Source organism: Typopeltis vanoorti, chromosome 6 (genome assembly GCF_054136105.1).
Source record: "Typopeltis vanoorti isolate ZY-2024b chromosome 6, IOZ_Tvanoo_1.0, whole genome shotgun sequence".
Lineage (NCBI taxonomy): Eukaryota > Metazoa > Arthropoda > Arachnida > Uropygi > Thelyphonidae > Typopeltis > Typopeltis vanoorti.
In genome coordinates this window covers 34745228-34797739 of record NC_143554.1, presented here as the reverse complement: position 1 = coordinate 34797739, position 52512 = coordinate 34745228, and the positions used below count along the sequence as shown (strand labels likewise).

At 35.8% G+C, this 52512-nt stretch overlaps 1 protein-coding gene across 1 annotated transcript; it reads left to right on the top strand.

The window, feature by feature from the left end:
* Positions 1 to 17090: 17090 nt before the first annotated feature.
* Positions 17091 to 49653, top strand: LOC150105377 (uncharacterized). Its single transcript, XM_090394747.1, has 3 exons — positions 17091 to 17255; positions 23146 to 23261; positions 48900 to 49653. The coding sequence occupies exons 2-3, from the start codon at positions 23159 to 23161 to the stop codon at positions 49508 to 49510; spliced, it is 714 nt and encodes a 237-aa protein (XP_090250873.1). The 5' UTR covers positions 17091 to 17255; positions 23146 to 23158; the 3' UTR covers positions 49511 to 49653.
* Positions 49654 to 52512: the final 2859 nt, after the last annotated feature.

Here is a 52512-nt window from a genome sequence, read left to right as displayed (position 1 = left end):
CTAACAATGAATCTCTACTTTGCAACGAGCAACACGGGTTTACTAAGGGAAGATCATGCTTTAACAACTTACTCACATTCTATAACAATGTTACCATTGAACGAGACAGGGAAACACCATGATACGTTTGGATTTTGCTAAGGCTTTTGACAGATACAGCATGTTAGACTGGTGCATAATTTGGAATATATGGGTTTGAGTTATGCAATATTAGCATAGATAAGCGCTACCTAGTGCTCATCTCCTCCCCATACAACAACGTTTACACAGACACTCCCATGCAAGAGTAGTTTGGCACTATAACAGTGCCAAGTGGAAGAGCCTCCATAACTTCTATGCCACATTCCCATAGTTGGACTATTGCTTCCGGCCTTCCAACCCAAACATATGCACCGAGCTTATTACCAAAGTAATCCTCACCGGCATGAATACATACATTCCACACAGCACTCTGAACTGCCAATCCCTAACGAAACCCTGGTTCTCCAAAAGATCTGCCAAGGCTGTAGAGATGAAACACCAGACATACAACAACTGGCTGAAATCAAGAACTTCGTCTTCCTTCAAGGCTTACACCGAAGCCCCTAATAGATGCAAAAAAAAAACAATCAACTCATCCAAAACAGAGTTCAAAAGAGCAAAAAGCAGGAAACTAGTAGCCTGTCCAAATGGCAGCCGAGCCTTTCGGTCTCTCGCCAAAGCAATTGGCCGTAACTTCTGTCCAACACTATTCCCACCCCTATCATACCTCGATGGCTCTACTACATCATCATCCACAGAAAAAGTCATTCTTCTGGCCTCCTACTTTGTTTCAAATGCATGCATAACTGACGATGGGGAATGTTTTCCAACCATTCCAGACACCCAACATACAATGCCCCTATATCCTTTTGCCCGGATGAGATCGGAAAAATACTGTCCAAATTAAACACGAAAACGTCTCCTGGCACTGATAGCATTCGCCCAATTGTTCTGAACGTTTGTGCTCCAGAACTGACTCCTGTCCTATGTCACTTATATATACTCTCCTACACCACTGGAATCTACTCCACAAACTGGAAATTGGCCTATATTCAGTCCACTCCTAAGAAGGGTAACAAGTCACTGGCATCCAATTACTGCCCTATCTCGCTTACCTCAGTCCTGTCAAAGGTAATAGGAAAAACTATCAATTCCTAACTCCTTCACTATCTTGAAGACACTCATCAAATAAATGACCGCCAGTATGAATTCCGCCATGGCCGATCAACAGGAGATCTACTCACATACATCACTCATCTCTGAACAAATGCTATGGAGAGGTTTGGAGAATCTCAATTGGTTCCATTAGATATCTCCAAAGCCTTTGACCGGGTCCGGCATAAAGGCCTACTAGGCAAACTACCATCATTCGGTCTGACCCAGGACTTCTGTAGGTCGATTGCCAGTTTTCTGTCTGGACGCACACTGTGTGTGATGGTGGACGGCTCCCTATCCTCTCACCACTCAATTAATGCTGAGGTTCCACAAGGTTATGTCACCACCACCCTCAACTCTGATCTCCAACCCATCCTCTAATGGGGTTCGGATAATCTCATAAATTTCAAGCCAATAAAACCCATTTCTGCACTATTTCCCATAAAAAAATAACAATTTTTCCCCAGTATCCTTTTTGACGATACCCAAATTTCCAGAGAGTTTGAGATCTCACTCGTTGGAATTCCTTCTGGCATAACCATACCTCAAACATTGCATCTTCAGCCTCAAAAAACTAGGATTTTTCTTCCGTTCAAGACGTTACTTCACCCCCCAACAGCTGTTAACATTATACAAGTCACAAATCTGCCCAACTATTGAATACTGCTCCCACATATTGGGTGGGAGCCCCTAAATGCTCTCTCAAAATGCTCGACTCAATACAGAGGAGAGTAATTAAACTTATCAATGATCCATCCCTTACCAACTCTCCACCCCCCCCCCACACACACACACACACGTTCACACAGACGTATGGTTTTTGTAGCATGTTTATTCTACAAATATTTCAATGGGAAATGCTCATCTGAAATGACATCAATAATTATCCCGCTCAGTACTAAGTTCATTGGAGCACGTGCAGCTGCTGCACAACATCCCTTCACAGTACATCTTGAAACAACCAGAACAAATTTCTTTTCCTCTTCCTTCATCCCTGCAACTGCTACATTGTGGAACAGTCTCCCACCTGCTGTGAATACAACTTAAAGTCATTCAAATCAAATGTAAACAAATTCCTCCTTTCCCAACCCACTACCCATACAAGGTACAAATGTGCCATAGGTTGACCAACCAACCTCCTGTGTATGGGTCCAACATAAAAAAAAATGTGGATGGCTGACTGACAGATATCAAAAAGTGTTATATGGGGATCTGATTCTACAAGGTTTAAGATAAAAAAGTGGTGTACGCAAGGATCAAGCTTGGTCCACTGTTATTCAATCTCTACATTAATGATATTGGGAAGTATTTGACAAGCGATATACATCTATTTGATGATGATGCAAAGATAGGTAGGGTAATCAGGAACGCTGCTGATATACAGAACTTGCAGTATGATTTGAATATGCTGGAATTGTGTGCATGGGAATATGAATGTTATTTCAATATCATTAAATGTAAAGTCATTCTCTTCGGCGCGAATCCCACCAAAATCGTATCATATTGGTGGGATTATGCTAGAAGAAATTGATTAGGCTAGGGATCTTGGAGTGTAAGTAGATCAATTTGAAGTTGAGGCCTATGTAGCAGAGGTAGCAAATACAACTCCAAAGATAATTACAATGTGAATGAATGTTCACATGTAAAGATAAGATGTCATTTTTCTTCTTTACCACTAGGTCCTGTTGATAAAACTTCACTTGGACTATTGTGCACAGGTGTGGTTTCCGTTGTGATTCTGTTATATATTATTGGAGAGAGTGCTAAAAATGATATCAGGATTGTGGAGTACTGATTATGAAGACAAATTGAGAATTTATATACTGCAGACACTAGCAAACTGAAGAAATAGGGGTGATATATTTGAGACTTACAAACTTAAGTTCATACAGGATTTCCATTGATGGAATTTTTCCGTTTATGGAGAGTGGGGAAAGTACAAGATGGCATCCTTTAAAGCTGCGAATGTATGCCACTAAGACGAGAGTGAGACATATTTTTCTTCAGTATGCTGGTGCTTGATGGAAATGGATTGCCATTGGATGTTGTGAGTGTAAGCAGTGTGGTCATAATAATTCAAGAATTATTATGATCGCTGGTTCGTGTAGTATTTGGTCTCCTCGATGAGTCCTTGACTCCCTGGACGCCTCTCTTAATAATAATGAATCCTTATAAATAAAGGCCTGCTGAAATGAAGTTTCCATCTGCAGCGTGAGGCAGCACGGTGAAAGACAGTTCATTTCTAGGCGCCGACTACAGTCACGTTTCCTAAGCTTTCTGCCGCGTCCATAGTTAGTCAATCTCTATCACGAGAATGTAGGGTTTCTTCTAAGAAGCTGGGACTTTAATTCCGAAAGTCGAGCAGAAAAATCATAATGTTCCTTCAACGTAGTCTTACCATTAGGGTGCACGATGTGATTGCAGTTGTTGGTCATACTCTCTTCCATCGATGTTAATTAATGTCTTTGAAAGTCTTGGCCACTAGTACTATCTGTTATTTTGATGTCAGATTGAGATTGCCTTTACCCCAGCTTCCAAATTAGTCGGGGATAAACGGCCTTTGGTAATTCATTTAGGAATAAAAATCTTTAGTGGATTTACGTTTTTTATAAACAAATCCAGTGTTTATTCCCCAAACGGGGTGGGATAAATTGTTTATCCCTAACTTTTTAAAGTCTAGTAGGCTGCTAAATTCCACCTTTAACTCTCAGTGATAGATGACTCAAAGCAACCAATGATTTTAAATGGCAGCAGGGAGGGGTGTACATTAGACAAATGCACCACTTCATAATATCTTTAACACTATATATATATATATATATATATATATATATATATATATATATATATATATATATATAGTAACGTGTACATATATCCGACGAAAGTATGCATACAATATGCTGTCAGATACCTGATTGTTAAGAAGGTCAGGTGATTTTCTGGAATTCTTAGTTATCGCCAAGAATCCCTTCTCCCACACATGTTTAGCTGTCGCACAGGCTCTAGCAGTCACTTCACCAATTTTGTTATGACATTTATCTTGCAAGTCCATTTAAGCTTAATGTTCTCGATGTACTCGTATCCTTTAAACCACAGGAGCAGAAATACTCCGATTGTGATGTGGGTCAGTTTGTTTCACAAAGTTGTTAGCGTTAATGTGTTAAACGCTTTGATAAGTCTTTTTTAAATAACGAAACCTGTGGTGCGTTCATAATTAGAAGAAACACACGTATAAACCACAGTGAAAATTATTTAATTGTAAATATTTCATCCTAAGTATCTTAGGACATCATCAGTACAGTATTTAAACAAAATTAGGAATAACATACAGTTAGGGCGCATGATTACAATAGAATCTCATGAAAACGTGCATAACGTGTTAAGGTAATACAAACAAAAAAAAAAAAAAAAAACATTAATTATTTAACACAATTTTGTATGATAATTTCCCATACCTTAGGAATAGTAAAAACGTCGTTGCGGTTTAGGTTTGGTCTGTGTAGTAGGGCTTCAGAACTTTCTTTGTATAAACGTTCAAACGTTTATACAAAGTCATTTGCCACAATGTTTACTCACATTGTGGCAAATGACTCGGTAGTTACTCTGTTTCATTTCCGGTTTGCATTTTTGGGAGTGTTTAATGCATACTTTAGTATATCAGGTATACTGTATATCCCGTTTGGAAGATTTTATTTATCAGTTTAGGTATAACAGGATATATTAGTTGAGTGTATTTGATGTGTTTTGGTCTATATTTTGTATTTCCTTCTATATCTTATGCTTTGTTGGAGTTAATTAATTGTAAATGACAGTTCTTCCTTTCTTACTGTTGGTAATTGCATTGAATAAATTGCTTGTGGTGTTTTCTTTGTGTGGAAGTAGAATGCTTCCTGCAGTTTATGAATGAGGTTCCAAAAGTGCTGGTGAACAGTTTTTGCCTAATGACTTAGGAATTTGTACTCGCAATTCAAGCTGTGTTTTATCATTTTAAAGGCGATAGTTTTATGTGTATTATCTATTATATCCTTGATCAGATGAGAGGTTTTCTTCTTTCGCACTGATCTGCTGTTTGTTTTGGTTTGTTTCTATAATCGTTTCTTTTATTGTTCTAATCAGTGTTGTAAGAGTATTGCTTTTTGTTTTATATTCATCTTACAATACTGTACAATTAGATGACCTTTTACGTTGTTTCTATATTACATCTTTTCTTTGTTAATGTATTAATATGTTTTCTGTTTTTTCCTCCCGTAAACACAGGTTTTTCGTCCCGTAAACTCAAGAAAATCGACCGAAGTACCCACATTATTTCACACAGTAACATATTCTGTTAGGATTAGGTACCAAGAAGTGGAAGCACTTGTTTGCCAGCCTCTTCATCGGTGGCTGCCTATAATTAGTGATAGACATGGGCCAGCTATCTCTGATTGGCTACCGGTGGATATTGAACTGCCCACTCAGTCTCCAAACGCAAGATAGGGTATAAAGGCCTCGCCTACTCCCCATAAGGAATAAAAGGAGTTAGCTGATTATTTTTTTTTTGATATTTTCTGTTATCCATGGATTCTGTTTGGTTGCAGTTCGCATTTTATTCATTTATTTAGTTTTTTACTATTCGTTTTTATATATTTTATTAAATGCAAGTATCTAGTGTATCAACGGTGTTTGAAGATGACATACAAGACAATGCAAGAACTTGTAAAATAACTATGAATAAGCAAATTCCTTGGTTTATAGTCTTATGTTTCTGTGGTTGTGAAGTATTTGTTGTAGTTTCCGTATAATGACTGTAAAACAAACTACGGACCATCAACAAACTCCTTGCTTAGAATGTTTATATCTTAGTTCGAGTTGTCTGTAGTTGTGTAGATATTCGTAGTAGTTTCGGTGTGACCACATAATGAAAAAAACATATATAAACTACATACAAACGCAAGACGCAAGACGTTGCTGACTATAAGGGCGAAGCAAAATGCTTTTTTATTCCCTGCTATCTGATAAGGATTACTGTGTGAGGAAACGTTTATGAGCTAAGAGCTCTGCCTGAGTGGGTGCGATTCAGAGATCTTCATTTGGAAGTAGGATGGCCTTCGGTCTCCTACATTTTGAGAAGTCTGTTTCATCATAATTTGCTGCTTGTTGCACTAATTCATTTGGATGTGAAGAGGACACTGAAAAGAACTTCACTGCTGAAGACTGCAGGAAAGAATAGATGTAGGGGATATTTGTATCCCGGTGAAGTTGGACATTTCTGACGTACCATGGTGCGTTTAATATCATGCGGAGACATTTGTTTTGCTCTTTCTGTAGTTTGAGGATATTTGTACTTGAGGTGTGACTCCAGGCTGGGGATGCGTAAGTGATAATGGGTCGAATCAACAGTTGATAAAGGAGCAGTTTTATTTTGGTATCCAGCTTGCTATTCCTATTGATAAGAGGGTAAAGCTGTGCAATGACTCTTGATGCTTTTGAACATGAGGCTTTTATATGTGAACTGAAAGTTAGTTTTCTGTCCAGCAGTACACCCAGATATTTGGCTTCTGCTTTCCAGGGAATCTTGGTATTAAATAGGAAGATATCATCTTTGGGGAATATTGAGTTTTTAGTGAAGAGCATGGCAATACTCTTCTGAGGGTTTACTTGCAGTCTCCATTCCGAGAACCAGTGCTCTAATCTCTGCAGATTTTCTTGCAGTTTCTTGGTGACAAGGTGAGGTTTAATAGATCTGGCTAGTATAGCTGTGTCGTCTGCGTATAGGGCAATGATGGATGACATTGGATTGTGCGGAATGTCCGCCATGTAAATCGTGAAAAGTATCGGTGCCAGAAGGGACCCTTGAGGAACTCCTGCCAAGATGCGTCGTTGGGTAGATAATATATCATTTAGTTTGACTTGCATTCGTCTGTCACTAAGAAATGACTTTATAATTTGAACTAGATCTGATGGAATGCCAGCTAAAATCAACTTGTATAGTAGTCCAAAGTGCCATAACTTGTCAAACGCCTTCTCTAAATCAAGAAAAACTGCCCCGGTGTATTGATGCCAATTATAACTTGTGATAATGAATTCTATTAGTCTGTGAATTTGTTGGGTGGTACTGTGAAATTGGCGAAAACCAAACTGTTCTGAAGGAAGGATGTTTAATTTTTTTACTGAAAGTTGAATTCTGGAAAGGATAGCTTTTTCTGCTATTTTGCCCAGATTAGATATCAGACTTATGGGGCGATAACTTTGAGGCTGCTGAGGATCCTTGCCTGGTTTGTATATAGGAATTACGTCTGCCAACTTCTACATACAAACGTAACTTACTCAGCGTATATATACAAAAAGTTTGGTCACGTGCGTCAACACATAATCTAGACAACTATTTAGGAAACCTGCTGAAATCGTCAATCATAATGGGAAAAACGAAGGATTTTCGGAGTTTTTAAGGGGGGCTTATTGTGGTTGGAGCAAAGATTTTCAAACACAGCATAGTTATTGGTTTCTCAAAAGGTGAGAATTCTCCGCATTTAATCAGGGAAAAAATAACCGACATTGTTTGTCTAAGAGGCGTAATAACTGTGGTCCCAAGACACCTCTGTCAGGAACGAGCTCGCCGTCGTGTGATAAGGCTTGTACGGACAAACAGAACTTCCTGTGTGTGTGCAGCAATTGTCTGAAGCATTTAATGAAAGCTGTTCTCAACCTATATCTCACCTAACTATGCACCGAGAATTGAAAAAGATCAGAATTAGTAGTCGCATGCCTATACGGAAACATTGTATTAAATAAAAGTATCCAATTCAGTTGCTGTATTTAAATAGAAACTCTGATTTCACGAGCCGACTGGCCGATTTAGTCAGAATCCTACTAGGGTTAAATATGTTAAAACGGTTATTAAAATCCTTTGCAGAATACAACGGAGTAAAATTTTTAAAAAACTAATCACGTGGAACTTAGTCCTGCCATCTTCTGTAACATAATACATCCACCTAGGTTAAGCGGATGTCAAATTCTTGATGAATGAAGACCAAACTTAATACAGCAATTAGCATTAGTTTTCATTGGAGGGAGAAGCGGTTCGTATAATTTTTAAAGCCTCCTTGAATGTCCTTACAAAACAGGTATGGTGAATTTAAGGAAGATTTTATTTTATTTTTTTTTTTTTTCAGAACAGTACTGAATGACTGACAGTGGTTGGTTTTATAACAAATTAATCAGGACCTGTGTTGTCTTCTGTCTACCATTTCTTTGAAATATTCCAACATATGGATCTCACTGGAATGTCCTGTTTGCCATTATAGCAAATGCCACGAAAGGATTGAATCTTGTGGACCCCTAGTTTCTCTTGGGAAGGGGAAATTGAAGGCTGTACGAATCTGGATTTATTGTAAATTGGTGTGAAATCCACTTTTATGTCATACCTCTGCAGTAAATAAGAGATTCCGTCTCAGTTACATTGCATAGGTTAGGAATATTTCCATCACTTTTCAGTGTTTGTTTGCTACTCGATATCTTTGGTGAAGTTTTTAAAATCTTGTCGTGAGCCCATATCCATTAAGATATAGGTATTCATTAGGTAAATAATACTTTTTTTCTATAGTGCTGGACATGTTCTTGGCTCTGTTCCTTCAGTGATTTGATCATATATATATATATATATATATATATATATATATCTTCTATAAGGAATGCTGGTGAGAGGAAACATCTATGAAACGCTACCAGTGTTGTTTCACTTCTTGTAAGCTGGGAATTTAAGTCGTTTATTCTCAGAGAAATCTAGAGAATGTCAAGGAAAACTAACTGTCTGAAATTTTCAAGTTCTGGAGAAAACATTGTATATTGGTATGTCGGCCATTAGAATGGTTTTGAAATGTTCAACTTCCTACTTTGAGCCTGCCGTATGATGAAAATATCGTAAATATAACGAAGACAAATTTCTGGCTTTATGTGACATCCTCCTATGGCTTTCTTCAAAAGATATCATAAAGTATCCAGCACCAGAGATGTGTGTGGGAAGGAAATATTGCAAGACTTTGTTTTTGTACCCAGTATGAATCCTAAAGCAATCAATAAATTAATTAAATTATATAAAAATATATAAATAAAGGTTTATTCAGCGGTGTCTGGACATGATATTTTCCAGAGGACAACGTTATCAAAGATCTAAAGTTTCTTCTCTGAGAAGATTTGTGAATTGGCTGGAAAAATCTAATCTTGCCAGAATGCCAAATGTTTCCATAATTTAAAGTATTATTTGTCTATATTGTTTACATTTTATGGTTATTATATAAAGTATTATTTTTCTATATTCTTCATATTATGTGGTCATTATATAAAGTATTATTTGTCTATATTCTTCATATTGTGTGGTCAGAAAACGGAAACTACGACGAATCTTAACTTAAAGGATTTAATTCAGTGTACCGTTTGCGAAATGTGTGCATTGAGGAGAGCGGTTGGAGTCTGTTAAACAGTGATAGTGGAGTGAATGTGTGCAAAAAGTGTAAAGAATGTGAGGATTTAAAGAGTGCTTCAGGTCGTGTGAGTGATATCGTTGATGAAAGTGAGAATCTCGATAACAGTGATATTCGAGGTATGAATGGCGATATTTGCGAGGTAGTACCTGACAGCTGTGAGAGTGACGTTGAAAGTGAAAATGAAAGTAACCATACAGAACGATTGAATGAATCATCGGAGAATAAAAATGACGACACTGACACAATGAGTGAGATCGCTTTATTACGCGGAGCGATACATGGGGCAAATCGGCAGGTGGAGCGTTAGCAAAAATGTTTACCAAGCGTACCGACTAATAATCGGCAAAAGTATGACAAAAAAATAAGGGTATTATAGTGAGTGTAAACAAAATGAAAGAGCGTGTGTTGTATGGAGATTCCTTAGTAAGAGGTGTGTTAGTTGAGAGTTTAACAAAATCGTACCAACCAGGTGCGAACGTTAAGAATGTAAGTGAGTCATTTACAATGCAAAAGCAGCGGGTCAAAGAAATGATAGTGGTGGCAGATATATATGATTTGAAAGAAAACAAAAAGGCTATGAGTGAAGATGTGAAGGAATTGCTTGAGGTAGCAAAAGAGAAGAATGAGAGAGTTAGGTTGGTAAGTCTGTTGTCGCGGTATGACAGTGAAGAGTATAGAAGGAGGGCCATAATTGCTAATGACTTTATGCGTGAATTATGTTTGATGAGTGGTGCGGAATTTGTGGACGCGTGGAATGAGTTCGATGGGCCAAAGTATTTATATAAAATGGATGGTTTACATTTGAATGGATTTAGTGTACAGAGACTTGAAAAAATGTTGTCGAATGTAGTGGAAGTGAATGTGTGCAGAATCAGGGAAATTAGAGTTATTAAGGGGGGTAGATATGCAGATTTTAGGGAGACAGTTGAGTATATGAATGTGTGTAATATGCCCAAGCGAGTAGGAAAGATCACGAATCAGAATGGGATAGTTAGTATAAGTCATCAAAATAGGAATGGGACAAATCGGCTTCTGCAATTCATGTACACAAATGCCAGAAGTATTAGGAACAAGAAGGAAGTATTTTTGGCCTTGGTTGGCACTTCCAGACCACAGGTTATTGGCATTAGTGAAACATGGCTGACAGAAGATGACACAGCTAGTGGGATTGAATGTGAGGGGGGGTATGGTGTGTTCAGGAGTGACAGGGAGCATAAAATGGGGGAAGGAGTGTTATTGATGATAGCTGATGAGCTACAGTCAAGAAGAATAGAAGTGGAACTGCAGGATAGAGAAAAGAGCACATTTTAAGCTATTTGTTGTGAGATTGAAACTAGCAGAACTAAATATACAGTTGGGTGCTGCTATAGACCAGGTGATAGAAAAGATGGTGGAGACAGTATGCACAAGCAAATAGAAGAAATGAGTGGAAGGAGGATAATTATTTTGGGAGATTTCAAATATGGTCGCATTGATTGGAGTGAAGAGAGGACACATTGGAGGAAGGAATTGGATTTTATGCGGGTATTAAGGGATAAATATCTGCGACAGCATGTAATTGAAAATGCTAGGGGTCAGAGAGTGTTTGACCCGGTAATTGCATCTGAGAATTTGGCTGTAACGAATATGACCACATTGCCACCAATTGGTGAGAGTGATCATAGGATCTTGACTTGGGAGGTGTCTAAAGGTGGAATTTACAATTAAGACAGGGTACGTGTGGAATTATCGTGCTGGTATGACAAGCTTAGGAGATTGATTGGTTCAGTGCCATGGCATGTACAACTGTAAAGGCCAGAAGTTGATAGTTCATGGGAGGCGGTTAAAAAGTATTTGCATGAAGCAATGGCTGACTGTATACCTAGAGTCCGAATAATAAATCAAGTATGGGTTAAATGGATGAATTACACCATTAAGCTTCAGCTGCAAAAAAGAAACAACTATGGAGGGAATTTAAGGAGAAAGGTGACCAACAGGCACACGAACGGTATAAAGCGTAGGTCAGAAGGGTAAAGAGTGTGGTAAGAAATGCAAAAAAGGATTACGAAAGCCTGCATTTTATAATGATTATTTCATAATTCCATAATGATTTAGCCTGCATTGGCCATGCAGGCTAAACAGAATCCTAAACAGTTTTTTCGATATGTTGCAAGTAAAAGAAAAAATGTATACGGCAGAATGATTTGAAAGAATGCTGATGCTAGGGAGGTAACCGAATCAGTTGATATAGTTGAATTACTGAGCGAGCACTTTGCAAGAATATATATTCCAGGTGGTGACATTGCAGAAATGAATGAAACAATAGATTATACGGGAATTGTGGTGAATGAAGTGGAGGTGAATAGTGTATTGCAAAACCTCAATGTCAATATATCTGTGGGATTGGATGGTATACCAGCTCGTATTGTATGTGAAGCGGCTAAAGAATTGTTAGCACCCTTGACCATTTTGTATAATTTGAGGCTCGGGCCTGGGTTAGTCCCGAGGGGGTGGAAAGAGGGGAAAATAGTTCCACTGCATAAAGGAGGTTCCAAGACAGCTGTTGAAAATTACCGACCGATTAGCATTTCAGGAATCGTTGTCAAGGTCTTGGAGAAATTAGTCAAGAGAAGAATACAGGATTGGATAGATGAAAATGGGATACTGTATGGGGGACAGCATGGTTTTGTGAAGGGTAGATCATACCTCAGTAACTTGCTCAAGTTTTATAACACAGTGACGGGTGAACTGGATAAGAGTAATGGAGTTAGTGATTCTACTGGACCTTGCCAAGGCCTTTGACAGGATACCACATCGAACTCTAATCAGTAAACTGGAGCAGATGGGGATGGATATAGGGTTGGTGAGATTGATAGGAGGGTGGTTGATGGAGAGATACCAGAGAGTGGTTTATTCAGGAGTGGAGTCGAAAAGACGGCCTGTGACTTGTGGTGTGCTGCAGCGTTCTGTTCTTGGACCACTACTTTTCAATTTGTTCATTAACGATATAGGAAAGGATCTGAGAGGAAGTGTTCACTTGTTTGCTGATGATACAAAGATGTCAAAATTTTGCAGGATGATTTGGAGGACTGGGCTAGGGAAAATGGATGTCAATTTAATGTGACAACTTGTAAGATGCATTTTGGAGTGAAAATATTAGCAGCAGTATATCACTTTGGTGGAACTGTACTCCAGGAGATTGATGAGGCGAGGGGTTTGGGAATGTTGGTGGATAGGGTGTTGAAGTTTAGGGGGTACATTGCAAAAGTGGCTAAATCAGCTCATCAAATCACTTGGTTGCTGAAAAATACTTTAACAAGCAGAGACAGTTATTGTTCCTCTATATCGAGCCTTGATAAGACCCCATCTAGACTACTGTACCCAGATATGGGGGCCAGGGTTTCTTCTTGATGGGGTGGAGGTAAAGAGGATCCAGAGACGAGTAACCGAGATGATAGCAGGTCTGTGGAATGAACTTTATGAGAACAGGTTGGAGATTTGTGGGTTGCAGAAATTGGCTGATAGGCGGAAAAGGGGTGATATGATTGAGGCATTCAAATTACTGAAGGGTTTCCTATAGGATTAATCCAGAAGATATTTTTGAGAATAGGACTGGTGGTGGGAGGACTAGGGGGGCCATACATGGAAGCTGGGCAAGAATGTGGTTAGCAGGGGTGTTAGAGGTAGGTTTTTTATTTGGAGAGTGGTGAATGAGTGGAATAAGCTGCCAGTGTCTGTTGTGGGTGCTATGACCGTGAATGAGTTCAAGGCTAGGTATGATAGATACTGTGTGAATGTCGAATAGTTGTTCTTGACATGATGCTAGGGCCTCCCTCGATGAGTGTGTCGACTCCTTGGAGTTGGCCGAAATAATAATAATAATAATAACTAAGCAATATGTTTATTAATAATTATTTACAGGTTCTTGCATTACCTTGTTTTTATTTCCTTGATGCTAGATATCAGGAAAAAGACTTATAGGTCTTAGTGGAGGTTTTTCTCCAAGCATTTTCTCCGTTAATTTGTATCTGTTCATTGCTGAGATATATCGGATAATTCAAATTAGTTTGGAGCATATGTTCTTCGTTTGGCGTATTCTTATTTGCACACTTCATTGACCGTAGCTGGGAAACATTCAGTGGTATTAATACTTGGATTTAAATTCAATTGTTCATGGTCTAATAATTATATCTCCCATATTCTCCCAGATTTTTCTCACGGTTTGTCATAATAGTGTGCAAGATTTCAAAATCATTCCACAGGACTTGATATCTTTCTCCTTTGAGGCAACATGCTGATTAGCTGAATATAACATATCTGGCCCCTCTCTCAATGTTTGGGCTCTTAAATTGGCACTAATATTTCGCAACCCCTCAGATGTTCGCATGTGCATAAGTATGGCCCTCATGATGTTAGAGTTGTGGACTCGTGTCTTGTATTTTACAGGGTGGCCCATAAGTAGGCTGCCCATACGTACCAGTTTTTTTTTTTTTTTTTCATATTCTCCGGCAGTTCCGTCGTTTTAATAGAAATGTAAATTTTGTCCGGTGATTAATAGAAACCATAAATGTACTTTAATATTAGTCAATCATAAATTATTATTCATAATCTATAATCGTTTGTGGATCAGTTAACCCTCATAAAAATCTATAATTGTGTTGCAGTTGGATACATGGAATATGAAAACATTCCTGTATCTGATAGACGAGTACAGATTTTTTTCTGAAATGAGCGAAAAACGCCTAGACTTTCAATATTTTGTAATATTGAGAGTTTATTCTTTGTCTTCTAGGAAGTACAGCACCTGTTGAGAGAATATTTTCTGTTATGAACAGTATGTATCAAAGGAGATATCTTGAGACAATGAGGTCTATGTTAGTTTTAAGACAAAATTGTGTGATGGAGTGTGAGAAGTTTTATGGTAAGCTGTTAAAAAAAAAAATCATCTAACGCCTTTTTATTACCGTATACGGAGAGTAGGCGAGGCCATTTAGCCCTATCTAACTTTTGGAGACTGAGTGGGCAGTTCAATCTCCACTGGTACCAATCAGATAGATGGCCCAAGGCTATCACTAATTAAGCGGTACGCAGTGAAGAGAGACGGCTCAAATGTGCCGCCATCTCGTGGTCCCTAACCCTAACACAATATATTTAATGTCTGAAATAATGTGGGTTCTATGGTCGATTTTCTTGAGTTTACGGGACGAAAAACCCGAGTTTCCGGGAGGAAAAACCCGCTTGCCCGTGCCAGAGATCGACTAACTCGGGAACCGGTCGAAAAAAGGCTTAGAAAAATTTCCTCTAGTCGCCGACTAGACTCGAAACCAAGTCTTCCTTCGTGCGGCCAAGCGCCGTGGTATGTAAACGCCACATCCACTGAGCTACACAGGCTCTTTGGTAAGCTGTTGAAAGACTAAAATTTGCTGTGTAAGATCACTGATCGGTAGGCTGACCATACGTATACCGTTTTGAACGGGACAGTACAGTACTGTTTTTTTTTTTTTTCATATTTCCTGGCCGTCCCATTGTTTTAATAAAAATGTCAATTTTTGTCTCTTTTTTAATAAAACCTATAAATATATACTTTAATATTGGTCGACCCTAAATTATTATTCATAACCTATAATCATATATCAATATCATGGATACCGGTAATTTGTATAACCATTATTATTATTATTATTTGGGCCTGAATGGAGTTAAAAGACTCATCGTGGGAGGTCCTTTCTAAGAAACACAAGTCTATCAAGACTGATCGAGGGAGGTCCCTCCTAGGAAACACAAAGTATCATACCACTCCTTAAATGCATTGACCGTTCTCGCCCTCATCATTTCATCAGCCAATGCATTCCATGGTTCAACCACCATGCATGCAAAGAAACCACTCCTCACCCTCTTTCTTACAGTTTCCTTTCGTAACTTCCAGGGATGGGCCCTTGTCATCACTCTTTTTCCCAAAAGAATCTCTGCAGTCCACACTCCCTCAGCCGATCTTCATAACTAACATTGCACAGTCCCGACACCATCTTTGTTATTCGCCTTTGTACCCTTTCCAGAGTCAATTTATCCCCTTCAAATCCTGGGGACCAGATCTGAGAACAATAATCTAAGTGTGGTCCCAGAGTTTATACAACGGAATGATAACCATTTTATCACTGCAGGTCAGTGATAAAATGGTTATCATTTATGAAAATGGTCAGTGATATAATGGTTATCAGCAATCCTCTGCGTTACCTTCACTACCTTTGCAATATGTCCCCTAAATTTCAGGGTTTCAATCAATCATCAAACCCAGATCTCTTGTCTCTTTTATTTCCTCCAGTTTAACTCTTCCCATAGAGTATGAAGCGTCTCATCGATGTGTCCCAAACCTCAAGACCTAAACTAAACCATGGAGTCACATTGTTCGATACTAAATATCGATATCTGCAGTGATTTATTCAGAGAAAATAATAAATACATTTTGACAACACTTGTGTCTCAGACGAGGTGTATGTTCTGCTGTAGCGTTAGTTTTTGTTTTGTCTGTATGCTAACTGGTGACTTTGTTATTCAATGCAGGTTGTTTAAATTTCATAATTTTTTAAGTTTTATTTTTTAACGCTTTAAGTCTATCCTTGCAATGTCAAAGAGGCGAAACTGCAGTTTTAATGAAGATCTCCAGAAAGAATTCAAATTTATTAAACTGGACAAGCTTATGTAGTGATGGAACAAAAGTGTTATGCCAACATTGTAATGCCCATTTTTCCGTTGCTTATGGAGGTAGAAGAAACATTAGGATGCTTAAAAGACTCTGGCTTCAGTTAAAAACATTAGCTCGTTTATGGTGAGACATGATGGTGATAGCGAAAGTGATAAATTGCAGCATGTGAAGCTCTTGTTGCTTATCATACTGTGGATCACGGCCAAAGTTATCGCGCAAATGACTGCTTGTCGACATTGTTCAATAAAAGTTATGAACCAAAATTTTCTTTAGCATGTACCAAATCAGAAGCAATAATTACCCACGTTTTATCACTATACATATTGGGCAAAGTAAAACGTTTTTTAATCGTCTTACTTTTTCATGAATACAGAATATTATATCACCCCCCCCCCCTCCCGTTTTTGCCATCCCAATGTTCTACCTCTACGTCTACCTAAATTTTTGTATGAATTCTGTCACTGAGGAATAATGGAAAGCTCAATATGTTTATGTAATAAAACTTTATCGACTTACTTTTCATGAATACAGAATATTACATAACCCCAGTTCCGTTCTTGCTATTCCAATGTCCCGTTTTTGTCTAGGAAATATGGTCAGCCTACCCATAAGTCACGAAGGGGTTTTGACCTTTTTTTTTTTTTTTTTTACTTATGACTTTTATTCTTTTTTGTTATGAAGAAATACAGAACCTGGGGATTTTTTTATAATCAGGAAAGCATTCCTATTTTAAACAGCTTTGTTCTAGTATGGCTCTAAATAATTTAGAGTCTTACGTTCTAGCATACGCGTCGAGCTGCTCGATAGTTCTCTGTTCTCCCGTAACGTGGGATTTTTGCAGTTACACTACAGGCGGTAACTCCTGGATATTTTAGAGCACTTTTTTTTTAGTTTAAACGCATCGAAGCAGCAAGTGTATTCTAATGAAAGGGGTAACCAGTGTTTTGATTTTATACTACTTAAGAATTTTTGCTGAAATGGATATAATATACAGAAGACACACATAAGCACTCATCACCATTAAAATAGATAATCTAACGCCTTTTATTTCTCATGGCGTGTGTGTGTGTGGGGGGGGGGGGTTGAAGAAGTTGTTTAACTCTAAATTAAGCGAAATTTAAGTTTACTTTCGATAAAAAAAAAAAAAAAAAAAAAAAAAAAAAAAACGACGATACTAGTCAGTACCATAAAGGAACTTCAAGTGATTCACGTGCTGTTTGAAGTGTATTGCGAAAAGTTTGAATTTATGTTGACGTTTATTTATTTTTATATATATATATATATATATGCACACACACACACCTTAGTTTTGTTTATAAATTATTAAGGTATCTTGGGTCCTTCGTAAAGTTAAGGTAGGTTCATCCCTTATCATTTTTGGTGAAACGTCAAATATGTGCGAGAGCACCTCCGTCCGTGATGTAATGAATATAACGAAAATGCTGTTCTCAAGCATTAGTGCGATAAGCATAATCGAATGAAATGATAATTAATTTTTAATTCCTATTTGGAATTGGAGGGACCACCAGATATTTAGCTCCAGACCCACCAAACAAACTTCTCACCGTTTTCCTTCATTCTATATTCCTGTCTATTCGGAACATTTTCTCCTTGCCGTTTTCTCAACACATACAACCTCCAGATCTTAAAAAAGCACGTTAGTATATTCCTGCCTTCTTGGATTAAGTGCCTGCACTAATTTCTGAGGGCATATTGCAAAGGCTGCACATTGTATTACCGCAGTGCTTAATAGGGATGAGGTGGTGTGTAGCTGCCACTGTATAAGGCATTGATCAGACCACACATGGCATACTGTGCCCAGATTTTGTCTTCTAGTCTTTGTTGTGATGTTTCAAATAATAGATCCAGACAAATAATACTATGACTCTGGAATGTTTATTATGGAGAGCAGTTGAGAAATTGTAAATTGCAGAGTATGGTGGATAGGAGGAAAAAGATATGATAGAGACCTTAAAGCAGTTAAGGGATTTTACCAGATTATTACAGGAGTGATTATAAAAAGAGTTGAGAGTGATATGAGAAGAACAAGTGGCCATTCTTGGAATTTCTGTAAAAAATGTGGTGAAGAAGTATGTCAGCAGTAGAGTTTTTGAATAGAAATTGGTGGGTGAGTGGATGCATTATGAATTTGCAGAGTGTAAATGATTTCGGGACTGACTGTATAAGTATATTAAACAGGCCAGAATTCATGCCACTAGAGTCCTGTTAAACACTAAAAATAATTATTTAAATCCACAGTTACTGTGCAACAAAAACTAAAGTAGTGTCAGATGTTTATATTATCTTCTGAAACTAAGAGAGGAGGCTTTCATTTCTGTTCAGATATATGGAAAAGAGCTTTACAACTTTCTTTACAAAAATTTCTTTGCAATACTTGTAATGTATCCTCTGTAAACTTCAGGCATCTGTCAACCATCACCACCAGATTCTGGATCATATTTCGCCTCCTGGAACACATTTTTACTAGTATAGCAAACTGTCCTACATCGAAAACTGCAACTTAGCAGTTACTATAGGGACAGTAACATTTCTAGTCATGTATGCTTATGCTATCCATATATAACTTGAAATTGTTGTCCACAATACAGCATTGTTGTGCTATAAGTTTTGTATAGTACTGTAAGTATGATATGTGATCTTTGCACATTTTCAAAATACACAAATTCATATCATTCTCCATTAATTTGTGTATTGTATGTTTTGCCATCAGGTATCTGATGGGTGAAACTGACAAGATTCAGCTTTCCTTGTCAGATATGCCAGCAAAATCATGAAATGTGCCATATAATTTCATTCCACATGCCTACTAGCATATTCTGTTCTTTGGATTGATCTTCCCCCCATACTGTTTTTCCCTCCAAGTACAACCTCCACTCTTTAAGAAGCATATCAATATGCTACTTCTTTCTCCTTAATCGCTTGCCCACACGTGGCACTGTAGAGTTATAGGTCCTGTGACCTTTAACTTGCATGTGTGGGATCATTGTAAAAAAATAATTACTCAAGAAAGTAAATAAAGTTACCTGTATTTATCAATGTTTACCAAGCTTATTGTTTTAAAGTAATTCAGAATATTGTATTGTCTTTGCCATCAACCATAAATTAAGCATGCATTGAAATTCATTTCCTTCTCCATTATGCAATAAAAGTTATATAAAAATTGTTTGTTTATAGATATATTTTTGCTTGCCTGTTGTGTATCACCTGCAACATTTTTATGAGAGATCAATGTGGGTAACTCAGAAACACTTTTAAGGACTAGACTTCTTGATCATTTATACTCCTTAAAAAGAATGGAAAAAATAATAGTAATATAACCATGGAAACTGAACAAGAGTGTAGTTAGCAAGTGTGTTAGAACTAGGTTTTTTACTTGGAGAGTGGTGAATGAGTGGAATAAGCTGCCAGAGTCTGTTGTGGGTACCATGATTGTGAATGAGTTCAAAGCAAAGTATGAAAGATACTGTGCAAATGCTGAATAGTTCTTGACATGATGTTTAGGGCTTCCCCCTCAATGAGTCAAATGACTCCTTGGAGTTGCCCATAATAATAATATAGTACGCCCACAGATTCGAGACCCTTCGACACTTCTGCGCATGTGAAAAGAAGAATCCATTCCCATTATAGAGTAATCAATCAGTCTTGTGGGATGGGTTGTTTATTACTACACGTCGGAAAATTAATTTCTCTTTTATTATCATTGTACTTTTTAAAGTGATAACTATTTTGCTTGTATAACAGTTAGAAAATGTTATGTATAAAGCACGTAAATCTGCATGTTGGTGACAAATTCGTACATCGCCTTATTTCTTTCTCCCCTTCGACATGAATGGACTCTTCTTGGCAGCCTTCTAACGACAGCTCTCTATACTGTGGATGGACTATACCAAACATGGAACTTTTTCAAGCCACTTCAGGCCTACAATAAGCAGAGCCCAGTGAAACTACCTGAAAACAATTACAAACATCTACGTCCATGGTGGGAATCGAACCTGCAACCTGTTGGTTGGAGAGTGGATATGTTAACTACTCAGCTAGCCAAACCAGTAAACTTCCCTTGATCACACTACAGATAACTAAAACTTAAATAATCAATATTTAGCCTATGTAAATAAGCTTCTTTATTGAAAAATAGTGGTAACTTTTACTGATAGGTTGTCTAATCATTCTACATCTTGATTTATAAATTGCATATGTTATGTCTCTGTATACTTCTCTGATGATATCACTCCTGTATCCTAAAAATTACAAGCAGTGTCCCTCTTTATCATTTAATGCTTCCACATCAAGCCAAGAATTTTATTATTTTTTTTACCTTTTTTGTTTTATTATTTTTTACCTTATTTAATTTTGCATCTTAGTTTGTGTTTCACTGCAAAAATTCATTTCCATTTTGTTCCTCCTTTCATCATTTTTTATTTTAAAGTTTCAGTTTATAATAAACTATTTAAAACATTGTCTATACTACTCCCATTACAACATTAATTGCTGCTTTAGCTATTAATGCTGTAATTATTTTTGCCACTATTTTTGCTACTTTAGTTCAATCTAGATCTTTTTAAAATTAACGGTTAACCAGAGACACATTATCTATAGCAGTGGTGTTCAACCTTTTTTACTACGCGAGCTACTTTTCTATAAAAAGTTATTTGGCGATCTACTCTCTTATATAGATCACGTTCCCCCAACCTGATGTCTGATTACGCACAAATAAACTAAAAAAAAAAAAAAAATACACAACTAAAAACTTTGTGTTATTTAAATTAAGGGGATATTAAATCCCACATTGTTTTAAAACCAAATAAGAAACTCAAAGATTGGAATCAGAGAGTTTCATGCCGAATATAGTAAACTATAAAAATATCTCTGATTCCAATCTTTGAGTTTTTTATTCGGTTTTAAAACAATGTGGGATTTAATATCCCCTTAATTTAAATAATGTTTTTATCACCGAAATGAAGCCTATTGGCTCTGTATGTTTAAATAACTTTATTTGTGTATTTAAAAATTTATTTATTATCACTTAATTATTTTAATACAAAAAACAAACAAATATATTGGAATAAAATATTTATTTCTCTATTTTGGAAAACCAAAGTTAGAAAAAAACAACAGATTGATTACAAACTCACAAGTTATAGGAAATGCTGGTTGATTAAAAGAAAAAATTAATGTGAAATTTGGCATTGTTTGGACCTCTCAATATTTTCATAGTCAAGTTGATATGAAGAAGTGGCCAATCATAGACAATCATCCAAATGATCATTTGTAATTTAGTTTCTTAATTGATTTTTTATGACTGTCATACTTGAAAAACAGATTCTGACAAGTATGTCAATCCGAAACACGACAGAATTTTTTACGCAATATCAGTTAATATTGGGAATTTTTCATGTGCATACTTCCAAATGACTTCATTGTTTATTGATTTTAAATGTAAACTATTCTGAATGTTTATTATCTCAAGTTCTACTTCAGCTTGGTTTATATCAAACAGCCCACTAATTTTATTTGAAATTTCTATGATGTTCAAGTTTTCTTGAAATGGATTATTGATAAAAGATACAATCATTTCAGTTTTATTAAAATATTTAAATCTTGAATTTATTTCTTCCTCAACTAATTCTATTTCACGAATAAATTCTTGTAAATCATAGTGAAGCATTTCTTGATTTTGTTCAAAAAATTTTAATAAATATGGGAGATGTCTAAATTCACGGTCATTTATATTTTTCTTTAATAAAAGTAAGTATTGTTGGAAAGTTTTTATTGAACTTAACATGTCAATTAAAATTTTATCTCTACCTTGTAACTCTAAATTTAAACTGCTTAATTTCATACAGAAATCTACTAAAAATGATCCAACTTAGCCCTACCTATGAAGAAGGCAGGCTTCACTAAGAGAACTGGAGAAAATCACAAGTAACTCCTCACTGCCTCTCCACCCGATCCGTATAAATCCCCTAGAACCTGGCTGAAGTCAAAGCACCCATTTTGGGACATAACCAGATCCTTTTCTGGTCCAGCACCTTGAATTCATGACATGTAGAACCAACAATGGACTATGAACTTGCCAATAAATGGCTCTCTTGTGAAAGACCCCCCTGCAGCCACCATCCTGGCTTCATCCTCCTTAGAAGACTATGAACAACTATCAACAGAATTAGGATGAATCAGGGAAGATGCGGCTATCTTCTACATAAATAGAATATGGCAAATAGCCATTACTGTTACCACACCCATATCCTAAAAACCATCAAACATATCATCAGTGGCTGCCCCTTCACCGTTTCCATAGTGACTTGCAGGGGAATACATGAATTGTCAAAGGAGGCTCTAGAGTGGCTTTCAACATTGGATATTGAACTATAGCTGAACTCTGCCATAAGAATACATGCATACATGAATGTCAAATAGAGAGAAAAAATCACAACCAGTGCTACTGAATAGTTATTAAACACTGGTATCTGTTATCTTGAAAGTTCAAATCTTTGTACTATCCAGATCCTGAACATCCCAGATATTCAAATTACTTCACAAAATATCTCTTTATTACTTCTTTCTGCTGCAGTTAAAAGATATCTTTATTCTGTATTAAGACATCTTTGAATAGTAATTCAGCAGAATTCATAGAATAATGAATTTTTAATTCCAGGAAAATACTAAAACACCTAGTTATAACATTTAAAAGTGTGTATGTGACATGTGGATGTAATGTTTTTAGCAAACAGTCAGTATTTTCTTGATGACTCTAAGAATCTTTTATTTATTTATTTATTTATATATATATATATATCACAGGCCCACCTTCATCATGTTTCTTAATAAAGTATTATCAAGAGGATGGAGATGTTTCACATTACTCAGTGATTCTTTACCTCTTAGAAGACTTAGCCATAAAAGTAATGTAGCTACAGGTAAGTCAAAAATGGGATATAACTGTTACTTAACGCTGGTTATAAGGTAATGATAGGCAATGTTAGTATAATTAAAGTAAACTAGGTTTCATCGCATACAATATTTCATTTATTTTTCTACATCAGCATCATCAGATATCAGTTGACAGAGTACTCATATACATGCACATAAGACTATTGCTGTTATAGAGCATTGAGGGAGGGGGTCTAGTTGGCTGTTGCTGAAGCATAACAGTCTCACCTCTTATATTTAGGTAGTCTTCATCAGCCATACTTGTTGGGATTGCTGACATTATTGCAGTGGATTCTGTAAATGGACACTGGAACTTGAATCTGTTTCTGTGCAGTAGTTTTCTTCTATTTTGCACAGTGTCTGGTTTTACCATAACTATTATATAGGATGTCTCTATTACCCTTTGTGACACCAACCAACTGGCCTCAACTGGCTGTAGTAGGATAAATTGAATCTTTCCTACATGGTATCTTATAAATTCCTAGGCAGGAAAGGTAGTGTGACTGGTATTTGGGGAAGCAGATATAGATGCTAGTATGTTGATTTGTTTAAAGGCTATTTATTAGCCACCAGTATGCATGATCCTCCTCCCCTCTTTAATAAAAGATATAAATATATAAATACAAAAATATATATAAATATATAAAATATCTTTTCATACATACATAAAAGGTACCTAGATCTCATTTAAATTCTAATAGACAAGAAATTATATTCTTGTTTTAATTCTTTTACCTTTCTACAACTTTACTGTGGTTTCTGCTAATGAGAGAACAGGATGAGTGACCATGTGCTGTGATTTTGATTCTTTTTAGGTTATAGGAGTCATTCTTACTACACCTAACTGGTGTCCATTAGTACGACAGACACTAGAAAGACATACTATTTTCAGCTATAACAAATCCAGACTGGTCCATAACCTGGAAATATATTAAGAAGAATGGAATATAACAACAAGCAACATGATTCACACAAACAGATTCAAATCATGATGCTTAATAATAGAAACTATCACATCACTGACCAGTATAATTGCTTGAAGCTTCTTAAAATATGGAAGACACTACTGATGCTCTAACATTATTCAGCCAAAGACATGATATAGGACTACCTAGAGGACACCTTACATTGGAAAACTAATCATACTTTAGCATGCTGCCATTGATGATTTTGGCATGATATAGCATGTTGAGAACTGTGTTAAACCTAGTCATTTGAATCCAGCTAGTGTTGCATGCTGTTAAATCCTTAATGTGAGTAATATGGAATATAATTTAGACATGTGACAGCTTTAAAATTGTACAGGAGGTTATACGACATCCAGTTACTTTAGAGTAAGGTTGTAAAACTGCGATGGGTAAAAGAAACAGAAAAAAAAAAGTGAAAGGAATGACTAAAGCCTGCAAACAAATCAAGGGATGAGATAAGCTACCATATGTATTTGCTATTCAGTTTGTAGCAGTTGAACACAATTAACAAATGTGATTGATCCATTAATTTCACATTTTACTACTATGAAATATACATTAATAACTAAAATTTCCATCATGCTTATATTTAAAGGAGAAGAATGATATTGTTGAAATGTGTGACTCATAAAGTCAGAATAGACTCTATGATGGTCTTCTCCTAAATAGTATTTCTAAGTTAAGATGAAACTGATCCAGGTTGGTGTCATTTTTAGAGCACTGGAATAAGTAGACATTAAAATAACATTAACATTAATTAAAATAATAATAATGTCTAATGTAATTAGATATTATTATTATTTTAGCTCACAACAGACTCTTCCAACCCATTCCACTCATTCACAACTCTCCAATCAAAAAATCTAGTTAACCCTCATACCCCTACAACACCTTTATTCAACTTCCTGGGATGATCCCTTGTTCTGCCCTCTCTAGCCATGTGAGACATTTCCCCTGCATCAATACTATAAAACCGTTTAAGCAACTTAAAGTTTTATCATATCCCCCTTTTTCTCTTATCAACCAACTTATGCAATTCACACACACACCCTCAATCTATCCTCATAAGGAGCATTCTGCAGACCACTCACCATCTTGGTCACTCACCTCTGAATCTTCTCCACTGCTTCCTTATCCCCAAGAGACCAGATCTGAGCACAGTAATCCAGGTTAAAGCATTATAAAGAAGAATGACAACTTCCATATCTGTACTTGTTAATGTGTTCCTCAACCCAAGTAATCTTATGGGCTACTTTGGTGGCCTTAGCAATATATCCTCTAATCTTTTAACACTCTTGTCTACCACCACCCCTAAATCTCTAGCTTAATTTATTTCCTGGAGCACAGTTCCATCAGTGTGGTACACAGCTTGTAATCTATATATCCAAAAATGATTTATCCACATTCAACTGATATCCATTATCTTTTGCCCATACTGACAGCCTATTTAAATCGTCCAGCAAGCTCCTCACACCATCTTGATTAACTATGTTATAATTTTGCATCATCAGCAAACAGGTTATATCCTATATCATTTATATACAAATTAAACATTAGTGGTCCCAGCACTGAACCTTGCAGCACACCACTAGTCACATTTTTGCCTTGATCCCCTCCTCCATATACCACTTTTTGATATCTGTCCATCGGTCACTCTCTTATCCACAATACCAGTGTCATGGTATTCTGTCAAATGACTTTACAAAATCCAGCAGAATCATTGTGTAGCCATTTCCTTTATCCAAGCTGTTACTCGATTATCAAAAGTTAGTAAATTACTAAGGCATGACCTACCCATTGCAAAGCTATGCTGCCCCTCAGAGTATCATATTTTTATTCATCCATTCTTGAATTTTCTTTTTGACCAATTTTTCCAGTAATTTTATCTGGTCTGTAATTTGCTACTGCAGTCTTAAAACCTCCCTTTTTTTGCCCTCTTTCCACTAACCTTGGAACTCTACCAGAGCTGAGCCTAGTCAAAGGCATAGCCGGTTCCCTTGTACATTCTCACAGAACCCGAGCTGATATCCCATTTAATCCCATAGCTGTATTTACATTGAGATTCTGCAATATCCTAAGAAATTCCAATTCATCCACCCTACATTAGTCTGTCACATATGTTAAAGCAGTAACCCCTCTTGGATGATATGCCCTTGCAGAGTAGTCACTCAGTAACTCAACTATTTTATCTGCTTCTGTCACCTTCATCACTCATTAAGGTTAATCTTCTATGGTCATTCTTCCTCTTATTTTCAATGTAACGGAAGAACTCTAGATTGCTCAGCTAGATTCTTCTTGTAATCTGATTTTGTCTTCCTTACCATGCTGGTCGCCTTTCTTGCCTGAGCCTTGTACTTTTCATGAGTTTGCTGGTCACCTTTCTCCTTGTATACCCTCCACAGCATTTTCTTCTTCTGTAGCTCAGGCTTAATGATGTGGCTCATCCATCTAACTTCTACCTGATTAACCCTCCTTACCTTAGGTATACAATTTAATATTGCTTCCTCTGGATGTCCCTTAACTATCTCCCATACTACTAACAACCTTTACTTGCAGGGTTTTATGCCATGGAACAGCTTCGAGCTTCCTCCTAAGCTTGTTGTGATCACCTTCCTGGTAGTTCCACATATATACTCCTTAACAGAATGTTCTACAGTTTTTACAATCTCCCAAGTCAAGACTGCACGGTCACTTTCACCAATTGGACACAATGTGGCCACCTTGTTTATGGATAGCTCTTCTGATCCTATGACCGGGTCCAATACTCTGACTCCCGTAGTCCCCTCCATCACATGCTGCCTCGAGTAATTTTCTCTCAGTAGGTGTATAAATTCCATTTCCTACCTGCAATGTGATCTTTCTTCCTTCCAGTCTATCTCCATAGTTGAAGTCCCCCCATAATAATCACTCAATCTGTACTCATTGTACTAATTTCCCATGCACATCTTCCAGATCATCCGTGGAACTCTCTGGCCTATAGCAACAACCAACTGTTTTGTGTTACTGGCCTTGAACTTACACCAGACTTGTTCAAATGAACAGCCCATCTCATTTGTTTTGGCTGCAATTCATCTGTTATCATCAGTAGCACCCCTCCCCCCATCCTATCTTCTCTATTTTCCCTGAAAATACTAAGCCCTTCACATTTTATCCCTTTAAGTACATGTCATCTGCTGTTAACCAGGTCTCACTACTGCCTATAACCTTTGGCAAGGTTGCACTAACCAATGCCAAAAACTCTTCCCTCTTGTTCCCGATATTTCTGGCATTGGTATATAGACATTGCAGCATCCCTTTAGGCTCCTGCCCACCTTTACTTCCTGAATTGATGACTCTATTCATTATTTTTGCTTGAGAGACTAGATTCTGCACTTAGTAATCCTCACACTCACTCGCTTCGTGAGTGCCTTCACATAAACTCACCTGCTTCCACCCTAATTGCTTAAGTTTTGCCGAATTTGTGCTTCAGCATGCTTGGTGAACAAAGCACTCTAGACACCTGACACCAAAACCATTTAGATGCAGTCCATCAGCATTATACAAATCCTTCTTTCCTTCAAACACAGACCACAGATCCTACATCATTCCTTCTGCACAATGTACGTATACTCATTGGCTACCAACGCCCTCCTCCTTAGTTTGTCTCTATCGTAGTGTGGTAGGAGACTTACAATCTTCACCTTATTGCTCTTCAATTTTACCTCTTCTAATAACTCCTTTATATCCTCTCTCATAGAATACTTCTCCCCTCTCAAATCATTTGTGCCAACCAAATGAAAAAAAAAGTGAGAGTCATGGTTGAAAAATGAAGCATTTAATAAAATAGAGCATATATATATATATATATGCTAAGGCTATCTCTTCCTTTATTTTAACACCTAAAGTTTGGAAACGCTATGTAGATGATGTCTTCATTATTTGGAGCCATGGACATTATTCCCTTATGGTTTTCCTCGAACATTTCAATAGCTGACATCATAGTATTAAGTTTATTGCTGAGCTTGAAATGGATAATTCCCTGCCTTTTCTTGATGTCAAACTGACCTGCTCTTCTGGTAAACTCAAAATATTGATATATAGAAAGCCCACACATACCAACAGATATCTGCATAGTCAGTCCCATCACTTCCCTCCTCATAAACTTGGAATAATTTCCATCTTGGAACATAGAGCCCATTCTCTTCTGGATGACCCAAATGAACTTCTTACAGAAATAAACCATCTCAAAACTTCTTTCAAAGTTAATGGATATTTCAAGAGAATCATTGAAAGATTCCTTTTTAATCCTAGACATCGTTCAGAAGAAACAAATAGATTCAAAGGCAATATATCTATTCCTTACATAAGTACAGTTTCACATAAATCAGCAAAAGTTCTAAGAAAATACAATATCAGAACCTTGTTGACGCCACTTCCAAAGATCTGTTTCTTAATAAGCCACCCAAAACCTTGTCATCATCAACTCAAATACCCTGGTGTATATAAAATATTGTGTGATTGTGATATTCCTTATTTTGGGCAGACAGATAAATCTGTTGAATTGCGTATGGAAGAACACATGAGGGACATTACTTACAAGAGACAGCGAGCCAGTGCATTATGAAGTCATATCCTTTTCTCGGCTAATCCTAATGATGAAAGCCAAAGTCACAAAGTCTGCTGGAAAAAATCTACTAACATCTTCCGTTGCAATGATGAATTAGAGAGAAAAATCGTGGAATCTAGGGAAATCATCTTCAATCCTGTTCATCTAAATAATAACTTGAGCTACAACCCCCAGATAGTCATTCAGCTGTAATCATGTACTCGCATTCACGAGATGCTACTAGCATATACTATCCCAACAATACAACAAACTAAAGAACAGCTTTAAATACAACGACAACGATTTAATGTCAATTATGTATTAAGACTGTTACAAGCCGAAACTAGTCGTGTTTTTATATTAAAACCTTTTTACTTAAATCTCGGTTCTAGTCATTCAATTCTTTTAAAAAAAAATATTTTTAGCTCAAAATAAATAATTGTATATCAGACTTTACCTTTTTGTTGATATGAATTCTACTAATGTAAACATACTGTTAGCATATATTGTACTACATTACTATAGTTCGCCCACCGATTTGAGGTCCCTCGACACTTCTGCGCATGTCAGAAAAAGGATAATCCATTCCGATAATAGGGTAATCAGTCTCTGTCTTCTGGGATGTAATAATAAACAAACTGAGTTTGTTTATTATTACAGTTTATTATTATTACATTATTATTAATAATAATAATAATAATAATAAACAAACTGAGTTTGTTTATTATTACAGGTCGGAAAATTTAGCTTTTCTTTTACGAACATTGTTGTTTTTAAAGTGTAACTATTTTGCTTGTATAACAGTTGGAAAAATGTACGTAGAGTGTTAATACGTGCAAATACTGCGTTCTACATAAAACAATGTCACTTCGCTCCATGATAAGTTTCCTTTTATTCTGGGACTTTTTAAAACAAAATCCGATTTCATGAAGTATTTTCCTTAAAGTTTCTCTTTTCCAAGGAAAATTAATTTTTTTCTTTAAGCACAGGAATCAATTTCGGAACAGTTGGCACTCTTCTCGACCACGTAAAATTCGTGAATAGCTCTTCTTATAACGTCTACATCAAAATCATTCAAAGCTACGGTTTCGATGGTTTTCTTTCTCTGGCGCTTTTTTTTTTAGGAGATTTAAATTTTGGCTTACCTTCACCTTTTGATTCCCTACGAATTCTTTTAACAGTCGACCCCGATACGCCCGCAATTGCACTTGCACGTTTTATGACTTGAGAAAGGGGAACAAGAAGACGGCCTTCTGACGATTCTTTTTCGCAGAATATCAGCACATTATTCAACATTCTTTTGCAAGAGCTACTGAAACGTATAACAATAGAACTTGTTGACTGTACTAGATCCATCATACAAATTAATAATTAAAAAAAAATGCAAAAAGAGAACAAAAATCAAGCTAGTACTAGTACAGCGACAGACAAGAAAGCACGTGATTTTGCATGTTGGCAACCAATTCGTACATCCTTCATTTCTTTCTCCCCTTCAGCATGAATAGACTATTCTTGGCATCAAGCCAAGAAGGGATCTAGAAATGGTGGGCGAACTATAGTAATGTGTTTGTGGGAAGAGGGGGGGGACTAAGATAATCCAGAAATTCTGCTCTAGAGACCAAATCTGGAACTCGTTTTTTTTTTTTTTTTTCGACCCATTTCAGACCTCTAATAAACGGGATAGTTTGTATCACACTTTTTCTTTTTGAACCTGGATTCATTAATTATACTAGATAAAGGTCTCCATTGCATTCCATCAATCCTAACACTTTCATCTTGCCATTTCTTGGTCATCTCCTTTGCCTGCTACCATCCATAAGTCTCCATTCTGTTAATGATTTATGCTATTTTCTGTTATACCTTGCAGTGTTTCCAGCCCATCTCCATTCTGAATGCATAATATATTTGATGATGTCCTATACACGTGTTATTAATCTTATCAAATGGGAGCATGCTGTGTTTCTAAGTGTGACACCAGGCTTATTCCTTTCAATCTTCTCTAGATAACTTTCAAGTTTGTAAACTATGCTTCCATTCTGTTCTCTTTTCAGTAGAGAGAAAAGTTTTCATAATAATAATATCACATGATTGTTCTTTTATTGCTTGTATTAAACACTTTCAGTTTATTCTGAGGACAGATATCCCTTATTCAAAGCAGTGATATCACATAAGTCAGTGATATTCATATATTACCTAAAGACATTCACAAACATCCTTGCCCATAGTAGGATATGAACTTACAGCCCATTGGTTGTGGTTGGAAAGTAGGTACACTATCTGCTTGGCCAACCAGGCCATCAAATGCATATTGATTTACACAATTAATTTTAGACTTGAAAATGAAATATCTCTGCCTAAGCTGACACTGGAGTGACAAAATATATACTAATATGAATCTCACAAGAAGCTTAAATTCCATATAAGGAAGTCACTGTAAAGCTAGTCTTGCATTCTTTTTGAAGAAACAAACATGAGATTTCAGCCTTTTCAATTTCTGTTAACTTCATCCAAGAGAAAAGATTATCAGCAGCTTACCATCTTCCTCCTAACTTCTATACAAAATAATCGGAATTTTGCCAAATTTGAAGAAGATACTCAGAATAGTTAACTGATATCATCTCATAAAGGTATATGATTGTTGATGGAATTTCAAAGTTATTCGATAGAGAGAAAAGCTTTCATAATAATATCACATGATTGTTTCCTGTTCATAGTAAAAGCATAAACTTTCAGTTTGTTCTGAGTATGCATGTTTCTTATTCAATGCACTGGATAATCACTGCAAAATTCAAGTAGTGTGAACGTCAACACATTCCGGCAACTGAAATTTCCTTATTTCTGTAGAGTTGTTCTTATTCAGTTAAAATAAAAGGAACTTTTTCCACACAAAAATGACAAATAACAGAGAAAAAAAAAAAGGACAAATAACAAAGATATTGTCAACATATCTGAGATAAACTTCGAGTTTCAGGATAGCTGAATCTAGAACTCATTGCTCAAAATATTCCACATAAAAGTTAGCTTTGAAGGAAAAATGTTGAGCCCATGGCCAAACCTTTTTGAAGATATAAGGTATTTTGCCTTCTGTAACCAGAACAAAGAACATGGACAGAAGCTATGATGTTGGGCAGAAATTTGTCCTCTAAAAGAACTGTTTGATGTATCTGTCCATTTCATCAATTGGGACATTCTTGAAAAGGGTGGATACATAAAACTGACTAATAAATCTTAATTTTGTTGTTATGTGGAATTCTCCCAGTTTTCCTCATCTCCCTTAGTACTGGTTGAGCCCTCCAATAAGGGATTTTAAATGTGTATTTTTTTACTGTAAATCTGTGTATGTTTTTATGGGCCAGTTTGCCTGTTGTGGGGGACAAAAAAACCTGAGTTTCAGGGTGAAAAACTCTCTAGCTCCCTATGAGACTAGGTAACTCACCTTTAGTTAAACAGATAAAGGTTCCTCACGTTATGGACAGGAATCGAACCCAGGGCTTTCTCTATACTGACTGAGCTACGAAGGCTCTTTTAATTTTGTTTACGAAGTGTGTTTTTTTATACAGGAAGGAAAATGAGCTTAGTCCTTGAGTGTCAATGCTGGTTTCTTTCTTGGCTAAGTAACAATGACCATGTTGTATGCAGAGATATTAAGACCAGAAATTCTAGGAGTACAGGCATAATGCAGCAGGGTTTTTTTTTTTTTTTTTTTTTTTTTTTTTATATAGCGGTGTCAGTTACCACATGGCTGCTGGCTTAAGTAATTCTACTGTTTTCTTTTTAATATAGTTTATTGGAATATAACTGATCCTCTAGTCTTTCATGACATATTGCAAATATTACCATCTCAGTATCTAAGAAAAGGTTTTCTCTTTCACTCAAGACATTATTTCACCTCTGAACAGCTGTTTAACTCTACACAGACCATAAATCTGTTCAACCATTGAATATTATTCTCTCATTAGGAATGGTGACCCAAGGAATTGCCTAAAAATACTTGACTCAGTATAGGAGAGAGAGAGAAAAATCAGATCAATTAACGACCATCTCTATGATCTTTCATACAGAGATTGTCTATCCTGCTTGCATTTTCTACAAAATATTTTATGGTCATGGTTCTTCAGAATTGATAATTAACTCATCTCCTCTAAACCTGTTAAAACAAGCACAGCAACTATTCAACACTCTTTCCTAATTCATCTCTAGGCCCAAAGAACATATTTCTTTCTTCTTCATTCATTCTTTCTACTGCTGCCTTTTGGAAGTTTCACCTCATAGTTGCTAAAGAGTATAATCTGCAGATATTCAAATCTGGTGCTAACAAGTTACTCCATTTTCTCACTTTCTACCTATATGTAGTTTTTTTTAAGAATATGTGATATATTTCCATAATTGTTGTCATTAATATTAATGGGTCTGAACAGAACTTTGTGAGATATATATGTAAATATATTAAGTTTTATTTCTTATCAAATATTTGGTTTTGAGATTATGCTTGAACTTACTATTTTGGACTAAAGGTCATGCTAAAAATTTTATCATATTACTAGATTACTGGATTTCTCTTAGCTTTAAAATATATTCTGCACATCAGGCTATTATTCTGATTGATATTTGCTGCTCCAGAAAATTAAAATTTAAAGTCAGATTTATTCAAAGTGAATAACTATGATGACTGTCATTTAAATTAAATTTAAATCTCGGAAAAACTATTTTTTAAGGAAATTATGTACACTAATATTAACTACAGTATATTTAATTAATATTTCCAATATTTGATGGAAGTTTTTTCACTTGGCTATGCTACCAATTATATATTTGGCTTAATCCTTTATCCAAGTGTAAGCAAACAAAGTTTGCATCTGAAGTATTTTCAGGACTGGAGCAACTCATGGCAAAGGTGGTATAAGTTCTCATCACTTGCCTTAGTATCTCATAATGCAAAGCACATCTCCTTGTGGAGATGTATAATACTATGCATTAAGGGAAGGGTCACTACCCAGACTGGTTTCGACCTTTATTGAGGTCTCATCAGTGGGAGCCAGACCCAGAGGTGGTGATACTAAGGTGGAAGTAATGGAGAAGTCATATTTCCATATGCCAGTTGCCAAAAGGTTCACACCTTATTATTAAAAATCTCTGGATTACAGATCAGTTGATGGATAGTGTCTGGGTAGTGATCCTCCCCTTAATGCATAGCATTATACATGTCCTTTGCATTATGGGATACTAAGGCAAGTGATGAGAACTTATACCACCTTTGCCATGAGTTGTCCCAGTCCTGAAAATACTTCAGGCACAAACTTTATTTGCTTACACTTTGATAAAGGAGTAAGCCAAATATATAATTTCCAATATTTCAGCAAGTCGAATTACCACAATCAGAGAGCCCAGTATAATATATGTGCATGCAGGCATTGTGTACTGAGACTGAAGCATGTCAATCAAACGAAGTGAGCCTGAAGACCTAAATACTGCCCTCTTCTTCTTCTTCTTTGAGTGGCATCTCCTATCAGAGGTCAGCGACCACCTTGGCAAATTTTGAGCGATTCTCAGCTACTCTGAGCAGTCTCTCAGAGTTCATACCAGTCCACTGTCTGATATCTGCCAGCCAAGATTTTCTTCGTCTTCCTTGTCCTCTTCTTCCATTTTTCTTCCCTTTTATAATCAGTTGAAGTATCTTATATTTTTCATTACGAAGTAGGTGACCAAGATATGCAGTTTTCCTTCTTTTTATGGTATCTAAAAGTTCACGTGATTTCCCCATTTGTTCCAGTACTTCCTGATTGGACTTTTTTGCTGTCCATGGTATTTTTAAAATTTGTCTGTATAGCCATAGTCTTTTTATTGATGTTGTTTTTAAGGTCCAAGTTTCTGCACCGTACAGCAGTACAGACCATACATAGCATTTAACCATGTGTACTCTAAGCTCTAAGTTTAAACTGCAGTTACAGTGTTGATTTCATCAAGAGAAAATTTTTTTTTTCCATTTGAATTCTAACTTTTATTTCCATTTCTGGATTGCAATCTTCATTTAACCAGCATCCGAGATATTTAAACTTTGCCACTCTTTCTATTTGTTTCCTATTTAAAGAAAGTGCTAAATTAAGAATTGGTTTCTTACTTATGACCATGAATTTAGTTTTGGTGATATTTATTTTTAATCTCATTTTTTCACTCTCTTCATTTATTAGTTCCAAAAGATTTTGAAGATCCTGCATATTGTCAGCCAGTACAGCTGTATCATCGGCATATCGGATGTTACTGATGATTTCACCATTTACACTAATCCCTTCCTTTCTTCCTTCCAAGACTTTTTGAAATATGGCTTCTGAGTACATGTTAAAAAGAAGAGGTGACAGCACACATCCTTGCCTTACTCCTCGTTTGATGTTAATGGAGTCTGTAATAATGTTATCAACTTGAACAGATGCCTTTTGGTTCCAATATAAGTTTTCATGATCCTGATGTCTTTACCATCTAATCCAATTCTTTTTAATAGTACAATCATTTTAGCATGTTGGACTTTGTCAAATGCCTTCTCGAAGTCAATGAAGCAAATGATTATTACCTTGTTTTGGTCAATACATTTTTGAAATAAGATCTGAGAACAGAAAAGGACCTCTCTTGTTTCTAAAGCCGAATTGGGTATCACTGATGGTGTCTTCACATTTTCTGTATATTCTTTTTTGAATTATTTTCAGAAACATTTTGAGAACGTGACTCATTAGGCTGATCATTCTATAGTCATTACAAGTTTTTGCATTTACTTTTTTAGGTAGCATGATGAAGGTCGACTATAACCAGTCTTGAGGGATTATGCCTGTATCGTAGATCTTATTAAATAGCTTTACTAATATGTTAATGTTGTCACCTTCTGATAACTACTATTTCTGCTGGTATTCCATCTGGTCCTAGGGCTTTACCATTTTTAGCTGAGTTTAGTGCACATTCTACCTCTGATCTTAGAATGCATGGACCTTCCAGATGTTTACAAGTATTTTCTGGATTCTGTCTGTTATCAGTTAAGAGTTCTTCTATATATTTCACCCATTCTTGTATTACATCCTTTTTGGATATAATTTTTCCCTTTTTGTTTCGAAGGATACAGAATTGTTTTTTTCTTACATATACCTGAGGTCTCTTTCATCTTTTTGTGTAGATTAAAATTGTAATGCTTTTCCTGTAGAATTTCTATTTCTTTACATTTTTCATTCATCCAGATTTCTTTTGCTTCTTTGATCTTGTGTTTAATAATTTTCTGAACCTCTGTATATTTTGTTGGATTATGATTTTTATATGATCTGCGTTGATCCGAGAAAGAATTTCATCAGTCATCCAATCTTTCTTTTATACTGCTCTATTAGGACATAAGGTGAAGACAGATTTCAATTTGTCCCACGATTCATCAACCCTCATGATGTCATCATTCTTGATAAGTGCTAGCTCTTGATTCAGATCGACTCAATTTTCTTCTTATCTGTGTTTTTTAATTTTCTCTCTAATGGAGTGAAATTGATATCCTTAGATGTTGGGCCAAAGTACAGAGGATGAAAGCTTCCAAAAATTTGGAGCAGTTTCATGCAACCAAATTTATTGAGGTGTAGGTAGTTTCAAGGCAGATTCAAGAAATGTTCTTTTGTGTTTATATTTGCTGCAGTGGAGTAGAGTGGCCTTCTTCCAGTAACCTTTGGTGAGTGTCCACAGCATGGTCAGCCCTTCCTGAGTGGCTGCAGTGGTGGAAATAGATATAATCCTTATGTTTGGCAATTCTGATGTTGGTTGTTTCACCTGGTTGACCATAGTAGGATAGTTTACAATATAGGAATCCAATAAACACCTGGCAAGTATAAGGACTGTGGCTAGTCTTTGGTGGAGTGGATAAGGATGTCAATTTTTCATATGTTCTATAAGTGGTTGTTAGGTGTTTTTTAAGAATTTTACAGATGTAGTAACTACTAATATAGTTTTGGTGTAAGCTTTGTTCTGGAAGATTGGGGAAAGCGTGGTTTGCTGTTTTCTTAGATATGGCAGAGGGCACAGCCATGGGATCTCCACTTTCTCCCTCCCTGCTAGGCCCGTTTGTACATTTTGCGGGGCCCTGTGCGAAATGGAAAAGCAGGGCCCCTGAAAGTTAGTAACATTTATGGAAATTTTAAATGGAAAGATATCTCGTTAATTAAATCAAATATGAAAAATATAACGAAGATTAGAAACGAAGAAATTATGAAAGAATTAAACCAAGAACCAGTAATAGAAAAAATTAAAAAATATAAACATAAATGGATGGAACACGTTCAAATAATGAAAACAGAAAGATTACCAAAACAAGCCTTAAAGTACAAGCCATTAGGAAAAAGAAAACCAGGACGTCCTCTTAAACGATTCAACGATGACTTCTAAGGCCGGAACAGGCCATGCTAGGCCTAAATCCTTGATATGCATGATGATGATGAAATATGAAAAATATTTATGCACATAAATAAACAAGTATGCTCTTTAGCATCAATTTAAGTAAAGGAAAAAAATTAGTTAAAAAAATAAACGTGTTTGTATGTACATGATATATTATTTTATTATGTAAGTACACATTATCTTATAAATACACCAGAATAATGATTTATTTAATAATATACATAATAATATAAAAATATTAAAAAAATCCATTTTTACTGTAAAGAATGAAATACATGCATAACAACATATAAGATTTAAAAGAAATCTTAATATATTAAATTTTATTTAACCTAATGTGCTTATCAATAAAATCATTTCTAACGCTATCAAAATTCAAATTTTTTACAATTTCATGCTCTATGGATATTATTGCCAGGGACAACAAACGTTCTTGAGACATAGATCGCAAATAGGTTTTTATTAATTTTAATTTGGAAAATGACCTTTCTGCTGATGCGACCATAACTGGACTGGTCAATAATATTTTAAATGTCGTAGTAATATTTGGATAAATATCCGAAAATTATTTGCAATTATGAATTTTAAAATATTAATGGATGCATCTTCTGGAAAAATATTTCTTAAAATAATTAATTCATTGTAAAATTCAGATTCATAAATATCTGTATTTAATTTTTGATACAGCTGTTGCAGCAAAATTTTAATTCATTTTCTCTCATTTTTCTTATTAATTTCATATAATAAACAAATCCAAATGATTTTTCATGAATTTCATACAATTCAAATATTTTTTTGACAGATTGTACAGCAGTATCTAAAATTACAAAAAAAGAAATTTATCCTAAAATTATCTTTCTAATCGCCTATGTGTGATTCATCAGGCGTTTCATAATCAAAAAAATACTTTTCTTCAACGTACTGGACTTTCTTTAAATTTAATTTCTATTTCTAATAGATTTGCTACGTCTATGGGAATTTTTGCATTTTGTAATACTTTACTTACTAAATTAATTTTTGACAAAAGTTCATACCAAATTACAAGGCTTGGTATAAACTCAAATGAATCCATTTCTTCATATATTGAAACCACTTCTAGTTTGTTAGTATTATCTGATGCAGTTTTAGATAATTCTTTTAGTGCATTTAAAAATTCTTGAATTTGAAAATGTACAGCTCTAACTAATTCTATTCTACATTCCCATATTGTATCACATAACTGTTTTGGAGTTAATTGTTTAACAAATTTCTTTAATATGTCCCAACGTGAAGTTGAGGCAGCAAATAATGTATATATTTTTTGTATAACATTAAAAAAATTTATAGTTGTAATTCATGATTTTGTGACATCCCCTAAAATCAAATTTAAATTATGACAGGAGCAAGGATTATAAAATGCCTTTTCGTTTTTCATTTAAAATGTAAGCACGGATTCCCTTATACTCCTTTCATATTCGTTCTGTTATCATACCCTTGCCCTCTACAATCTGACAATTTAAGATTTAATTTATTCAAAAGTGATTTTATATTTTCATATATACCTTTTACCAGTAGTGTCATTGGTTGTTAAAAACGTAAAAAAGTGTTCACGAATTTCAATATCTGCTTCATATATATGTAAAAATCTAAAAATTACTGAAATTTGCTCCTGATGACTAACATCAGGAGTACAATCGAGAATTATTCTCGATTGTACTCCTTTGCCTGTCGTATCACATTTACAATATTTTGTTAAATTTTGGTTCCCATATCAACAATTAATTCATTTTGCACAATGGGTACTAGATACGAATTTTGTTTCTTCCCTATAATTTTTTTTCCCGAACATCGCGTTAAATGATCTTTTAAAAGTGGATCAAATTCTGCAATTAAGTCTATGATTCCTAAAAAATTACCATTATGGGCTGTGTACAAAGTATCAAAATTACCTCTAAAAACTAAATTATGTTCATATAAATAAAGATTGCTGCTACTATTCATCTTAAAACATTTCTTAATCGTTCTGCTTCAAATTTTATGACATTTTGATTTGCCTGATCAGTTGTATTGTGATTTTTTAAATTACATTCCATTTGTGTCCATGAATACATGCATTTCATGTGCACTGGATTTTGTTCGTGCGACTTTAATCTTTCACTTACATGTTGCCAGTTAGAAAAGCCATTATTAGATAAAAAATTATCATCAGATGAAAATAATTTGCAACAAAAACAAAAAATAGAGTTGGCAGAGTTTGAATATACAAGCCATCTTCTGTTTTGCTTCTCTCCATTTGCAATTGTCCTAGCATAGTGAGCTGTGGAAAAACACCTCTGGTTGTCATCTTTTGTAAAATCATTTTCAGTCGGAGGAAACGGTGGACCACATTGTACAATTTGTGTTAGTGTTGCGTTGTTCAAAATTTTGGGCCATGTTGCTGGATCATCCATGGTAAATAGTTTACCTTCCTCTGGTGTCTCAGTTTTAGGATCTTCAGTACTCATTGTTAGACCAAATGCTTCATGTTCTCCGCTTCCTTTTAGTATTTCAGAACTCTCATTATTAATTAATGTTGAAGCCGAAGAACTGTTTGGTCTAACAATGAGTATTGAAGATCCTAAAACTGAGACATTATCAGTTGATATATCTGAACAAATATATGAGTTCAACTTCATAAATTTAAACAGTGAATTTCTTTGACGTTCCTCAGCCGCTTCTTTTTCTTGTTTTTGCTTTCGTTTTTCATGCTTACTTGGGTATTTTCTTCCTTAATAATCTCTCTCACGACTAGTCATACTTTAGAATTAAATACGATAGATTTAATTATAAAATAAGTTAATCAATTAAAACAAAATTACTTACCTGATAAATAAAATATATCTAAAATAAGATATTAGAAAATAAATAAATCTGATATAGATTGAAAACTGCTATTGAAGAAAAATTCTGATGTCGGATAACCTAAAACCAGTTTACAGAATATATTTTTTAAGATGTTTTGCAAGTAATGTCACATACAAAAATTGCCATGACAGTACGTGTATATACTTACTTGTTCATAAAATCATAAACTAAAATCAAAAAACTCCTTAAAATTATTAAAAACACCTGTTTTAAAAATGCACTTTTCCCTATTTAACACTATGTTGTACGATATTGTTATATATCTTAGAGTAGTTTCAAATACTATCGCTCTAGCTATGATCTTAAAATTTATTTCCTATACCAATTACCGTTTATCCTAATGTTATTTCATCGTTCGATGAAATAACGAATAATGTTATTTCATCGAACTGCTGGCCATGAGATACTGGGCGAGCAGTAACGTGGTGCAGTGCCAACGAAAGAACGACGCACCATTATCAGTATAATTTTAATGTATTTTCATGAAAAATTCAGTGTGTATTTTACCAAGAAAATACATAAAAGCTATGCAGTGGCATGGGGCCCTGTGCCACCGCACAGTTTGCACACCCATGAATACGGCTCTGCTATTACTTTATAGAGACCGTCAAAGAGAAAGTCTTGAATGCTGATCACATAGATCCACTGTTTGGCTACACTATGCGGATGATATATTTTCCATTTAGCCACATGGCCTAAACAACCAATATCCCAGGATTCTGTTCACCTTACAAATGAAAAATAACAACAGTCTCCCTTCTAGATACTTTGATTACATGCCTGCATGTTTGATCCTTGGCATTCTCCATTTAAAAAAAAAAAAAAAAAAAAAAAAATAAAAAAATAAAATAAAATAAAATACTGGGATGTGATACATTCACTAGCAGTCACACCTACCCACTGAGCAGTATGGGATTATTAAACTATATAAACAGGTAAAATTAATTACTAATGTTAATGGTATCCTCTCCACTAAACTTGACCATTTGAAGACTTTTTAGTCAGTGGTTATAATCCTCTCCATATCCAAAAAATATGAAACCCTCCAAACCATCCTCCAAGCTGAAGCCACACCAAAACTTCCATATATCCAGAACTGAGAAAAAATCTGAAAAACTAACGAAAATCTTAAAATGAAAGTTCGCAACCACTTACAGACTATATAAAAAATTTAGCATCCCTTATCCACTCCACCAAAGATCAGCTACAGTCAGTAGACCTGCCTGGTGTTTATCAACATCCCTTGCAGCTGTAAGATATCCTACTATGGCCAAACAGGCAGGATGGCCAACATCAGAATCACTGAACATAAAGATAATATCCACTTCTCCCACCACAGCACTCAGGATTTAATGATCATGCTTTGAACACCCGCTACAAGATATGCTAGATGGCCACTCTACTCCACCACTGTAAATATAAATATGAAAGACTATTCCTTGAGTCTGTTTGAGCCTTAAGACTCTACCCAAACCTCAACAAATTTTGGTTGCATGAAATTGCCCCAAATTTGGGAAGCTTATATCCTTCATACTAACAGCCAAGGATATCCATATTAGCCCACTAGGAGCACTATTTAGGCTCACTTTGGAGGTGAAAGTAGCTTTAATAATTGGAAGTTCATTATTTAAAAGAGAATGAGTTGAAGATTTATTCAAATCATATTTCTGACATGGGCGATGTGAAGCCAAATGGATGGTTCAAGTGAAAAAATGTGAAGAACATGTTGTTCAAAACGTTCCATAAAATAATGAAGGGGATACAAATCCTTTGATGTTTATTATATTATTATAATAATATAATAAATTATGTTTATAAATAAAATAGCCTTTTGGCTTTTATTCTGTGTTCCATAAAATAATTCACTACAGTAAGGGGGGAAAATAGGAGATCCCATAGCTTCCTTCTGTCTGTTTATATGCATTTCTTGAGACTACCTTGGCACATGTATTGAAAAACCAAGGTTTGAAATAATGGGCAAGAATCCAGAGGGGAATCAGTGGAAAGCGTAAACAGTAATCATAGGAAGAAGAAAAGAAATTATGTTGGGAGTAGGGAAGGGAAGGCTATATAAAAGAATTTAGCAAGAGAAAAGTGCTAACATCAATAGTTCCCTACAAGGAACTGGTCGAGAACTATACAAATATATTTAAAATTCAAGACATAAATAGATGCCTTAAGAATAAAATTAAACATAGGTGACACTCAGGTTAAATTATTTAATATTTGCAGAATTTCAGCTGGACTTCATAGCCATTACCAGTACAGTTGAAAAGAGATAAACAAACAGAAAACACTTAAATTGCAAGCATGTGACATATGCTGTCAACTGTAAGAGAGGTTGGTCGATTGGTAGAGCCTCTGCTACTAATGGTTCGCAAAAAGTTAAGCAGGTTTGAGCACGGTTAGTAGTTAGAAGGGAACCAATCGTTCGATGGTGTCGGCACATTCTCCCTCGATGAGTCTTTGGACTCCCTGGAGGTGTCACATAATAATAATAATAATTGCATCTACATATTATCATAAAAAAATGTCTAAACTTCATTAAATTCTAGAACATTCTGGACTTGCAGAACATGCCATCTTCTCCAAATGCAGGATTGTTTAAGAGAAAATTGAAGTTCTGTATGAAAGCTATTTTCTCATGATATGGTTGTATAAAAAAGAGCTGTGAATCTGAATTCCTACATTACTCCAGGCTAAATATATCTGAAAGAATAAGGTTATCTTAATGGGAAATTGTTCACTTTAACATAACTTACCCTAGCTATTTTTTAAATATTGTTAGGATTTCAGTACAGTTCAGGCAATGCTACTCAGCATTTCCTATATTACTGTCATGTTTAAGTTATTGATTCTTTGGTTATGTCTCCTTGTGCCTTGTTCATTTTATGAATTTTATACATCATAGGATAGCTGTGTTACTGAGGAAAACTTATGCAAGAGCTCTTCTTGGTTATAATTCTTAATGACAGGATACTTTGTATTAGACTTAAGGCTCATCTTACAATGTGTCAATCCTAGTACTGTATGTGCCTCACACAGTTAGACCTGATGAAGAGAGTGAGGAATTATATAAAAACCTAGACTGTATTTTACTGCTAACCAAGGAGGGATGTACTTTTCATCTTAGGGGACTTGAATGCAAAAGTAAGAAAGAACTGGGTGAATGTATCGCCCGTGTGAAAGATAGCTGAAATTTTGCCCATGCTAACAGATTAGTTATTACCTATCCCTACTTCCAGAAACATCCACAACAGATATACTTGAACATCTAACATTAATAGGTCATGGCACCAGATTGATTACATCCTGGCTTTCCTACAGCAAAAGACAAGCATCTTTGATATGCATACTTGTCCCAAAGCAGACTGTGGTACTGATCATACTAGTACAAGCCAGAGTAAGAATGATACTCCAAAATCTTCCAAGTCAGGTTCTTCCCACTAGACTGGATGTCAAAGTAATTCCTAGTGGGTTCACAGAAGAAATATCAACATGGTTGGATGATCTTTTGGAGACTAATGAGGATTGTTCACCTGAAATGCTCTGGGAAGGAATCAAGTTATAATAGAGGATACAGCCAAGATCTATGCCAAATTAGAAGATCAAGAGAGACCAGTGGATATCAGATTCAACATGGGATCTGATCAAAATAAGGCATTGGGCAAAACAAAGAGACACAAGAGCTGATGAACATGAGATTTCATACAGAAGTCAGAAAAGCCATCACACAGAACAAGGAAAATTTTTATGCTAATAAATGTGAAGAGATACTATTCCACATGAAGAGGCACAATCATAAAAAGATGTTCCGTTTAATTTGCGTTTAATTAAAAAGCACAAGTTTAAGTCCAGATTGAATATCATCAAAGACAGGAATGGAGCAGTATTAACAGAAACAGATGGAAAGAGAGAATAAGGAAAAATTGGAGGACCCTCTCACCAGGAAAATCTCAGATTGGAAATGAATGAGGTTGAAAGAGCAATTAAACAGCTTAAGATGGAATACCAGCAGAGTTAATTAAGGCCACAGAGGTTGTAGGGATAAGATTGATTACAAGGATATGAGAGACAGGATCATGGCCTAGAGGTTGGAAGAAGTTGGTTTTCATACTACTGCACAAGGGAGATGTGGATTGCAAGAACTATAAGTTTAATCCCTTATACAAGCAAGATTTTATTAAAGATCATTCTAAATAGGATTCAAGTCAAAGTTGACACAGGTGCCAGAGGAACAAGCAAGTTTTAAGGAAAGGCAAGGGTACCAGAGATCAGATCTTTTGCCTTATCACTATGGTAATGTATTTCATAGAATACTCCCAAGCTTTGACTGTATTCAGCATATGAAATTGTGGGAGGTAACGAAAACTATGGTTCCAATATAATTTAAAAGTAAAAAAAAATTAAAAGACATTTAAATACCTCTTAGTATATCTATGGTACTAATATACAAAAGTTCTCATGGAAAGGCTTAGATGTTGATTATACATTCTTACTAAATAGCTTAAGGAAATTACAACGTACAATATAATATACATTAAAATAAATTTTAATACACTTCCAATATTTCAGCAACGTCACATTGTCATTATCACAGGAACTTAAATACAAAACACGTGCACAACACAGAGTAAATGAGGAACGAAGCAGGAAGCTATTCTTTCTCCTAAAAGTCCTGATGGTGCCCCCTAGCGGAAAATATTGGTATTTTTGGCCAATTGGGCTGAAGGTCTTCTGATGTAGGTTTCCCAAATTTGGGGCAGTCTCATGCAACCAAATTTGTTGAGGTTTGGATTGTTCTTAGGGCTGAGGCTGATTCCATGAATAGCCTTTCGTATTTGAATTTACTATGGTGTATTATCGTGGCTTTCTTCCACTGTATTCTATGGTGGGTATCCAGCGCATGGTCTGCAAGACCAGAGTGGCTGTATTGGTGAAAACAGATGTAGTCCTTGTGTTCTGAAATTCTGATATTAGCTGTCCTGCCTGTTTGGCCAAAGTAGGACAGCTTACAACTGCAAAGGACTTGGTGTACACCAGGTAGCTCTAGGAGAGGAGGTTGGTCTTTAGTGGAGTGGATAAGGGATGCCAATTTTTTTATAAGGTCTGTAACAAGACGTCATGTTTTTTTAGGATTTTTGTAATTTTTTCCGAGGTGCCTCGGATATAGGGAATGGTGATGGATTTAGAGTAATCCTTGTTGTGAAGGGGAGGGATATTGATTTCAATATTTTTGGATATTTTTTGGGGGGGGGGGGGTAGCCATTGGCTAAGAAAGTATTGAGATTGTGGTTTAGTTCTGTGGTTAGGGCATTGTCATTGGAACAGATAAGTTTAGCCCTGTTGTGTAGTGTCTTAATGACTATATTGTTGTGAGAGGGGGAGGGGGGGGGTAATTATTGGTGAATGTATCTGCCAGCGTGGGTAGGTTTTCTATAAACTGAGAAAACCAAGGTTCCATCAGGCTGGTGGGTGACTAGTGTGTCTAAGAAAGGAAGGCAGTTGTTTTTTTTTCTTCTTCCAGGGTGAACTTGATTCTGGAGTGTTGATTGTTTAAGTGTGTTAGGAAGGAGAGGAGTGCATCAGAGCCATGTGGCCAAATAGCGAAGCCAAATGGTTGGTTTTTTGTGGGGTAGAGTTTAAGGCTTTCTCTTCAAAAGTCTCCATATAAAAGTTGGCCAAGGGTGGGGAGAGTGGAGAACCCATGGCTGCCTCCTCTATTTGTTTGTAGAATTTTCCTTGCCAAACAAAATAGCCAGAGTTCATTCTAAACTGAAATAGGGCTATGATATCAGGAGGAAATTTAGCTTAGATTAGCTCTAAGGATTCTTTGAGTGGGACATTTGTGAATAAGGAGGAGACATCAAAACTGACCATTACATCAGTGTGTTTGAGTGCAAGGTTTTTCTATGCTGGCTTTGAAGTGGGCTGAATTTTTTGTGTGTGAAGGTGTGTTGCCAGTATAGTGTGAGAGAGCTTTGGCCAAATGTTTAGCTAGTTTGTATGTGGGGGAAATCAATGCCATCCACTATGGGACGTAATGGCACATTTTCTTTATGTATTTTTGGGAGTCCATATATGGGGGGGGGGGTATGGAGTTAAACGGTTTTAATTTGTTAATGATTTCTACAGGCCAAGAAGTGACCTTCTTAAGGAGCCTGTGGAGTTTTCTAATTTGTGAGTTGGTGGGATTGTACTCGATAAGGAGGTAAGTAGCCCAATCTAACAATAGAGTATTCAGCTTACGTGTGTAATCCTTTGGTTAAGTAATACAGTGGCGTTCCCTTTATCCACTTTGGTGATTATTGTTTCCTTGTTTTTCTTTAATTCTTGCAGAGATTTAATTTCCTTATTGGGCATGTTGGTGTTTTGGTGGTTTTGCTTTGGTCAGAACACAAGCCACATCCAGTCTAATATCGTTGCCGACGTGGTTTGGAAGGTATCGTATCCCGCATTCAATTTGTATCATAATGTCTTCAGCAGGTATTCTTCTGGGTGCAATAGCGAAGTTGTGGCCACGTGAGAGAGCATCGAGTGCTTCAGGTTTCAAACTAATTGATGAAAGGTTGACTACCTTGTCGGTAGGAAGTTGTGGTTTGGAGTTTGAGTTCTTTTTTAAATTCTCAAATTTTTTGATGTGTCGTTCCCGTACTTTTTTAAATTCTTTATTCGCAGCAGTGCACGAGATGTCTTATAAAATAGACCAAATCTCGTGGTTTAAGGTACTGGAAAGCTCATCTTCGAGTGCCTGGATAGCTAAGTTAGCGTCAATAAGGGAGCGGCGATTGGTTCCCTGAGCAAAGCTTGGGTGGCACGGTTATAAATATGGAGAGCCTTTTGGGAAACGAAACGGTGCTTGAATTTGACACAGTTTAGGATTACCTGGTTATCCCGGTAGCGTTTTAGGAAAGCGAGACGATTCAGTTGTCTTGATAGCTTCAACTTGATTTTACCATAATGGCAGGCCTTATGTGCGATGGAATCTCCGTGGATTATCGTAATTCTCGTGAAAAGGCTTAGACGTTGGTTTATACATTCTTACTAAATAGCTTAAGACTTCGCTATGTTGATGATGTGTTCGCTATTTGGCCACATGGCTCCGATGCACTCCTCTCCTTCTTAACACACTTAAACAACCAACACCCCAGAATCAAGTTCACCCTGGAAGAAGAAAAAAACAACTGCCTTCCTTTCTTAGATAGACATATTAGTCACCCGTTAGCCTGATGGAACCTTGGTTTTCTCAGTTTATAGAAAACCCACCCATGCAGGCAGATACATTCACCAACAATCCCCCCCCCCTCACAGCAGGGCTAAACTTATCTGTTCCAATGACAATGCCCTAACCACAGAACTAAACCACATTCTCAACACTTCCTTAGCCAATGGCTACCTCCCCCAAAAAATCCAAAAAATATTGAAACCAATAAACCACAACCCCCCCTCCCCTTCACAACAAGGATTACTCCAAATCCATCACCATTCCCTATATCAGAGGCACCTTGGAAAAAATTACAAAAATCCTAAAAAACATGACTTAACTTCTCTTGTTACAGACCTATAAAAAATTGGCATCCCTTATCCACTCCACTAAAGACCCCCTCCCTTAGACCTACCTGGTGTATACCAAGTTACCAAGTCCCTTGCAGTTGTAAGCTGTCCTACTTTTGGCCAAACAGGTAGGACAGCTAATATCAGAATTTCAGAACACAAGGACTACATTCATTTTCACGGTGAAAGAAAGCCACGATAATACACCGTAGTAAATTCAAATACGAAAGGCCATTCATGGAATCAGCCTCAGCCCTAAGAAACAATCCAAACCTCAACAAATTTGGGAAACCTACATCAGAAGACCTTCAGCCCAATTGGCCAAGAATACCAATATTTTCTGCTAGGGGGCACCATCAGGACTTTTAGGAGAAAGAATAGCTTCCTGCTTCGTTCCTCATTTACTCTGTGTTGTGCACGTGTCTTGTATTTAAGTTCCTGTGATAATGACAATGTGACGTTGCTGAAATATTGGAAGTGTATTAAAATTTATTTTAATGTATATTCTATTGTACGTTGTAATTTCCTTAAGCTATTTAGTAATAGTGTACAAAAGGTTTACAACCTTTCATGATTGGGAGTCATATTTAAAGAAAAAAGAAAGATAGAAACTTGCGGATCAATTTTACTAAGGATTTGGAAAAAGCAATGTAATACATTGAAAAAATAATGCTAAAAGTTAAGACATTTTATATTTCTGGATTTAATTTTTATTTGATTGTACTCATATAATTAGAGAAAAAAAATGTATATTTGCTTATACATTGACTATTGTACTATAAATATTACAGATCTCCAGAAAAATTTGATTTAAACGCAGCTTTTGCTTTAATAAATGGACGTACTGTTCAGCTAATCATGGTGCTACCTCTTCATCTCTTGTTAGCACTAATAAAACATTTGTCTAGTTTAATGTGTATCTTACTAAAATTGAAACATTAAAGTTTATTTTTGGCTAATCAGGTAAATTTAATCTCTCACACAATATGATAAATTTTAATCAGTTATTTATTTTTTATTATAAAGAGAATTTGTATTTTATTTTTTTGGGGAAAGAGGGTATAATACTAGATCCTATGTAAATTAATGTAAGGGAGATTATATATATATATATAAACTATACATTCATACACTAAAGTCTAATTTTTGATTGGATTTATATACCTTGATATTATTTACAAAGAAAAAAAAAGTTGATATTTTCCTTAATCATATTTTAATTTCAGGTAACACCATAAATGCTCTAATTCCTGTATACTCATTAGCTGGAAGCACAGTGTCCAGCATCTGCCCATCAAATCAAATGTTTTGTTGGTATATTTCTTCTGGTAGAACAAAGATTTCTTCTATTTTGCCAGCAGTAACTAATAATGACATTTATTTCCCATCATTTCATCAGTCACAAGTTAACATTCAATATAAACCATTAACTTTTCTGGAAATAGAAAAGTGTGATCCACCTACAAAAAGCAGTGAAATTATAGAATTTCCTGTTTATCCTCATGCCAAAAAACAAGCCCTAAATATGCTAATTATCCGAAGAAAAAAGATGAAAAAGCACCAACTGAGAAAATTGCGAAAAAGGATGCGTTTTGTGTGGGGAAAAGCGAGGTTAAAGAGGGAAACAAAACGGGAGAAGTTGTTTCAAGCAGAACTCTTAGCACAAGTAAAAATTGCAGAAGCATTTGATGCTGAAAAGTATGTGGATGATGTACTGCGTAGAATTAGAGAGAAGCCACGTGAAGAAACGCCACAGGAACGCAGGGAGAGAATTAATGATTTGATTAGGAAATACCGATCCCATGTAACATTCATTAAACCGAAGTGTGATGATTGAAATTAAAGCAATAGATAATTATGGATGTAATAGCTGTAAAAAAAAATTGCATAATGTAGCAAAAATAAATCTAGTGGTTTAATAAGAATTCTTTCAACTGATCAAGTTAAACATAGTAATAAACAGAAAATCTTTTATATGCATTTATTTAAAATTTACTGTTTTTAACAAATAGCCTCAGAAACAATAGCATTATGCTTGTAAGGATTTGAACTGATGAAAATTACTGGTCTAGAACATCATTTTATTGTGTATTGTGTGTAATATCTAACCTGCTGATTTAATCCATAAGGGTTTCTAGTTAAAACACACTGGAATTTTAAATGCAGATATTTAATTTTAAAACCAAATTGTTGCCTAAAGTACTTGTTCCCTTAGTTTTGCAGACATGCCCACTTATCCCATATTCTAATCATTAGATGTCAAGATGGTTAGAGATTTCATCAAAAATTTCAGGGTGTTATCATCAAATTCCTGACATGTATAGGATATGATAGTACTACATGAAAAAACTTACATCTTTACTAACTTCCTATCTACAATGTTTCTCCAAATAAATCTGTTATCTGTCAAGATAACAGATTTATTTGGAGACTCCAACATTATCAGATCTTATTTTTCTATCTTCTTAGGCACTTTTTACTATATCAATCTACCTATATCATGGTCTTCCTCTGGGTCTTTTTCCTGCCAATCTGACAGGGAACACTTGTTTTGCTAATCTTTCCTCTCCCATTCTGTTCAAGTGACCATACCAACTGAGATTAGCTCTGTTAACACATAACTTGGATGGTAACAATGTCAAGTTCTTTCCTAATATCCTCATTTTTAGTATGACATTGCCATCGATGCCATCTGTTCATGCTCCTAATCTTTCTCAGGACTGTCATATCTGCATTCTCTTTGGTCAAGTGTTTTATTTCTAACCCAGCTCTCAGCTCCATAAGTTAAAATTGGTTTGAACACTGTCTTGTATATAGCTAATTTAGTGTTTTGACTAATTTCTCTTATTCCATATAAATTTATTCAGTTGATTTCCTACCATACCAGCTTTGTTGATTCTGTTGTCTATTTCCATATATAGCGTAGTGTTTTGAATAGCTTTGATTCACACCTTGTCACATGCCTTTATCTGATCTATAAAACTTCAATGCAGATCTTTGTTATATTTCCATGATTTCTAAACTATTGGTCGTAAAGTGAAAATCTGATCCTGACAGCCTCTGTTTGGCCTGAATCCAGATTGTTCTTCACCAAGCTTCCCTTCCACAATCCTTCTTAACCATACTTGCATAAATCTTATCAGGAACATTCAGTAGAGAAATACCTCTAATTCTCACATTGTTTTATTTCCCTTTTTATATATGAATACTATGAGAGCAATACTCCAATCATCTGGAATGTATCCTTCTGAACTATGCAGTGAAGCCACTGTAAGACTTTTATACCTCCATATTTGAGCATTTCTGGTTGAATATCCCACTGCCTTTCCACACTTCAGACTTTTGATGGCTTTTTCTACTTCAAGTATGGATATGTATTCCTGATTGCATGCCTGGTCAGTGTTTTTTACCACTGTGCTGTCTGATTGTTTCAATTAGCAATTTTTCGAAGTAATTACTCCATACATCAAGGATATCTTTTCTCCGGTTTTCATGTCATCTTTATCATCTATAATTCCTGTAAAAGGAACTAGAGATGATAAAGCACTCTTTTCTCCATTTCTGAGCTTTTTTTAACAACCTCCAGAATATCTTGCCAACTTCTTGATGTTTATTTTCTAAAGTCTTCCAGTGATTTTGTTTAGCTAGTTTTACAGTTGTCTCTGTATTCTCTAAGAGCACAAGCTGACTTATTTTTCAGACACTTTTGATATGCTTTCTTCTTTTCCTTCACTGCTTCTAACTTCCTGTGCCCACCACAGAGTTGTGAATTTTCTATCCTACAGACAACCTCACCTCACCTCACCACATGCCTCTCTGGCTGAATCAACATTTTTTTTTCTTCAGGGTTTGTCACTGAATATCCAAGGTTTTGTTTCTATTATTAAACTCTAATTTTTTCTTAAATAATGTTTGTGTATTTTAGTCTACAGTTCACCTTTGAGAGCTGCTCAACTTTTATTTGCTCTAAAACTTTCTTACATGTTCTTCTTTTCAATATGATTTTTAATTTTATCCTGCTCAAGACTAAATGGTGATCATTTCAAATCCTCTGTACACTCTAGTGTCCTGCACCAGTGAGAAAATATCACTATCAACAATAACAACAAAAATACAGATAAATCGGTCTTCAGAACACACAATTTACAGACAAAAAATACTGTTGTTGGTGATGATGGGCGATAGATGGAGTTGATGATAGTAGCGTCGTAGTTGGAGAATTTCTTAGGGGAGTGGATGAGATGTATTTAGTGAAGTAGAGTAATGTGCCCTCCCACAATGAGTCCTTGGACTCTCTGCGGGTGTCACGTGTAATAATAACATAATCAAAGAGACTTTTTTTATTCCTTGCCTCTTCTCTCCATGTGAAGTTGTGCACATTTTTATGTTGGAACATTGTGTTAGTAATAACCAGCCCCATGTCCTGAGCAGAAAACCAACAGGCAGGTATTTGCAATTATTAGCTTTGCTCTTTTCTCCAAATTTCCGAAAATATTTTTCTGTCTGACAATCATTTCCTACTCTGCTATTTAGATCCCCTACAAGGACCAACTTTTCCTATTTTTTTTTTTTTTTTAATTGTGTCAGTTGCTTTCTCTAAAGCCTCAAATTCCTCTACTTTTACCTTAGAACCTTCGGTGGGATCATAGGCACAAGTAAGTCTCATTATCCATTTCCCCATTCTGATATTTGCCCACATCACTCTACTTGATATTTCCTGCCATTCAAGAAGATTAGCCTCGTATTTAGTGTTGAATACTATGGCCACTTCTTTCCATTGATTGTCATTGCCTGAATATAGCATTTTGTATTTATTGCTCAGAAAGATCTCGCCAGTTT

Excerpts from the sequence above, each read along its gene's own strand:
- LOC150105377 (XM_090394747.1), top strand. The coding sequence starts at position 23,159 with ATGTTTCTTAATAAAGTATTATCAAGAGGATGGAGATGTTTCACATTA. Across the intron at positions 23,262-48,899 it reads TAAAAGTAATGTAGCTACAG|GTAACACCATAAATGCTCTA; the intron begins GTAAGTCAAAAA and ends TTTTAATTTCAG.